The 72089-nt window shown below is 37.5% G+C and overlaps 4 protein-coding genes across 4 annotated transcripts in view; 2 read left to right on the top strand and 2 right to left on the bottom strand.

Annotated features, from left to right (window-relative positions):
- LOC129750849 (trithorax group protein osa-like) overlaps positions 1 to 12540 on the bottom strand; it is a 340339-nt gene extending 327799 nt beyond the window's left edge. Inside the window, exon 1 of the mRNA XM_055745953.1 lies at positions 11844 to 12540. The gene's annotated coding sequence lies outside the window, so the exon portion shown is untranslated. The remainder of the gene's footprint in view (positions 1 to 11843) is intronic.
- Positions 12541 to 15285: 2745 nt separating this feature from the next.
- LOC129753100 (uncharacterized protein K02A2.6-like) lies at positions 15286 to 15831 on the top strand. The gene has a single exon (XM_055748902.1). The coding sequence runs from the start codon at positions 15286 to 15288 to the stop codon at positions 15829 to 15831; it is 546 nt and encodes a 181-aa protein (XP_055604877.1).
- Positions 15832 to 25544: 9713 nt separating this feature from the next.
- On the top strand, positions 25545 to 26344 carry LOC129753101 (uncharacterized protein K02A2.6-like). Its single transcript, XM_055748903.1, has 2 exons — positions 25545 to 25739; positions 25820 to 26344. Exons 1-2 carry the CDS (start codon positions 25545 to 25547, stop codon positions 26342 to 26344), a joined length of 720 nt encoding a protein of 239 aa, XP_055604878.1.
- An 11275-nt stretch (positions 26345 to 37619) lies between these two features.
- On the bottom strand, positions 37620 to 43241 carry LOC129755381 (katanin p60 ATPase-containing subunit A-like 1). Its single transcript, XM_055751832.1, has 3 exons — positions 43138 to 43241; positions 39907 to 40145; positions 37620 to 39843 (listed from the first exon to the last, which is right to left on the bottom strand). Exons 2-3 carry the CDS (start codon positions 40090 to 40092, stop codon positions 38362 to 38364), a joined length of 1668 nt encoding a protein of 555 aa, XP_055607807.1. The 5' UTR covers positions 40093 to 40145; positions 43138 to 43241; the 3' UTR covers positions 37620 to 38361.
- Positions 43242 to 72089: the final 28848 nt, after the last annotated feature.

Here is a 72089-nt window from a genome sequence, read left to right on the forward strand (position 1 = left end):
AATCAAAAGTCTCTTCTATGTAGCCAAAATATATTAAACAAAAACATACTATACATGTTAAGTTCGTACTTGAATTGTGTGTAAACAAACAGTAAACGTGTAAACAGTTTTTTGATGAATGATAAAAAAAGGGTTGAGTTTATTTAATCCGACAGTTTTTCTGGCCCAACAATTTTTAGGTGAAGAAATAATGTGTACATTTTTTGTCAAAGTTGAAAGTTTGCACTTGCTCTAGTTTACTTTCTTAATTGAAAATTCTTCCGGAAAATGCATATCCTCACTTTTTGTTATTGAAAAGTAGATTATTTTATTGATAACTTCAACTTATGTTTGCAAAAAATCGAAAATTTTATTCGGCCTTTAAAAACTTCAATCCTATCTAATCTATTTCAAAGAACAGACTCTTGTTCAGTTAATGTGTCTAGCGTTCTAGGCGTATTGGATTATACGAAATTGAATGTAAAGCTTCCCAATTTCTTATTTTCAAACGTCCGCAAAGTGTCAAACATTATTTTATATTTATCTTTACCAAATTCATATTTTTTGGACAACAATTCACTACTTAAATTAACACGAATTAAAAATGATTTTAATATTTGAAATCGTTTATATGGTTTTGATTCGATCGATAAAATATCAATCCGTGTCACATCTAGGCGTCATTTATTACCATGTGCTGTGTACAAATAAGCAAGAATAAAAACACATCAAGGTTGCATATCGCCCCCACGTGCATAAGAAATATAGGTACTTGGTTGAGAAATAGGCGCCTAATTTTTAATTTTTTCCAGCGATCAATCAAACAGTATGCTTTGGTTACTATAATCTTGCAACGACGTTTGCTAGCGACGCCTCGCCCATGGAGACGAAAAACAACCCCTCGAAGAAATGAAAATCTCTAAAAATGGATGCCTGACTTTTCCATTTCAGATTTTCGCAAAACAAATATTATATGTTTTATTCGATCAGCAAAATGTCAACCTGAGTCACATCTAGGCATCATTCATAACCATGTGCTGTAGAAATGAGCTAGGAATCAAGAACAAAAAAATCACATCAAGGCTTCATATCGCCACCACTTGCATTGAAAATATGCTTGGTTGAGAAATACGCGCCAAAATATTCTCACTGATCAGTGTGCTATGCCATGGTTACTATCTTCTAACGACGTCTACTCACGACGCCTCGACCTTGGAGACGAAAAACAAACCGCCCAAAGAAAAAAAAATTAGAAAAAAATGGAAGCCATGACTTTTATTTCATTCAAAAAACTACAAATTTAATTATTACGCACAATTGATGCGACTTTTTGTTGTTTTTATTCGATATAAACCGATTCGCATGGCTACAGAATATTCTAAAAATAATTTCATTCGAATCGTTTGGGTCATTTCGGAGGAGTAGTACTACAAACACCGTTACAAGAGAATTTTATATAATAGATAATACTGTGCTTCGAATTGTGAGATATAAACCAGTTTTTCGTGTTTTATTATTTAAATTTTTGACTTTCCAAGTATGAATTTTGCAATTCAAATTAACATTTTTCTAAGAGTTCCGAATCGGAATTTATAATTGTTGAAACTTACGGTTTTCTTTGGTAGCAGCAAGCAGCAACTTCTGCTGCCACGAGCAGAACCAAAACAGTTTGTTTTGGTTCCGCATGTTTTGAGTCAATTCGCAATTGAAACAATAGCGGTGATGATTGAAGATGACAGCTGATGATGGTAAACACGGTATAAATGTTTACATCATCACACGGTCAAGCGAGACAACACAAATTGGGTTCGTGGTAACACAACAGTGTTGCCAGATATTCTGGGTAAGAATATCAAAGTACTCATTGAAAAATGAGTACTTTCCCGGTTAGGGAATATAAGATGTGGAAGTGACAATTAGCTATCGCTAATTAATATAGTTGTAATCTAGTGACCTCATAGACGAAACATGAATAAAGAAAACTCTATTCCACCACTGAAACCTGCGTTTTCAACAATAATGAATAAATTTATAATTGAAAACTAAGACAAAAGAATTGCTTATTCTCAATTCTTAATTCATAACTTAACAAAAATCAGAATGCGAATTCCAATTTAACATTTTCGAATTTAGTATCATACATATGTATGAAACTAACAATTTTTAGTACGATTTTTCAATCGTGAATTTATTCTTTTTTGAATCAGGGTTAAAAAAAGAATGGAAAATTGTTGACTTCTAATTCAAAATTAACCATTGGAAGCTTAGTATTGTGAACAATGAATTTTTGAAAGTGAATTAGAAGCTCATAATTTCGATTTAAGAGTTTTGAATTCAGAAAAAAATAATTGTGAACAAAGAAATATGAATCGTGAATATTGAATTATTTATTATAAAATTTTATTCATCATTCGGATTTGAAGTTCAGATTAAAAATCTGAAATATAAACAGCAAATCTTGTGTTAATACCAGGGTGGCCAGCGAGTTTCCATTTTCAAATTCCCGGTTTTTTCCCGGTTTTTCTAATGGAGATTTTATGGTATCCCTCGTTTCAAAATGCGCAAATAAATATGTCCATCAGATTTTTTGAACAAAACTCAAGATATGTTTATACAAGTTGAATGTAAAAGTGTGAGAGGACTTAATTATTTTTAGTTCAATCTTGAGACTCAAAGGTTATTCGAATTATGGTGATCATAATACACGAAATTTGTTACTTTCTGTTACTTTAATTTATCGGCCTTATCGGTGAAAAGTGATGTCCTTTTTAGTGGGGATATCTAAAGATTATGGAACTTTTATAGATAAATCGAAGGTAAGATGAAATGAAAGGTGGTGTATCTACCACTTCATAGTAGTTGGCCCGTGAGGAACAAAAATTTGATATGTGATGATAATGCTTCTAAATAAATTCTACCCGCTCATCTTCACTATCTTTCATTTCATCTAACCTTCATCCATCTATAAAATTTCCATAATCTTTAGATGATGAGATCCTACTTAAAAGGACATCACTTTTCACCGATTAGTTCGATAAATTAAAGTAACAAACATCAATTACGGTGATTAATCTCTTCATAAAATTGTTACTTTCTTTTCAGTCTTACATACCATCTTCGTTTTTTATAAGAAAAACTGATATATATATTTTTATTATTCGCATGGATAAATCATAGTTTTGATATGATGCCATATAATACTTTTAAAATTTCAAGTTGAAATTATGATTTTTTTTCTATTGAAATCTACCGACTGATATTCTGATATTTTTCTTCTAAAGCTCTTGAAACAGATTCAGATGAACCTTATCGTGATAAGCAATCTGATATTTTATTTCGGTTCTCATATTGAATACTGAACATGTTTTTATTTGGATACCTTTAACATTTTTATTAGAATGCGCTGAGTTCTAAATTATATGTCCTATCTCAAAAATGTTTATTTTATTCGATTTTTTATGTAATGTAAACAGGAATCACACAAAACTTGTTCTCTTGTTACATCTTCTTTCTTATGTAAGTTCACCAATTATCCGAACAAAATGGTGGCATCTTTTTTTCTGGCATTTTTCCCGCATGGGACAATTCCCAATTTTCAAAAGTTAAAATTGAGCTAAATATTAGAAGAAAATATTTTCGAAACCAAATAAAATAAGTTATCTAGGTCATGTCGTTTGTCAGAAATTTGATTTTGATTTTTGAATTTATGTTTTTGACAATTTTTTGTGTAAAACGCAAACAAAATATTTGATTTTTTTACAATATTTTTTCAATTTTGTATCAATCAAATGAAAATTTAAAGTATGATTATGATTATTTTTGATTTTTGAGGTACTGTAAACTAAATTGAAAACAACTGAAAATAAGTAAAGTCACGTAAAAATATTTCTCATTGTTCAATCTATTTAAAAACTACCTACCATTGATCATTGGATTTTTGTAACATTAGCTTTTCAGTAACAAAGTCGACTGAGGTAAAACTTCATGGCTGAATAACTGAATTCATATCTCTCGTTTAACGTTCTATTAAAATTAATTTTTTTTCATCAAATTAATCAGATATTTTAGTCGGACTCTTCAAAATAACTCCCCCAGTGTAAATTTGTTTGATAGATTTCTGCTAATTTTTCCAAGTTTCATTTCAGTATAACGTGTTTTTCAGAAAAAATGAGCTCATGATGTAGACTCGAACTTCATAAATTCTGGACTAGTGAATAATAATTGAAGTTATAAGATAGATGATAGCTTAAATCTTAGTTTTTGAGATGTGGATTCAATAGAAAACTGTCTGATTTCAACATATGAATTCACATAACAATTCAATTTTTTTCTTCATTCAGATTTTAAAGTTCTTTTTTTTTCAGATATTCGCAAAGAAAGTGCGGAATGGTAAAAATCTTAAATTTATTTACGCTATAAAACACACAGCGGTGAAACGTTTGTTTAATTCAAAAACATATTTATATTCACTGCAGTGCACAATATGCTTTAGCTAAGAAAAAAGCTAAGTTTGTGGTCGAGACATCTCGATTTTTCAAATATTCTCGATTTTTCCCGGCATTTTACTCAATAATATTAAATCCCGACATTTTCCTGCTCCTCCCAAATGGTTAACAATCCTGGAATAAACGACTATAGATTGTAAAGTTGCTGAGAAAAAGTTCAGTCATAATGAAATGAATGTATTTTAGGATTTAATAGGATTTAATAATCCATAAACAATTTTCCCGGTTTTCATTTGAAATTCCAGGTTTTCCCGGTCTCATTTTATATTCCCGGTTCACTGGCCACTCTGCATAGTGGTACTATTCTTATTTCGCTTACTGTAGTTCAAAATAAATTTTCATTCCATTGTAACACTTTATTGAAATGAGTAATTCAACACAGATTTCAGTGGTGGAATAGAGTTATCTTTATTCAGGTTTGTTCGTCAAGTCCTTAAACAACTACCCATTACATAAGCGATAGCTATTTGTCACATTCCACTTCGCATGTTTCCTAACCGATAAAGTACTCATTTCTCAAAGAGTACGTTGATACTTTTACCCATAATATGTGGCAACACTGTTGTGTTTCCACGAACTAAATTTGAGTAGTTTCGCTTAACCGTGTGATGATGTAAACATTTGTACCGCGTTTATCATCATCACCTGTCATCTGCAATCATTGATCCATTGTTCTCGTTTGGGAATTGGACACAAAGAATGGGGAAAACCTGGGGGAGGAAGACTGAAATTCGCTGTATCGTTTTCTGTATCGTTTTTTTACTGTTCGGCAAAAAGCCAACAATTGTTGAAAACATTTGTAATCGTAAACTTTAAATTATATAAAAAATTTGTTCGATCAATGGGAACTACCCTAAATCTAAATCTGTTATTTAAGCTATTTTTAGGACAACCAATAATCAAACAATTTTTATTTATCAGCTTCAAAAACTTCAACGAAATTTGAACAACTCAATACGCCTGATCTGCAGAATTCGCCACAGCAAAACAAAACCTAATTAAATCATTGATTCATGCAAAACAAGTGCTTTTCAGCATCATATTAAAATTCACTAAATATGAAAGTAAGATTTTGAACCTTCGCACTGGTCGGTAGATTGATGAGAGAAATTTGACGTTTGAAAGATTTTTTTCTTTTTTTATTCAGTCTTCCTCCCCCAGGGGAAAACCAAAACAAACCATTTTTTGGTTCTGCGAGATGAAGTAGCAGAATTCTTCTGCTGGAGGAACGGGTTTTGACGGATAAACATACTTCCTACAAACCACACGTGTTTCATTGACTCTGTATTCCTGACCGTTTGGTAGGAAGCTTTTTTTTCGGAATTCAGCAAAAATGTCTTCAAGCATCTCGGAATCGAACGACTTCTTAGATCGTGAAAACTGAGCACCTGGAAGTTTGCGGTGCCAACTCTTCTGGAAATCGAAAAGTTGTGGAATACGGTCGGAAGTGGAAGCCTTCGACGGTGCAAAGGATAGGAAGGCACGAGCCTCATCAACTTAACAACATCGGTTTCCAAATATCCGAGGAGTGGATTGGTTCCATGCTCCTGGAAGGACTTCATGACAATGACCCTGGAGAATTCCGGGCTCCCCGGGCTGGAGACGCAATCAAGATAAAGTTGCTGCAAGAGCTCAAAATCTCGACAGATGATGCGGAGCTTTCATCAGAAAAGCGATATGATGGCGATGGTCGAAGCAGCGGTAGCAGCAATCAGACGAAATCGGTTCCCCTAAAATTCTGAAGTGTCGAAAATGCAACAAGTACAGAAACTTGAGAAGGATTGTACGAGCATCAAATCGGACAACGTTTGATTTCTCTACGCATCAAGCTGTGAAAAACAACTGGATTTTCGACTCTGGCACGAGTGTCCATATGACGAAAACTCGGAAGTTGGCCACCGAGTGATTTTAGAGAAAGCGGACTGCAAGGTATTGAATCAAGCCGGCGAGATGGTTTACTCAACGGCGTCAAGATCACCAAGAAAACTGAAGTCAACTGTACGGTATGTCCGATTGGAAAACTGCGTCGTCATTCGTTCAACAACCCAGGTACAAAAGCAATGGAATCCTGGAGCTGGTCCATACTGACATCAGTCGGCGGGCCGATGAAGGTGAAGTCGTTGTTAGAAGCAGGGTTGAGACGTGGAGCTGTGACTGTGAAGCCTTTGGGTCCGTCATACTTAAGAGACTACAGTTAATACATTTCCGGATTTGGAAACGCTTATTCTTTTATCAAATATTCAGCTTCTAATTTCTACGTTTTCGCTCCTAAACTGTCAAGAGAGAGAACACAGCGTCCGGCATCACAGGTCAAATGATAACACACCTGAGCGAAACGGCAAAGCTAAGTGGACGAATTGAACGATTGTCGAGCGTGCAAGGTGCAGACTGTCAAAGGCTGGTATGGCAAAGCGTTTTTGGGCGGAAACCCTAGTCAGGTAATGAACCTGATCTCTCCAACGTACGAATTTTTGGAACCGTAGGTATGGTCCATGTTCCGAAGCAACCGCCAGCGGGGGGTCGGGAATACCGAATAGTCGGTTTCGACGAAGAAACAAAAGACTATCGGATGTACGACATGAAGGCCAAACGTCTATAAAGGGTGTCCACGATGAAATCGCCACACTTTAAAATTGCTCTAACTTTTAAACCGTTGGGTAGAATTTAATGAAAATTTTGGTGGATTTAGTTCATAGTGCATTGTATAAAATTTTGCATATTCATCACGAGAATAAGGATCTCTTGCATCGTTCCATCGCTAAAACGTTGGGAATCGAGAAATTTCACGGTGTCGCGAGTGATTAAGCGGTTCAAGGAACGATTGACCGCCGATCGGAAGCCCAGAAGTAAAGGAAAAAGTAATCCGTACAACACCCCAACATGCTGACGAAAGTTAAATGCTGTATCATGGACGACAAAACATATGTGAAGGCCGACTTCAAACAGATCCCCGGCCACCTGTTTTTCACGGCCAAGGATAAGTTCAGCGTTCCGGAGCATGTCCAGAGCACCCAGAAGATGTCCAAATTTGCGAATAAATTCCTGGTTTACCATCTGGTCAAGCCATCTGCACGTGCGGGAAGCGGAGTGCACCTTTCGTGACCCAGGACACGATGAACAGACAGGTGTACATAAAAAGTGCCTCCAGAAGCGGCCGCTTCCTCTCCTGAAGACCCACAACGTCCCAACAATCTTCTGCCACTACACCAAGGACGTGCTGAAGTGGTATGCGGACAGTAAGGTCAATTTCGCGTCGAAAATGTTCAACTCTCCCAACACTCCGGAGCTCCGCCCCATCGAGAAGTACTGGGCGATTACGAAGCAGCACCTTCTTAAACGACCTAAAGTAGTGAAGACAGTCGAGGAACTGAAGAAAATATGGGTTTACATGCAAAAAACGGTCGATTCACAGGTTGTGCAGAATCTTATGGCCGGGGTTAAGGCCAAGGTGCGGACATTTGCGTATGGACTGTAAATAAAATACGATTAAAATGGTAAAATGAAGTTTAATAATTATTTTTCAATCCTAGAAAGTTTGATGGTTTGATGGCAATCGGATGAAAACTCGAATTTTGTGATTCAATTTTGTGTGTGGCAATTTCATCGTGGGCACCCTTAATATAAAAAGCAATTCCAGTTTGTTTGTCCTCTATAGGCTCAACCGTCTTAAGACCTAGAGAGTTGAAACTTGGCATTGATGCTCATTAGGACCAGGAATGATGAAAAATGCTTTTAGATTTTCGGATGACCCTTTTTGAAGGAGATCGTCCATACAAGACAAATATTGTTTTTGCGATATTGGCGTTAATATACATCGGATTGTGATGAAGATTAACACTTGAGTGTTTTGAGGGACGAGCAATCAATTCCAGGTTTCAAATTTCGGATCAGGGGTCGCCCATATGAACTGTTTAATGATTTTTGCAATATTGACGTTGTTATACACACATACACTCAGAGGAAATCTTATTATAAATTTCATAAGATACATCTTATGAACCACTTTTTTGCGTCCAAACTAATTTTTCATAAGAGTCTTATGAAATTCTTTCAATTTTCATACGATGTTCTTAAGAAAAATAGAAGAAACGGCATTGTGGAAAAATGATGAACACATTCATTCATAGCATCAGTTTTTTTTCATCATCTAACAGTACGAAGCAATCGCCAGTTCATAGTTATTATAGTTTTCCTTCAATGTTAAATGTTATTGTTATCTCCGGAATGGTAAGTTCGATTTGATGTTTTTGGTGAACGTTGAATATATTAGTAAACTAAAATACATTATTTGTTTACTTTTCAGCAAGCCGATCGGCAAAAAACGAAAGGTCGAAGATTAAGATGCGGCAAAAAAAAAATTTTGATGGAGCCGTCTGTTGATGCGCTGCTGATGGTGACCATGAAGGATTTAATTTTAAACAAATTTGGCAAACAATAAAGTGAATGTTTTCAGCATGAAATATCGAGAATTTTTCTTATTAGAAAGTGATTTACTGTTTCCATAAGAATATCTTATGAAAAGCAACAACCTCTCATTGAAGTAGGCGTTCATCTTCAGAATTCATTCGCGTCATAAGACAACCTTATGAATTTCATTAATTTTTCTTATGGCGCCACTTCATAAGAGAATCTTATGACATACATAATAGTATTTTTCTGAGTGTACACATAGGAGTTTTGAGTGACGAGCAATCAATTCCAGGTATTAAATTCGGGTTCAAGTGTCGGCCAAAGGGGTCGTCCATACCAACAGTTTAATGTTTTTACAATATTGTCGTGTGATTACGCATAGGATTGAGATGAAAATCTGCAGATGGGTGTTATTAGATACCATCAAGTCACCATTCACCGCCCAGACACCATTTACCGCCCAAAATCACCCTTTTATGTGTATTTCGAAAAAGAGGTTTGTTTTTTCCCAAAAATAAGACTTTTGTTCTGTGTTGGCATCATTTTTCGACCATTTCACTGAAAAAAACATCACTTAATTATGCTAACGCTAGCCAGAAATAAAATATTTGGTTTTTCATTACCGGTCAAATTATCAAATTCGACGCCTATTAGCGAACTGAGCACTCATGTGCTTCTGATGCAAAAAGGGTTTCCTAAAAAGTACATATTTGATCTAAAATTGACTTGAAACGATAGTTTTATTTTCGTAGAATAGATTTGCATTGGAAAATTTTTGATTTTTTCAATAGTTGTTGTTTTTTGGAGCGTTTAGTGTTGGGCGATAATTGGTATGTAAACAAGTGTTTGTTCCTAATGACCGGTCACGCACAATTTCTTTGTTTTTAACGCATATATTGTGTCAAATGTGTAAATTCTAAGTAGCATTTAGTTTGATTAGGTTAGAAAAGGATGTTTTATCGCTGAAACTACTGTTGCTGTTTGCCGGGAATCATCATTTTGTCAGTCAACGCACTTTGTTAAATTTGTACAAAATTTACGGGAAAAATTTAACAAAATGTATTTTCTCAAGATCCAAAATATGGTTTTGACAGCTCCTTACATGAAAAATACTAAAAAGAACCTGTTCCGTGTTGTTACGATAGTTTTTCCCTAAGATAACAGTATCGGCAACAGAAAAAGTCGAGTGAGCGGTAATAGGGCCAGTTGAACTCCCCCAAGTTTAGTTAATTATTTTGAAAAGCAAACATTTTTAGCATTCCACTCATTTTGTTAATTGATAGTAGAGCAGTTTTGAGATGTATTGGAAAAGAAAGCGAATAAAAATCTGCCATCGTTTTTTTATTACACATGTTTGAAGTTGAAAAACCGCTTAACTGGGCGGTAGATGGTGACATGATGGTACTTTTTGCTCGTGAGATGAAGGTGGTGAAGAGCATCGTTATTGCACACAAGCCCTATTTAAAAATCAATCTAAACTACACTAAAATAAAATAAAAAGAGAATAAATTTTTCAGATGTAAAATAGAATGTTTAATAAATACGTTTATGCTAGTGATTGAGTTTGTTTACAATTCGCGCATATGCCCTTTTCAAAAATTGATGCCGAATTAACTAGTCAGGTTAAGGAAAACACGTATTAATAATTTATATCTACTATTTACTTAGATTAAACTGTCGGTGAAATCTGAATTTATGCGAAAAACTGAAAATATTGTATTAATTTCCATCGCGATTTTCTCTACTGCACGTTTTTAACATGGAACAATCTTGCTTGACACCACAGTATGGTTCTGGAAAAAAAAAGTTTTACTCCGATTGGACTGTTTAACAAGAACCAACGAGATGAAACATTCGTGGTTCATCAAGATTTTCAATGATCGAATATCATTCGAATATTACTCCTCTCAATCCTAAAAAGAAATCATGCATGATAACAACAAAATCAAAGTTCATTGCTCCAGACATCACCCCGCTCCATTACATTGCTCCAGACATTCAATATCTCAGAAAAAAGTCTTCAAACTAAAAATAAAATTTTGAATTAAGAGGATAGTTTTTTTTGAAACACTATTAAAAGTTAGATTTCTATAACCATGCTTCTTTCTAATAATTTTTTTTTTTTTTTGCGTTTAAATAGCTCGGGGAGCTGACGCTGGAAATGAAAATTAGAGATAGTTTGGAGAAGGAAATTTTAAAGTTTAGAGTAGGCAGCGTAGAATAGTAAGCGATCATGAGACGTTGGTTAGACCAACCCCTCCTGATACCAGTTGGAGGAAGGACAAGGGTGGGTTCGAGACTGGCCTCTACTTACTCCCCAAGCATCTCGCCTGCCGGCAACTTATGGGATTTGAACCCAAAAGTTTTTCTTGCCGATACCGGAAATCGAACCCAGTACGCCTGGGTTACCAGACTCGCGCCAGTCTATCCACTAGAACACATCGGCGCTATTTAGTTTTTTTTGAAACACTATTAAAAGTTAGATTTCTATAACCATGCTTCTTTTTAATAAATTGAGATTTTAATTAACCAAAACAAAAATATGTTCAGTAGCGGTTTGAAACATGACCAACTATGATCAATTATGCAAATTGTTGCTCAAAAACAATAAAAATATGTTCAGCAAATCGATAGTTACGATTAAACTACAATTAAAGCATTAGATGAAAATGTCTAGTAGTCCACAAATAACATTATGAACAATACTTTAAATTTTAAAGTATTGTACTTAATATTGTAATTTACTATTTTTGTGATTGACAATCAGTGAAAAATATTCTGTTTTACAACACACTATTTGTTTTCAGCATTCGTATCCCAATTAGATTGAGATTTTGAAATATCCCTTCTTCGATCCCTTCTGAAATTATCCTCATAATCATAACAAAATCTCTGAAACAAATAACATAAAAATATCAATAAAATTTCAAAGTTAACAATTGAACTTACCGATTTTCTTCTTTGTCAACACCCGCTGAACTCTGGAACAAACACCGTAGAAAACGAGATAGAGGACAAGTTACTTAGTACCGATTTCCGTATCCTGGATTATCCGCGGTTCAACTGTTTCCGGGAACTGGCATCCCAATTTGTAAGCAGATCAATATGTGTGATTTAAAAAACCAATCCCCCCCAGTTACATCAAATCATCAAAGTAACCATCCCAGGTGGACATTCCGGATTCACGGAACCCAGCCAGCGATCCCGTTTTGTGGGTTGGATTGCTGCTTCCTCCCGGTCGGTCGTCGGTTCTTCTCGAATCCGAAATAGCACAAACCGACGAAATAAAGAAGGGCAAAAAGAAAAACCTATCCCACGCACACACACTCACACAACAAAAGCCCGAGGCAGAGAAAGGCCAGCCACCATCCACGGTATTAATCTTGTTCGTTCGATTCCCAAGTCTCCGGAGTCTAGGTTCAGGAAACTCGACCGAAACCCCTAGAACGCACCACTTCCGGCGGTCACTGGTGCAATCTGCTATTGCTGGCCACCTCCGGCCGTCCGTCGCAGACACTTTGGAACAGTTTTTCACTAATTTTAACACCGAAATTTCCGGTTTCACGAAGCTAACGAGAAAATCGCAGTAGGCTAGGATGCGAATATGTTGCCCCTTTTGCTTTTGCACGGTTGCGCGTTCAGCAAACACGATCTTCCTCTTTATTTTTCGGCGATATTCGAATTTGGAGCGACATCAACACCGAAACACGCACACCGGGGCACCGTTTTCGGAGAACGGACCTCGCTGTCGCGCACACCAGCAAACGGAGACCGGCTCTCGCGTGTACGGATGGGCGGCTTTTGTGTGGCTGTGTGGGTGCAAGCGTTGGCATTTTCGAGAGACGGGAGCTGCTTTTCGAACAAACAAAGATGGCGCTCGGCGATTTCGCCCGGTCGCTGCCGGCGAAATCCGGTGACAGCGGCTTTGACAGCCCAGTGAGTGGTGCATGTTGTGTTTGAAAGGTGGGGTCGGGGAGAATAGGGTAAAGTGAACTTTATTGAAAATTTCATTAAAACTTTCCGTTGTTTTGATTATACTTTCTTTCCATAGGTGATCACTCACCGGTGAATTGATTCAGGTGGTCAAACCTGAATGAATATTGTAAAAATTAAAATCGAGCAGTCGCTTTAAAGAGACTCCATACCCATACCAAACATTTTGCGTTGTTTGGTTGAAATATCGTTTTGCAGGTTGATTAATTTCCTCTTAAAACCTGATTATATTTGTCTGAAATTTTCTAATTACTGATAACCTTATAATGATGTGCACAACTACTGAAATTTTCAATTCGAATAGTTAACTTAGAATTTCAAAATGAGGATTTAGAATTTTTAGTTCTATTTTTTGCATTTTTGAAAGTTTTGTTCAATTTTCTTTTCAATTTTAAATTTTTTTCATTTCCCCTTAAAGAAAATTAATTGAATTCCTCATATTTCAATACAGAACTTCGAATATATTATTCAGAACTAAGCATTCTTAAGTTTAGAAATCAGAACTCAGAACGTAAGTTTAATAATTCAAAATAGAAAAATCCGAGCTAATGAAGAGTTCAGAATGTGAAATTTTGATTTATGAATTAAAATGCAGAATCCAAAGGAAAATAATTGAAGATACGAACGTTATTTAAATTTCTTTTAAAATATTTAAATTTCAAATTAAAAAAAATCAAATTGCAGAGTTCATCTAATTTAAAATAAAGCAACAAACTCAGAATCCCGTGTTTGTAACTGATATTGTGTCGCCAGTCCAGCGCTGTAAAATCAGTTGAGCGACAATGGATTTTTCTCAGAGTAGGTAAGTTAAACCTAACGTCGGAAGTAGTGCGCTGGAATCGTACGGTGACCCGCCATCCAGCGCACTACTTCCGACGTTAGGTTTAACTTACCTACTCCGAGAAAAATCCATTGTCGCTCAACTGATTTTACAGTTTTTCCCTGTAACGACAATAATACATATTTCAGCAGACATGTTGATTTAGAATTCAAAATACAGAGCTAAGACGTCATTATTCAAATTTTTATACACATGATTAAATATATAATTTTCGGAATATAGAGATTTAACAATTGAGAAATTCGCAATCTGAATTAAATTTAAATTCAGAACTCAGAAGCTTGATTTGAAAATTCTTGTTTAAGGATTCATAAATAATATTATTGAACAATTTTGACACAAAATTCAAGATTAGGCATTTGAAGTTTTCCTATTTTATTTAGGAATTTCGCTTTAACCTTTTTCATTCATAATTCAGATTGCAGAGTTCAGGGTGAACATGTTGAGAAATGCATGAAAAAGTTATTTAGGTACGTACGTATAGGTTTATTTTAGTAAACAATACCAGCTTTTTGGTAAACATTGCCGAAGTTTTCTATATGTTCTTCTAAAACAACCGGTTGGTTTGTAAATATTACTAAATCTCCAGGAAAACTTGCGAAATATCTGATATTAAATTATGGATCGATCGTTAAAATTGAACCAAATTTTGGTAAAAAAAATTAATAACTCTCGGTAATATGGATTCCAAATCGATAAACTTTTTACAGATTTTATTTTCTGTAGATATTGCTGGTAATAATAACCGAAATATTTTCATAATTACAGTGAGTTCGGCAAAAAAAAGTTATCGAACAGATTAACAAACCCTGAATTTGAAGAATTCGGCTAAAAAAAATCAGAGTTCAAGGATTCCCATTCACTATGAATGATTGATGTTACAAAATCAATTGTTTTTGAATAATGAATTAAGAATTAGGTGGAATTAGAAAGTTCATTGTAGCCGTACTGGACATCTTTCAACTGTAAAACACACAACCATTTCGAGAAGCAATGTCGTAACGAAAGTCGCTGCGCACAGGACTCTCGGAGAAGAAGCAGGTTCGGGTGTTGAAATCGTCAGCACGGACAACGCTCCACGTGTCGAGCCACTTGAGAACGAATACAAAGAAAACTCTACGCCGGATAAGGTACCTACTACGCCTTTTACTCAGGTAACGAATCCAATGTGCTTACCTGCGTCGTCGGTGGTATCCCAACGTAGATGTTGGTTGATTCTGGCGCTGATGCCAACTTGATTAGTGAGGTGGCGTGGACGAAAATGGAAAAGGACAACGTTGCGGTGTACTCTTCAACGAAAGGAAGCAATCGGATGCTGCGGGCGTATGGAAGCAACAGTCCTTTGTCCATTTTGGGATCCTTCGTTGCGGACATATCAGCGGGTGTTAAGACCATTCAAGCTGAATTTCTCGTTGTTAAAGGAGGTCAACGGTGTCTTCTCGGGGACTTGACGGCAAAGCAACTTGGAGTGTTGCATGTTGGACTGCCCGTTAATCGTGTCGAGAATGCTGCGCGTCCATTCGGAATGATCAAAGGATTCAATGCTTATACATTCACATGGACCCCGAAACTGTTCCAGTATTTCAACCTATGCGCCGGATCCCTTTGCCGTTAGAGGAGGCTGTCGCCAAGAAAATCGATGAATTACTGAAGCGGGATATCATCGAGGTCAAAAAGGGTCCCACCAGCCGGGTATCTCCACTGGTTGTCGTAGGAAAAGCAAACGGCGAACCGCGATTGTGCGTTGATCTTCGGCGAGTGAACGAGGCCGTTCTCCGCGAGCATCACCCGACGCCTGTGGTTGAGGACTACATTGCGCGATTGGGAAGAAGATCTGTTTGGAGCAAGCTAGATATTCGTGAGGCGTTTCTGCAAATCGAACTAGCAGAAAATTCTCGGGACGTTATAACTTTTATGACTAACCGTGGACTATTTCGCTTTAAGCGATTGCCGTTCGGCTTGATAACGGCACCGGAGGTTTTCCAAAAAGCGATGGACGAGATGTTGGCAGACTGTAGCGGCACCTATTGGTACCTCGATGACATCATCGTCAAGGGAAAGGACGTCGAAGAACACGATAATCGTCTTGAGAAGGTACATTGATCTGCTGATTATTCATAAAGCTCTGTTTCTTGTTTTTTTTTATTCTTATATCAAATAAACTGAATTATTCGAACTTAACTCCTATCGTTATGAAATAAATAGAACTGGGTCTTAGTAAGTGTTTTGTTTTAAGGTTCTTTCTAGATTGAAGGATAGGAAATGGGAATGGGAAAAAATGCCAACTGCGCGTGGAAGAACTGTAGTTCTTGGGGTATCACACTCACACTCAGAAAAATACTATTATACATGCCATAAGATTCTCTCATGAAGTGGCGCCATAAGAAAAATCATTGAAATTCATAAGATTCTCTTATGACGCGAATGAATTCTGAAATGAACACTAACTTCAATGAGCGGTTTTTGCTTTTCATAAGAGGATCTTATGGAAACATGAAATGTCACGTATAATGATGAAAATTCAAGTTATTTGTTGTTTACTATTTATTTTTCGTCAAATTCGTTTGAAATAACATCATGAATGCACTATATGCTCACCATCAGCAGTAAATCGACACCCGGTTCCAATAAAGTTTTTTGCCGCATCCGGTTCTTTGCGCCTTGGCTTTGCGCTTTGTGCCGGTCAGTATGCTGAAAAGTAAACCAAAAATGTATTTTGAGTTCGCAAATATATTCAACGTTAGCAAAAATTGAAACTTAAACTAAAACTTACCATTTAAAATCACAAAATCACATTCAACTATGCACTTAGGAACACATATAATTTAACAAGAGTTCTTTGGCTTTTGGTGAAAAAAACTGAAGGAATTAATGAATATGTTCATTTTATTTTCACAATGCCGTATCTTCTATTTTTTCATAAGATGTTCCTATGAAACTTGATAGAATTTCATAAGACTCTTATGAAAACCAATTTTGCACTCTAAAAAGTGGTTCATAAGACGCATCTTATGAACATTATAATAAGAATTTGCCTGAGTGCAGAGGAAATCTTATTATAAATTTCATAAGATATACATCTTATGAACCACTTTTTTGCGTCCAAATTAATTTTTCATAAGAGTCTATTCTTTCAATTTTCATACGATGTTCTTATGACAAATAGAAGAAACGGCATTGTGAAAAAATGATGAACACATTCATTCATAGCATCAATTTTTTTTTCATCATCTAACAGTACGAAGCAATCGCCAGTTCATAGTTAATATAGTTTTCCTTCAAAGTTAAATGTTATTGTTATCTCCGGAATGGTAAGTTCGATTTGATGTTTTTGGTGTGAACGTTGAATATATTAGTAAACTAAAATACATTATTTGTTTACTTTTCAGCAAGCTGATCGGCAAAAAACGAAAGGTCGAAGATTGAGATGCGGCACAAACAAACTTTGATGGAGCCGTCTGTTGATGCGCTGCAGATGGTGACCATGAAGGATTTGATTTTAAACAAATTTGGCAAACAATAAAGTTAATGTTTTCAGCATGAAATATCGAGAATTTTTCTTATTAGAAAGTGATTTACTGTTTCCATAAGAATCTCTTATGAAAAGCAACAACCTCTCATTGAAGTAGGCGTTCATCTTCAGAATTCATTCGCGTCATAAGACAATCTTATGAATTTCATTAATTTTTCTTATGGCGCCACTTCATAAGAGAATCTTATGGCATACATAATAGTATTTTTCTGAGTGCATATCTCCAAACAGGGAATTAGCCTTTCGAGGCGAAAGTAGCAGCCCTAATGTCATTCCGCGAGCCTCAGAATGAAGCAGAGGTACGTAGCTTTCTCGGCTTAGCAAATTATCTGGACAGATTTATCCCACACCTTGCTACTATTGATGAACCGTTGCTCAAACTTTTGGTCAAGAGTACTAAATTCGAATGGAATACTAGAGAATCCGACTCTTTTCAGGAGCTATGAGCTGTTCTACCCCAATTCGACCATGAATATAAGCAACACGTCGTCATCAGCTTCGCATCCAAATCCTTGAAAGAAATCGAACGACGGTACTGTCAAACTGAAAAGGAGGTGTTAGCCGTCGTTTGGAGCGTGGAACGCTTCCAGTACTATCCACTTGGAAAATTGACATTATGACTTATACTGTATTTGTTTTCTCCACTCGTGGAGTGTTCCACCGTACCCGATAAAAACAAACACAAATCCTTGCCACACGCTAACTTTTGGCTACCCCTTAAAGGCGTAAAATTGACCCGTTATTGAGAAGCTCCATTATCTGTCAAATAAAGGGTCATTATAACGGATCAATATTACCCTTTATTCCGAACAAGTAGCGAACGCTTCAAAAAGGGTAACTTTGGAACTTGTCATTTGATATACGTTACTTTTTTCATCGAACTGTTTTTGCAGAAAGATTGTGGTAAGATTTTTTTTGTATTACAAATTCATATTTCTTGAATATTTTGCTTATTTTATTTTCATTCCAAGCATAACATGAGCACGCCGCAATGGAGGACCGGTCAAATTCAAATAAAAACAAAGAGGATTCAACCAGAATTGACGTGGTTAAGAAAGTTTTTGGTAAGTTTATTGATTTTTGTTTTTTATTTCAAATTTTGTCTTTAATCATCTCTCATCTTACTTTAGGGACATTACACACGATGGAGGAACAGCAGTATCGGCCTAAAAAGCTCCTGAAAAACATCAACATACACACAACCCAACACAAAAAAACAATCCGGTGCCAACAAATTATTTATTGAAAAAATTGACTGTCATCAAGATTAATTAAAATTATAGTCTTCGATTATCGGTATTTGAATAAACAAAATAAAATATTATTCATTTGGTTTGATTTTTTTCTCTGCGAACGAAATTGCTTTTAGCTAATACACAAACCTCCACCAAACGCAAGCGTTTCAAATAAGGGGTAATTTTCATCCGCTACAAGCGTTATCATGCTGAGAACCCCTTAAAGGGTAGAGTGACTTTATCCGTAAAAAGGAGTTCTCCCAGTCTTATCGAATAACGGGTCAAAAGTATTCGTTAAGGGGTAGCCAAAAGTTAGCGTGCAGTGTATTGCTACCTCGCTCACTCACACGCTCTCTCGCAACACTGGCAAAATTATCGGTGGGCCACCGTCCGTAAGCAGAACTCCGACAGGTCAAAACCAGTGCAACACCGTCTGAATAAACAAACAGTTTGACAGCACCTAGTGGTGCACCAGTGCAACACTAGTGCAACACTCGGCATAAACAAATACGGTATTACTGTAGGGTTCTTGAACTTCTGTTTTCTAAGCGCTCAAGACCTTGCGCACGCATAGAACGCTGGGTCCTGTGACTGCAAACATTCGACTACAACATCGTACACGTCACTGGTGACAAAAACATAGCTGATCGTTGTAGTGAATTTCATTTAGACTTTTCACCAAAACTAAAACTCTACTCTATCATCCGTCCGATTCAAAAGTCGTTACCAGAATCACAATAAATTCGTTCATGTCATTGTATCTTAATATCCTCTACATTACCCTTCGCCTGTACTCTTTATAATTAAAAACGAAATAGGGCTGAATAATCCGAATGGTGGCTAGATTTGAACAGATCAATTTGTTGTTTCCCCTTTACCGAGTCATAAATTATTTGATGACAGATTATACTATTCGATTTCTCTGAATCATATGGAAATTTCAGTTTTTTTTTTATCATAGAGCATAGATTAAATAGCTTGCAGGATGTCAAGTGCTTATAAAAATAACTTAAAATTATTTGATTAACGTCACCATATGTGTTCTCTAGATATCCCAATCTAATTCTAATATTTTATTCAAGATTCGTATTTTCCAATCTCAAAATATATTTGAAATTCCTATCTTCCTTTTAGCTCTCCGAATTTTTCCAAATCAGACCATCTGTTCCATACTTTATCATTATACTTTGATCGCGGGATCATGTCATTCTGTCTAGTTCTCTGGAAAGTGTTTTTACTTTGGTTCGGTTGGCATTTCTGAGATGTTCATGATAGTCTAGAATCGACTGGAAACATATGTTGAAACTTTTTAACATGACTTTGATTCGTCCGGATCCGTTCCTAAACAATCTGAATAATTCAAGCGTCACTTTAGTTCTCCAGATCTTCCGGAACTGAGGAGCCAGAACATTCATTTTAGTTGGGATCACTTATGTTAGCCGAATCAAAGTTGCTTGAAATCGATTTTCGTTTTCATGAAAATATCGTTTCTGGTTGATTACATACCTTCCGGAACCCGACCTGAAGTTTACTGGTTTTCGTGTAATCCGGATCTGCCGGAACTAAGAAGCTAGATCATTGAATGTTGGTTTCAATAAGGCACTCCAGACTTTATATTTTATTACATAAAAAATTCGGTAATTTTTTCATAATTCCTGATTAAAAGCAAAATATGAACCTTAATATTCTGAGCGTCGCTATAGTTCTCCAAATCTTTTAGAGCCACGTAGCTAAAACATCTAAGATTGTTGGCTTCACTCAACTTTCAGGATCATCCGGAACCAAGTCGCTAGAAATCGATTTTCATTCGGAACTAAACGGTATTTCAAATTGTCGTGAGTGTTTTGAATTATTGAGTGAGTTATTTTGAATATCCTTAGCGTCCTTAGCGTACACTGAAGTTATCCGGAACCAAGTGGCCAGACAATACGAGATTGTTGGCTTCACTTAGGTTCTCCGGATCCAAGACAAAATTTTCTTATCGTTTTAAAAATAATTGAATATCTTTAGCGTCACTCAGGTTCTCCGGGTCTTCTGAAACCAAGTCGCCAGACAATTCTAGATTGTTGGCGTCATGTAGGTTCTCCGGATCTTCCGGAACCAAGTCGCTCCGGAACCAAATTTTCTCGTACATTATCCAAAAATATAAAAATCTCCTTAACGTCGCTTTAGTTCTCCGGATCTTTCGGAACCAAGACGCTAGACAATTCGAGATTATTTGCGTTACTTAGGTTCTCCGGATCATCAAAATATTCTTAGAGCCCTTGAAGTTCTCCGGAACCAAGTCGCCAGACAATTCGAGATTGTTGACGTCACTTAGGTTCTCCGGACCCAAGTAATCATTCTTGAAATATTTGAATATCTTTAGCGTCACTCAGATTCTACGGATCTTCCGGAACCAAGTCGCCAGACAATTCTAGAATTTTGGCGTCACTTAGGTTCTCCGGATCTTCCGGAACCAAGTCGCTTCAGAACCAAATTTTTTCGTACATCATCCTAAAATATTAGAATATCCTTAGCGTCACTTAAGTTCTCCGGATCTTCCGGAACCAAGACGCTAAACAATTCTAGATTGTTTGCGTTACTTAGGTTTCCAGATCTTCCGGAACCAAGTCGCTTTGGAATCCAATTTTCACGAACATCATGAAACTATAAAGCGGCCGAAATCTGCTGAAAAGAGTAGTTTCGTTAGTATCAATTTCACTCGGCAAAATATTTCCAAATCACTAAACTAAATCAGGAGGCTCAACTGCGCCATTGTAGTGAATTTCATTTAGACTTTTCACCAAAACTAAAACTCTACTCTATCATCCGTCCGATTCAAAAGTCGTTACCAGAATCACAATAAATTCGTTCATGTCATTGTATCTTAACACTAAACGTACCGGAGGCGGTCAAATGACGGTTTTTGAACTTTAAACGATGATTACGCCTTATATAATTGTTTTTTCGCAATTTTAACGACAGGACTATTTTTGTTTTTGAAATGCAAGTATTTTTGCGTTTTTAATTTTTTTTTAAGTGTTACGGTTTTCGAATAACGCATGTGGTATACCTATTCATACCGCGAGCGGTCAAATGACGGCAAACACCGTTTTCGCTAAAACTCGCTTGTTTCTCAACCGATTTCTATCAAATTTATAGTTTTGAAAAGCTTATAACTCGACTCAAATATGTTTCTCAGACAATTTTCAGCTACAATCAATAACTTTAAAGTTATTTACAGTACAAGAAAAATTTTATGAAAAAACATGCTTCAGGAAAAAGGTTGTAAATCAGTTATTAAGTGCTCGAACAAAATTTCACTTAGTGCCTGAGAAAGCTGAAGTTAGAAACTATGTGTTGCACATACGGAAAATTTTTGTAAAAATTTTCAAAGATCATGGCCACAAAAAATGTAAAAAAGTTGTGTAAAACCCGTACTTTTCAATCAATCAACCGCCAAAGCTGCTCCTGTTACAGTAGAAAATTTTGAAAAAGTGAATTGAAAAGTAGACGTAATTTGTCACATTTTGGCATCTTTAGATTTTTGAAATACGAAATACATAATTTATGACGAATTTTCAAAGGTAGCTGTTTTTCGAACTTTTTATCAATTTGGATTTTCTTTGACAATTCCTACACCTAAGCTCAGCTTTGCACTGGATTTTGAGTACGTTAACGTAAGGTTTAGGCAATAAAACTATATGCAAAAGAAAGCTTATTTCATACCGGTTCTAGTGGTGTAACTGCATTGGCGGTGAAATGCTTGGCAAAAATATGATAAATGAAACAGTGAACTAGTTTCTGAATTTTGAGAAGTCAGCACAAATCCTTGCTTGGCAGACGGGCGCAGTGGGTGGTAATATCTCAAAGCTATTTTGCACACGAAGACGGGTGAAAGGAAACGAAAAAACAAACGAGCATTCGCTCAAATTTTCTGGTTTTACTTTCAGAAATATATTTATTATATTTTTGTAAAGCATTGAATCACCAATGCAGTTACATCACTAGAACCGGCATGAAATTTGCTTTCTTTTGCATATAGTGTTATTGCCTAAACTATACGTTAACATACTCAAAATCCAGTGCAAAGCTGAATTTGGGTGTAGGGATTGTCTCAGAAAATCCAGATTCATAAAAAGTTCGCAAAACAACTACCTTTGAAAAGCCGTCAAAAATTATGTATTTAGTATTTTGAAAATCTAAAGATGCCAAAATGTGACAAATTACGTCTACTTTTCAATTCACTTTTTCAAAATTTTCTACTGTAACAGGAACAGCTTTGGCGGTTGATTGATTGAAAAGTACGGGTTTTACACAACTTTTTTACATTTTTTGTGGCCATGATCTTTGAAAATTTTTACAAAAATTTTCCGTATGTGCAACACATAGCTTCTAACTTCAGCTTTCTCAGGCACTAAGTGAAATTTTGTTCGAGCACTTAATAACTGATTTACAACCTTTTTCCTGAAGCATGTTTTTTCATAAAATTTTTCTTGTACTGTAAATAACTTTAAAGTTATTGATTGTAGCTGAAAATTGTCTGAGAAACATATTTGAGTCGAGTTATAAGCTTTTCAAAACTATAAATTTGATAGAAATCCGTTGAGAAACAAGGGAGTTTTAGCAAAAACGGTGTTTGCCGTCATTTGACCGCTCGCGGTATGAATAGGTATATACAAAGTGTCGGAATGTTTAGTGTTAATATCCTCTACAATCGTCTGTCTCGCTTAGCTGACCAAGAGCCGAAACCTTTCGATCCTGCAGAGAAAATATTCGTTCGTGAAGTAGCCATGCAATCAGCTAATTGTGCAGCACTTATATGGAACGAAATATTGAAGGCTTCAGAGGCCGACAATAAGCACTCGCCATACTTCTTCGAGAAGATACGGGATAGTTTGAGTGCTTTATCAAAACGTCGCTTTTACATCACCTTTGTCTGGGTTCCCTCGCATTGCTCGATAGAGGGTAATGAGAAGGCTGACTCTCTGGCAAAGGTGGGGGCGATGGAAGGTGACACGTATCAGCGTGTAATCGCCTTCAACGAATTTTACTTTTTAGTTCGAAAAAACTCTCTTGTCAACTGGCAGCGCAAATGGGACGAGGATGACAAGGGTCGGTGGTTCCATTCGATTATCCCAAAGGTAAGCCTTAAACCATGGTTTAATAGATTGAACTTGAGTCGGGATTTTATTCGTATATTTTCCCGTCTCATGTCTAATCATTGTTTCTTAGACGCGGTACTCTATCGTTTTGATATTGCTGGCAGCAATTTGTGTAGTTGCGGCCAAGGTTACCATGACATCGAGCATATTGTTTGGTCGTGCGAGGTCCATCTTGTCGCTAGAACGAATTTCATAGACTCCCTTCGGGCCCGAGGAAAACCACCCTATGTTCCAGTGAGAGATGTGCTGGCAGTGATAGACTTGGACTACATGTTCGAAATATATCTTTTCCTTAAAGCTATTGATCTTCGTGTATAATTATTTTTATTTTCATATTTCCCTATCTATTTTCATTTCTTTAAAAAAAAAAGTGAACTAGAAGTAAGCAAACTATTGTAAAAAAAAAACAAAAAGAGTTTGGCTCCTTAAAGCCTAAAGGTATGAGCCGTTTCAAATAAAGAATTTACAAAAAAAAAGAGGCCGACAATGAAATTTTTCAGGTTTAGATATTCTGAAGGATGGCAATCTACAGAACTTTCTTGTAGAGTATAGGGTAGTTGCCAATGAGTTGTGCAGCTTCCAAGCAGTGCTGCTACGAAGCGACCGAATTGTTATACCTATTTCATTGAGGAAAAAAGTACTAACAACAGCTCACGAAGGCCATCCCGGTATCGTGATGATGAAGGGTCATCTGAGATCCAACGTGTGGTGGCCCTAAATGGACCAGGCAGTGGAACGATTCGTCAAGCGCCTTGGCAAACTCTGGCGCTTGGTTTTTTGGGTCCACTACTTGAGGGACAGCACTTGTTGGTTGACTCCTACAGCGGGTACATGGAGGTATTGCGGTTACTGGGAAAATTTCTAATCGAGCGACGGCAGCCTTCCGTGCGGTAGGCTAGCCGGAGCAGTAAACACAGTTAAAAAATTCACTCTTACTCACTAATTTCATTGAAAAGTTAAGAAGTAAATTCTTGAATCAATCTTCAAATCATTATTTTGCAAGAGAGGACAAAACATGAAGTCATCGGAATGAAATATTATTATTCTTAGTATTCATTGAGATTGAATTAATTACGAGCGTTAAAATCCCAGACAAAACAAAAAATATTGATCACTATTGAAAACACATTTTTCCATAGCCTGAGAATTAACGAATTTGGCATGACGAAGATTTTTGATGCGATAAATGCGTCTTTGATACTTTATATGCTGGTCGAATTCAATTATGTTGTCGTTAAAATGTAACAAATCGTATATGAGAAGTTAAAAAAAGGAGTTGTGTACGGATAATGATCTATTATAGGAAATAATACCATTCGCATCGCAAAAAATTGGACTGCGCACTCATAACTGCGAAACTTGTGCGATCTGTCAAATCAGTATAAAATCTGTCGGTTTTCTACACGCTAACCGCTTTTCAGTCAAACTTTATACGGATAACTCCGACTGCAAAACATAGCACGAAATCCAACATTCAATGATGATCGCTACCGTGTCGTCGAACTCTAAACTTATTTAAACAACTACAGCGTTTTCTTTTTTTTCGTGAATTTGTCCGCTGATTGACCCCATCGCAAACAGTTTTTTTTATTATTCATTTTTCCGTGATTTTGACCGCTGATTGACCAAGCTCAAGGCAAACACAATTTTTTGTTTTATAAACAATAGATAATCCGATAATAATATTTGGTATACATGTTTGTTTGACAACTTTTTATTAAATCATCTTTAAATGTTTTCCGCTTGTTCATCCGATTTAATTTAAGTCGATAAATAATCCTTATGTAGAACAATGCTCATTTTTTTCTTGAATACTGTAATTTTTTTTACAGTGGTACCCTACGGGAGCCCAAATCAGCTATCGCAGAAATAGAAAAAAAGAGTGGATCAGCAATAGTTGAAATGGAAACAACGACTACGAAAGATGTTAAGCGGGAGTTAATGATCATGTTTAGTTGGTATGGCATTCAATCCTTCTTGAAGGCCGATAACGCGCCACAGATTAGTTCGGATTGTGAGGAATTTCGGGAGTTTTGTTCGACTAACGGAATTAAGCTGCTGAACACCATACCATACTGGCCTCAATCCAACGGAGAGGTAGAAAGGCAAAATCGGTTGATTTTAAAACAATAGAAAGGCAAAATCGGTTGATTTTAAAACGTCTTCGTATCTCACAGGAACTCGGGAAGATTAGGAGAAATGAGCTACGGCTGTACTTACTAACATATCATTCCTCCAAGCATCCAACCACAGGAAAATCTCCAGGAGAAATGATGTTTGGACGTCCGATTAAAAGCAAACTACCGGCCATTTCAAACTTTCCTGAAGACGAAGAAGTGCGCGAGAGAGATGCTCTCATCAAAGAAAAGGGGAGAGATTATAGTGGCAGAAAGCGGCATGCAAAAGAAAGCGATATACGACAGGGGGATGTTGTACTCGCTAAACGGGTGCGCAAAGCGAATAAATTGGACACAGAGTTTTCGAACGAAGAGTTCGTAGTTCAGTGTAAAGAGGGGACTGATACCCTTATACAGTCGAAGCTCACTGGTAAAAAATACAGGCGTAGTTTGACGCACCTGAAGAAGATAGAAGACCAAGAAACCTTACAGGAGACTCACAGCAATGAATTACGAGATTTTCCGGATCTTATGTCGTCAACGGCTCAACATGAATCCGGACCTATGACCAATAAATCATCCTAAGGGATGAAAATCCCAGAAAAAAAATGTTATCTTATTTTAATCGCCGCCGGGATATATTCTTATTTAATTTTTGGCATTTCGGCGAGTTGTGAAAATTCAAGGTAGAATATTTAGAAAGAACATGAAAGTATTATAGGTGGAAAGATCAAAGCTAGAGCGCTTTGGGTAGAAGAAATTGAATAGTTGGTGAAAATGTGAGCAGGGCTTTTGTTTTGTGAACAGCTTTTGAACTACTTGCGTGATTCTTTGCCGCGCGCCTTTTCAATGTTGATAGGAAGCGATGAAGAAACCCATCGCATTCCTACTCACTTTGAAACACGGACGGGTCGAACACATGAGATTGTGTCTGACCGGGCAAAAAATCACCCAAGCAGCGCTCACATGTGCTGTTCTATTGCTAAGCCAATTCTATCGATGCGTGCTTCTTTTTTAGGTACATCGGATGGTTGCTACTTTTTGTTTCGCATATTATCCATCCGATGCCTTACTTTTTTGCCAAATGCATCGTGGTAAATTGTGTTGTAATTTTTGTTATCCCATTTCCCCTCTTCTTTAGCCAAGTGATTCTGTTATCTTATTTTAATCGCCGCCGGGATATACTCTTATTTAATTTTTGGCATTTCGGCGAGTTGTGAAAATTCAAGGTAGAATATTTAGAAAGAACATGGAAGTATTCTACATCGCTTCCTATCAACATTGAAACGGCGCGCGTCAAAGAATCACGCAAGTAGTTCAAAAGCTGTTCACAAAACAAAAGCCCTGCTCACATTTTCACCAACTATTCAATTTCTTCTACCCAAAGCGCTCTAGCTTTGATCTTTCCACCTATAATACTTTCATGTTCTTTCTAAATATTCTACCTTGAATTTTCACAACTCGCCGAAATGCCAAAAATTAAATAAAAAAAAAATAGAAGGTTGACATCCCAAGTAACACAGAAAGTTTTATTAAACTCTACAGAGTTTATTTAAAACTTCAAAATTGGAATTGTTACTTGGAATGGGAAGGATGAAAGCAGCTTGCTGTTAAATTCCTTTAAAAAAAAACTTAAAGTTTGAAGCCATTCAAAGTGTATGCCTCTACTGAAAGAGTGAATGAAACAGTAAAACTAAACAACAACGATGTTGGCAATCGCTAGTACAACTAAAGTCTTGTAAGTATATAAAACCTACCACCCTACCTATTCTTTAAAGGAGGGATGTTTATTTTTATTTACATAGTATTCCGTCTTACGACATAACTTGACGAACATAATTCCTAAAATTCACTCGGTTCATAGCAACCGTTCTCCAATTTCTCGGGCACCCCACGTTCGCCAGATCACGCTCCACTTGGTCTAACCACCTCGCTCGTTGCGCCCCCGCTCGTCTTGTTCCTACCGGATTCGTAGCGAACACCTGTTTTGCCGGCATTCTCGCAACATGTCCCGCCCAGCGTATCCGGCCAGCTTTCACCACCTTCTGGATACTGGGTTCGCCGTAGAGTCGCGCGAGCTCGTGGTTCATCCTTCGCCTCCACACTCCGTTCTCCTGAACGCCGCCAAAGATGGTTCTTAACACTCGTCGCTCGAATACTCCGAGTGTACGCAGGTCCTCCTCGAGCAGTATCCATGTCTCGTGCCCGTAGAGAACAACCGGTCTAATAAGCGTCATATTCAGGTTACACTTCGTGCGAGGGCTAAGTCTTCTCGACCGCAGTTGCTTGTGGAGTCCATAGTAGGCACGACTTCCGCTGATAATTCGCCTCCGGATCTCACGGCTGGTGTCATTGTCTGCGATCACCAGTGAGCCGAGATAGACAAAGTCTTCGACTATCTCCAGCTCGTCGCCGTCGATCGTGACCTTGTTATTACTGGACAAGCGGGTTCGGTCGGTCTCGGATCCGCAGGCCAGCATATACTTCGTCTTGGACGTATTAATCATCAACCCAATCCTTCCTGCTTCGCGTTTCAGTTTGCGGTAGATCTCCTCTGTAGGAAATAATGCACGGTATATAAATCATTTAATTACTATTTTATAATTACAGTGTAAAGCGAGAAAAGAGTCACATAATCGAATAAACTGTGACATACTAAGATTGATTGAGAATGAGAAAGATGAAGCTATACTAATATCACAGGTATATTTCTTATCGCACAGAAAACTCTATCCCTTTTTCACACATAGAAAGCATTACAAAAAGTCGAAGAGAAACCCCAATCCGAAATAACGGCCGAAAAGCGATCATTCTGAAAACTATAGTAGCGACGCACGGACGCGTTTTCGAAAATTTTGTAAGTTGGTTAAATTTTGTCGAAGTGATTGGAGGTGTTTATTTGGAGAGTGCGTTTCGGAAATAGTACTTTTTCGTTTTGGACGGTTCGAGGTGGTTCGAGACACACAGAATTAAAAGTGAATTTAGGAATGGATCTTCGTGGAAGACGCGGTCACGACAATAATGGCGCAGAAAGTGCTCCGCCACGGTAAGTACAAACATCATCGAACAAATAAATGGACCCGAAAAGAAAATGGCGGACAGAAATTTATTTCCCACTCATAGGTCACCATAACTGAAAATTTCTAAAAAAAAAAAAAAAAATAGAATTTATAAAAATGAATCAAGTTTATCAAATCATGGGGTTCTGCCATTTTCTTTTCATTTCAAATTGATTGTACTGACAGTTTAAACAAAAGAAAAAACTTGCATTTGCACTGCCACAACTGAGCGAGAGGTCTCAAGATAGAAATGATGGCAAATAAAAGGAGCGAGAGGACTCCACTGTATGAGCGAGAGGTCTCAAGATAAAAATAACTGGAGCGAGAGGACTCCACTGTCGATTTATTGAGCGAGAGGTCTCTAATATCGACTGTATGAGCGAGAGGTCTCAATTTAATATCATTAAAAAAAATGATTTGAAACACTTGAGCGCGAGGTCTCAAAAATATGTGAATTTGAAAATTTAGTAAGAAAAATAAAATTATAATCAAAACGGAGCGAGAGGACTCCATACTATATTATTTGAGTGAGAGGTCTCAATTTGTGGTTGAATAAATGCTTTAAAAAAAAAAAAAATAGAAAAGTTCCTAATCGTATTTTGAACACAAAATTTGTTTTAAGTTTTTTTTACTTCCCAAATTTTAATATTCTTTACTTTGCTTACTGTTTTATTCAAAGAAGAAGCTTAAAAAGAAAAAGTAATAATGCAATTAATTGAATTAGATTCCAACGACTGATGGCATTGCAAACAGATCATCCACTATTATGTTATTAATGCCAATTTTAACCACTAGTAAAAAGTTTATTTTAAAACTAATCAATTTATATGGGTGTGTTACAGGAAAGTAATTAAAAATAAAGATATGGACACAATGGCCAATGAGCTAGCTGCTGAGAAATCTAAATCAACCACACTTGCTATGGAACTAGAAAAGGCGGGGGAGACCATTAGGTCACTTCAAACCAGTCTAGCTAGACCAGGTCCAGAATCGCAAATTATTGCTGATCAACTTGAGGAACAAAAAGCTAGAACTGCTGAACTTGTAAGGGAGCTAAATGAGGCAAAACAAATGATCAAAGATTTACAGAATAATGGTCGTCATTTGAGAACAGAGACACCCGAAAGCGACTTCAATGTCGGTTTAGGTCCATCAAGCACCCATCGTCGGGGCATGGTGTCCGGACTTGAGGAATCTAGATTCTATTCGTCCATGAATCAAATATCAATCGCATCGATTACATTGCCCGAATGCAAACCTTCTGATGATGGACCCAATATTGAAAGAAACGTGTTCAATGCTTGGAGAGATCTCCTTGAAGATTCCCTAAAATTAGCGGGTGTTACCGATGAGGCAACTCAATATACGGTTTTCAAAGTTAAGGCAGGCCAGCGTCTTTTAGAAATTTACAAAAGTACTCGCTCAACGTCATTGACTCCAGATTTTTTAAGATTTCCCTTTTCAAACGCCATGCATCGTTTAGAAGCACACTTTGCTTCTGATTCTGATGTGATGATGCAGCGACGAAAACTGGCTTTGATTGAGCAGGCTGCGGACGAGACTGACCTGAACTTTGTCATGCGTGTAGGGTCATTGGCACGGATGTGCAACTTTGGCGATGACAAAGAATACACAGAAATCATTAGTACCATAGCAGGTACTGCCAAAAATAAAAATGTGCGGAAAATGGCTCTCGAGATGATGCGAGTCAAAGGAACTTTCCCCGAAATCGTAGATAAAGTCAAAGAAATTGAAACGATTAAACTTAACGAGGAATACTTCAAATTAAAACACGGTAAGAATGAATCTACGATGATAGCTCCAGTTCGTGCTGATTACCCAACGAGAGGAAGGAACTTTCGCGGACATGGTTCAAGCACTTCAAGTCGCTTTGTCCACCAGCGTCAACATGATTCTCGTTTTAAATTTGATACCAACAACAGAGGCTCGTGGAACAGATCTTCATCGAGAACTGCACGTGGTAGCAGTACACGCGGTAGGACTCCATACCGCGGGGTTCCAAATAAAGGCTTCAAAAATTCGTTTATGAATGAGCATGGTGCTGCCTCAAATCTCCAAGGCAATAATGCAGACATCAAATCGAATAAATGCGTTAGGTGTGATAGTGTATTCCATGATCCTGAAGAATGTCCATCAAGAGACTTGGACTGTTATAAATGCGGTCGTTTTGGTCACATCGCACGTGCTTGCCACAATTTTCAAACTGACCCATCAGCAGAGAACTACGATTCAACCGGCGCTCCAAGAAGAATTGCTGTAGTGGAAAAGTCCGTAAATTCAACATCTCCGGCCGATTATGTAGGTGACAACATTGAGTAATCTAAAAAAAAAAAAGAACACATCAATTAATTATATTAAATTCATTTGCTTTGGTTTTTTTCAAATTCATAATAGTTTTTTGAAATATTTTATCTAAACAATAATATTTATATTTTTGTGTTCTTTAAATTTCTAAATAAATGAATCAACACAAATATGACTTACAGTATTTTCAATCTACAGACAAACACACATTGTCCTGACTTAAGCTCAGGTAATCTTATGGCCAACGTTTATACTGGTTTGGATGATGGTATGATTAATGCGCAGGTAGCAGGTATGTCGATCCAATTTTTGATAGATTCTGGTGCCCAGGTCAATACAGTATCGAAAAGTATGTTCGATGCATTGTGTGCAGGAGACGGTTTTAAAGAAAACCTTTTCAATGTTTGTTCAAAATCTGATCGTTCCCTAAGAGCATATGCATCAGCCAGCGAAATCAAAGTATATTCTACGTTTGAAGCGCCGTTGTTTATATCTATCGAAAGACCTCTGTATATCGAAAAATTTTATGTTGTTCAGGCACACCAGGCCCTGCTTAGTAGAACAACAGCGCAACGATACAGCGTTCTAATGCTCGGATTACAAGTTCCGATAATCGAAAAAATCGGTGCTAAAATCTCGAAGCCAGGGGCTGGTGAGATTGCGGCAGTTACTGAGGATGAGGAATTTCCAAAATTCAATATTCCTCCTGTAAAAATCGAATATGATAGGCACAGAGCACCATGTCGAAATGTTTTTATGAACATTCCCATGGCAGTAAAACAATTGGTGGAACAACGACTGCAAAAGCTGGTGTCAGCTAAAATTATCGAGCCAGTTACTCCGGACATGGACTGCAGGTTCTGTTCATCCATGATAGTAGTGCCTAAAGGCAAACAGGATATTCGTCTGGTAATCGACCTTCGTGGCCCCAATAAGTATATATTTCGAACACCATTTGAAATGCCGACACTCGAGAAGATCTTGGCAGAACTTGATGGTGCCACTTGGTTTTCAACCATTGATCTTTCGAACGCGTACTATCATATTGAGCTTGAAGAAGGATCACGACACCTCACAAACTTTGCTACAGAGTTTGGTATGTTTCGCTGTGTCAGACTTCCCTTCGGACTAACGAATGCACCGGACATCTTTCAAGAGGTGCTGCAGTGTAAAATTTTGGAAGGTTGTCAGGGCTGCAAAAATTATCAAGATGACATCTTGGTATTCGGTAAGTCCAAGGCCGAACATGACGAGAGACTTGCAGCAGTTCGAAGAAAACTTTCTGAACATAACGTTAAAATCAACGACTCGAAATCTGTTTATGGAAGTCAATCGGTGAAATTTCTCGGGTTCAGGTTAACTGCTGACGGTTGGGAAGTTGAAAGCGAGAAGTTAGATGCTATTCGAAATTTTCGTCGACCTACAAACTGCGCAGAGGTTAAGAGTTTTCTCGGATTGGTAACGTTTGCAGACCGATTTATCGTTCACAGGGCCACAAATACAGAAAAACTTAGAGCCCTTGCTGGTTCTGATACGTTTTATTGGACTCAACTCGAAGAAAGAGAATTCAAATACCTTCAGTACAACGCTCTGGAAAAAATAAAGAAACTGGGCTACTATTGTAAGACAGATCGAATTGAACTCTATGTAGACGCCTCTTTAGTCGGGCTAGGAGCTGTGCTAGTTCAAGTTAATAACGAAGGAATCCCTCGTATACTAGCGTGTGCTTCAAAAGCTTTAACACCTACAGAACAAAAGTACCCCCAAACACAGCGGGAAGCATTAGCTGTTGTTTGGGGTGTAGAAAGATTTGGTTACTATTTGATGGGTCGCTCATTCGTTATACGTACAGACGCGGAAGCCAATGAATATATATTCAACGGCCAGCATCGCATCGGAAAGCGTGCTACTTCACGCGCAGAAGCATGGGCGCTACGTCTTCAACCGTTTGATTTTACCGTCGAACGGGTGACCGGAGAAAGCAATGTGGCAGACGCTTTATCAAGACTAATTAAAGACGCTAGAGAGGCAGTACCGTTTGAAGAAGACAACGGAAGTCATTATTTATTCTCTCTTGATAGTGGCTTAATGGAAATATCTCTAAATGAAATCGAATTTTCCACCGAACAAGATAACGAACTGCAACTGGTTCTGACGCACTTGAACTCCAATAAGTGGCCTCCTCTATTGAAAGATTTCGCTCCTCACAGAATAAGTATCCATCATATCGGTTCGTTGCTATACAAAGATGACAGAATTATTTTGCCGAAAGCTCTTAGAATAAAAGCACTGTCCTCAGCACACGCCGGGCACATTGGTGAAGTGGCGATGAAACGAGTACTAAGGCAATATTTCTGGTGGCCGTGCATGTCCAAAGAAGCGGAGTTGTTTGTTAAAAGATGTAAAACTTGCACTATGTTATCAAAGAAAAACCCACCCATACCAATTTCTAGTCGGGTCCTACCAGATGGGCCTTGGGAAGAGTTGCAAATAGATTTTCTCTCGATACCCGGATTTGGGACAGGAGAATTTCTGGTAATTGTTGATACTCACTCGAGATACTTATCTGTCTGCGAAATGCGCCGTACAGATGCTGAGAGTACCAATGCTGCATTATGCGATGTATTCAAGTTGTGGGGCTTACCTAAAGTTATCCAGAGTGATAACGGACCACCATTCCAAAGCACTGCATTTTGCAACTTTTGGAAAGAGAAAGCAGTCATAGTCCGTAAATCGATTCCATTATGTCCACAAAGTAATGGCTGTGTAGAACGACAGAACCAAGGAATCATCAAAGCTTTGGCTGCATCTAAGATTGAAGCGTCTAACTGGAGAGTCGCCCTACATAAGTATGTGCATAACCACAACACGCTGATTCCACATGCAAGACTCAACGTTACACCATTCGAGTTGCTTGTTGGTTGGAAATTCCGGGGAACATTTCCTTCTCTTTGGCATACGAATAAATCTGAGTCCTTGAATAGAGATGAGGTAAAAGATCGTGATACCGAATCCAAATTTGCTAGCAAATCGTATGCGGACAGTCGAAGAGGCGCTAAAGAGTCGGACCTGCAAGTAGGAGACAAAGTTTTATTAGCACAAAACAAGAAAAGCAAAACGGATCCAAATTTCTCGGCCGATTACTATCATATAGTTGCGAAACAAGGAGGCAAGGTGGTGGTTATGAGCAAAAATGGAATTCAATATACTAGAAAAATCGATGATCTTAAGAAAGCTGACTTGTTGGATAACACAAACTTAACGTCAAGTTCTGAAGCTGCATACAATTATCAACCTGATTTCGACGCAGAGCAACAATCTCCTTCGAAAGAACTAAGAAGTCGTAAAAGTCTGAAAAAACCTAGTCGTTTTGACGATCAATACGTGTATGCAATATTTCATTGACCAACAAGTAAGTAATCGTTCCGTTTAGATAACATTGATTTGTTCACAACCAACAACTCACATTATTTCACTCAGTAATTTCTGATTCTCTATACATAGTATTTACCTGATTCTGCTTCATTTTTTTCAGCACGTCAATCTCAATCTCATGAGTGAACCGGCAGGTTGTAATAAAATTAGATCCAAGAACAAGAGTAAAATAAAATTATAAAACTTATCCGCAATCACATAACAAAAACGAATGAAAACAAACTCGGAGTGAAGTTTGAAAATGTAAATAAAACCAAGTTGATTTATTGATGTTGGTTTGGATGATTTGTTGAACTGGTAATACACTAATAAAAAAACACTCTAAATAATCACGCGTTCCGTTCACAACCATATTCTGTCAAGTTAAATTAAATTAAAATATTAGAATAGAGTTCAAGAGTGGAGTTGAGGGGTATTGTAGGAAATAATGCACGGTATATAAATCATTTAATTACTATTTTATAATTACAGTGTAAAGCGAGAAAAGAGTCACATAATCGAATAAACTGTGACATACTAAGATTGATTGAGAATGAGAAAGATGAAGCTATACTAATATCACAGGTATATTTCTTATCGCACAGAAAACTCTATCCCTTTTTCACACATAGAAAGCATTACAAAAAGTCGAAGAGAAACCCCAATCCGAAATAACGGCCGAAAAGCGATCATTCTGAAAACTATAGTAGCGACGCACGGACGCGTTTTCGAAAATTTTGTAAGTTGGTTAAATTTTGTCGAAGTGATTGGAGGTGTTTATTTGGAGAGTGCGTTTCGGAAATAGTACTTTTTCGTTTTGGACGGTTCGAGGTGGTTCGAGACACACAGAATTAAAAGTGAATTTAGGAATGGATCTTCGTGGAAGACGCGGTCACGACATCCTCCACCGCCGTAGATGATCTGCCGACTATATCAATGTCATCGGCAAAGCAGATAAGTTGACTGGATCTGTTGAAAATCGTGCCCCGCATTTCGCCCACCGCTCGTCGAATAACACCTTCTAGCGCCACGTTGAACATCATGCAGGATAGACCATCACCTTGTCGAAGCCCCCTGCGCGATTCGAATAAACTTGACAATTCACCCGAGATCCACACACAGCACTGCGTTCCATCCACCGTCGCCTTGATCAGTCTGATCAGCTTCCCGGAAAAGCCGTTCTCGTCCATGATTTTCCATAGCTCGTTACGGTCGATCGTGTCGTATGCGGCTTTGAAGTCGATGAATAGATGGTGCGTAGGGACTTGGTGTTCCCGGCATTTTTGGAGGATTTGCCGTAATGTGAATATCTGGTTCGTCGTTGACCGTCCTTCCATGAAGCCGGCCTGATGACTTCCCACGAATCTGTTTGCTTGTGGCGTTAGGCGGCGGAGTAGGATTCGGGACAGCACTTTGTAGGCAGCATTGGGGACAGTGATCGCTCGGTAGTTCTCACAGTCCAATTTGTCGCCCTTCTTGTAGATGGGGCATATTACCCCCTCCTTCCACTCCTCCGGGATTATCAACCGGTGTAGGCAATCGGCCAACCTGTCCGGGCCCATTATGATGAGTTCAGCTGCGATGCCATCCTTCCCAGCCGACTTGTTTCTATTCAGCTGGCGAATGGCTTCCTTAACTTCACTCATCGTTGGGAGTGGCTCCTCTTCGTCGTTGGCTACGCCGGCGATGTACCTTCCCCCACCATCTGGATCTCCTGCATGTGCGCCGTTCGAAGTGCTGCTTCCACCTTTTGATCACCTCACGATTGTCCGTCAGGATACCCCCGTCCTTATCCCGGCACATTTCGGCTTGCGGCACGAAGCCTTTGCGGGATGCGTTAAGTTTCTGATAGAACTTTCGTGTTTCTTGGGAACGATGCAGCTGCTCCAGCTCCTCGAGCTCCTCCTCCTCCAGGCGGCGCTTTTTCTCCTGGAAAAGTCGGACTCGCTGCCTCTTCCGCTGTCGATGATTTTCCACATTTCGACGGGTGCCTCTCTGCACTACTGCCGCCCGCGCGGCATTCTCTTCGCCCATCACCCTCCTACATTCCTCGTCGAACCAGTCGTTCCATCGAGATCGCTCCACATAACCGATGACGTTCTCCGCAGCACTGTTTATGGCTGTTTTGATGGTATCCTAACAGTCCTCGAGAGGGGCTTCGTCAAGCTCGGCCTCTGCCGGCAGCGCTGCCGCGACCTCAGGTTGCTTCAGTTGCGCGATATTTAACCGAGGCGGGCGCCGGTTTCGCGTGTTGTTCACTACGGAAATTTTTGGGCGCATCTTCACCATCACCAGATAATGGTCCGACTCGATGTTGGCGCCCCGACAGGATCTGACGTCGATGATGTCCGAGAAGTGCCGGCTGTCAATCAAAACGTGGTCGATCTCTGATTGCGTTTGGTACGGTGATCTCCAGGTGTACTTGTGTGGGAGGCGGTGCTGAAAAAAGGTACTACGTACGGCCATTCGTTTGGAGGCGACGAAATCAATAAGTCTGAGGCCGTTTTCGTTGGTCAGCTGGTGAGGGATGAATCATCCTAAAAGGATGAAAATCCTTATAAAAAAAACTATTCTTTAAAAAAAATCGACGTTATAGGGACTCCCTTTATCAGGCCTTAGGGCAGCTCACTTAGGAATAGGAAATCGAAGGGCGTTAGAACTCTAAGGAAAACCCTAATCATGTACTTCTCGACTTTATTTAACATATGCTACAACAATTCTTCGGTATATGCGCAAAACTAGTAATGACCAGATGGTTTCGGAACGTTTTAGCCCTGGTTGTCGCTGTCGAAGACGGCGGAGCAACGACTGAAGTGATGCTACTGCTGACCAACTACTCTGTCGGTCCAATTCGGACCGGAAACCGAATTTTCCTTCCGTGAATCTCAATGGCGAGGACGAATGAGCGGGTTGGGGACCTTGTTGATCTATACAGAGGTTGATCGACGTATGACCGTCCGAAAGATAACTAACGATCGGGACTGACACCGATCCTGATTCCCAAGGGACCAAGGACAAATGTTGGCATAACAAATCGCACATAAAAACTATTTTAAAAAATTTATTAATAAAATTAATCCTTAATCTTATAAGCTTTATATTTCTAACCGATTAATGGTTTAGTTAGTGTTCCGAATAAACATCAGCGTTCGCACACATTTGATATTCGCGATAGATGATTGTTTCGAACCGTTTCCGGTTGGATATCATCTTAATTAGTAGGTAAATATCTCAAAGGATCATTTTTTAATTATTTTATTTGAAAAGTACACTCTTCGTACGGGGTACTTTTTTGTTGTTGTGTGATTCAGTCATGCTTCGGATTTAAAGTGTGTAGAGCGACAAAAAGCGTATCATAAATTGATTTGAAGTTGATCTTTTCTCACTTTCTCACTATGAATCTTCTGTTGCTTGTTAAATTATAATGTGTATGATTTATTGTAACTTTTTCTGCTTGATGATGACGGCATTTGCCAGGAGTAAAAGAAGAAGTTAGATTAAAAAAATATAGAAACGAATAAAACATGCAGTTCAAGGTAGTTGGAGTCAACGACCTCTGTTGGATACAGTTTCAAAATAAAGACGACGACGCGTAGCTCTAAATACAAATTTTGGGCAAAAGTACTGTTCCAAAAACGGAGGAATAAAAAATAAACTAAAACGACGAATAGAATAAAACGAAAGCATTCGAGTTTGAGACTCGATGATGGCTGCATGGCGACGGAGGGAAAAAAATCAGCAGAGAGATGAGATGACTATTGCACACGATACGATTCCAGTCGGCTGTTGTTTGCAGAAGCAGCATCACGATGAACCGAACTCCTTCATCCACTGTTGGTACTTGATGAGATCGTCCTTGGAGACACTCTTGTTGCACTTGGCAATTGCCTCGGTAAAGTCTTGATTGGATACGGGAAGATCCAGCTCCTCCTTGGCAAGTTGTCGGATTTGTTCGGGTTTGAGGCCAGCAATTTTTCTTCGCATCGACATCATACTGGCGTCGCGGCAAACGTTGGTGATGTCCGCACCCGAATAGCCATCGAGACGGCTAGCGATATGTTGGAGTTCAACGGATTCGTCGACTTTTACTTCACGGAGGTTGATTTTGAGCAGTGCCTCGCGACCTTCTCTGTTGGGTAGCGGGATGTAGATTCGTTTTTCTAACCGTCGCCGCAGGGCCTCGTCGATGTCCCAGGGGAAGTTGGTGGCCGCTAGGACCATCACGATTTTGGTGGCTTCGTCATTGGAGACGCCATCCATTTGTACTAGCAGTTCGGATTTCACACGTCGGGAGGCTTCGTGTTCCGATTCCGAACCACGGCGCGAGCAGAGAGAGTCAATCTCGTCGATAAATATGGTACTAGGTGCATAGAAGCGGGCCATTTCGAACAGTAGTCGGACCAGCTTCTCCGATTCTCCTCTGTATTTGGAAGTCAGTGTTGATGATGATACGTTGAAGAAGGTGGTTCCACATTCGGTGGCAACGGCCTTTGCCAGCATGGTTTTTCCGGTTCCAGGAGGGCCAACCATGAGCACACCCTTCCAAGGTCGTCGGATGCCTTTGAAGTAGTCGGGCATCCACATCGGAAGAACCACTGCCTCCTCCAGCAGTCGTTTGGCTTCGTGCAGATCGGCAATGTCGTCCCAGTGGATGTTGGGATTCTTCTGTAGAATATCACGTTCGAGCATATCGACTAGATCCACATCGGAATGGCTGGCAGGTTCGAACTTACGCTCCGGTTCCTGCTCTTCCTGATCTTCCTTATCATCGTCATTCTTCTCTTTATCACTTTTTTCGCCTTTGCTGCCGTCACTTCCAGCATCGGCTGCTGTAGTCGCTGATCCAGCTTTGGCCTTATTTCTCGGGAGGGTTCCACCTCCGGATTTGCCATTAACTGCGCGACCGCCTGTATTTGAAATTGTTTTGCGACCGGAAATGGCCGACGATGTGGCCGATTTCGTCACAGCATTCTTGCGATTGACTTCCGCCTTTCGATTCAGTGCTGTTCCGGAACGGGTCTGATTACGGGAAGCTAGCGTTCTACCTGGAGGAACACTATGATCTGGTGGAGGTCCCCATACATCTGGGTCCCGATTCGGATGCGGGGGAGTCCAAACGTCCGGATCAGCTCGGAACCAAGCGGCTGGATCTTTGCTAGCAGTTTCGTGCAGCGGAGTACGAATTCTGGCCTGTAGCGGTGCATTCTGAAGGTCCATGGTAATTTCTGCCAACGTTTTCTGAATCAACTTCATCTGATTGTATTCCTTGTTGATCTCTTGTTGAATCTACAACGAAAAATCAAGGGTTAAACAATGTTTTCTAACAATTCTATCGATCCAAACACCCACCAGTGTCCATTTGCCCTTGCGTATCGGTTCCGAGATGCCGACCAGAAGTTTTCGCAACATCTGCAGCACACCCTCGTAGTAGATCCCAGCGGAATCGTAATTGCCCATGACGGCCATCTCCCGGGCTAGTTTGGTGTTCTCGCAGATCTCCGACGTCGCTAGTCCGGCCATCGCGGCGAGGGTCATTCCTTGACCCTGAGATTAGCTGACGTTAGACAAGATTTTAGCAATGGGGCTTTCTGGGAAATTGGAAATAGAAAATAACAAAAATTAGAAACTGACATGAAATTTTTATCAAAATTTTCGGTTGAATTTTTTTTTCTTTTTCACCTGAGTGTATGCTAGTCAGATTTCGAAATCAGATTGAAATTTGAAATTCAGATTTCAGATTCAGTTTCAGATTTTAGATTTTAGATTTTAGATTTTAGATTCAGATTTCAGATTCAGATTTCAGATTTCAAATTTTAGATTCAGATTCAGATTTCAGATTCAGATTTCAGATTCAGAGTCAGATTTCAGATTCAGATTTCAGATTTCAGATTTCAGATTCAGATTTCAGATTCAGATTTCAGACTCAGATTTCAGATTCAGATTTCAGATTCAGATTTCAGATTCAGATTTCAGATTCAGATTTCAGATTCAGATTTCAGATTCAGATTTCAGATTCAGATTTCAGATTCAGATTTCAGATTCAGATTTCAGATTCAGATTTCAGATTCAGATTTCAGATTCAGATTTCAGATTCAGATTTCAGATTCAGATTTCAGATTTCAGATTCAGATTTCAGATTCAGATTTCAGATTCAGATTTCAGATTCAGATTTCAGATTCAGATTTCAGATTCAGATTTCAGATTCAGATTTCAGATTCAGATTTCAGATTCAGATTTCAGATTCAGATTTCAGATTCAGATTTCAGATTCAGATTTCAGATTCAGATTTCAGATTCAGATTTCAGATTCAGATTTCAGATTCAGATTTCAGATTCAGATTTCAGATTCAGATTTCAGATTCAGATTTCAGATTCAGATTTCAGATTCAGATTTCAGATTCAGATTTCAGATTCAGATTTCAGATTCAGATTTCAGAATCAGATTTCAGATTCAGATTTCAGATTCAGATTTCAGATTCAGATTTCAGATTCAGATTTCAGATTCAGATTTCAGATTCAGATTTCAGATTCAGATTTCAGATTCAGATTTCAGATTCAGATTTCAGATTCAGATTTCAGATTCAGATTTCAGATTCAGATTTCAGATTCAGATTTCAGATTCAGATTTCAGATTCAGATTTCAGATTCAGATTTCAGATTCAGATTTCAGATTCAGATTTCAGATTCAGATTTCAGATTCAGATTTCAGATTCAGATTTCAGATTCAGATTTCAGATTCAGATTTCAGATTCAGATTTCAGATTCAGATTTCAGATTCAGATTTCAGATTCAGATTTCAGATTCAGATTTCAGATTCAGATTTCAGATTCAGATTTCAGATTCAGATTTCAGATTCAGATTTCAGATTCAGATTCAGAATTCAGATTCAGCTTTCAGATGCAGATTTCAGATTCAGATTCAGATTTCAGATTCAGATTTCAGATTCAGATTTCAGATTCAGATTTCAGATTCAGATTTCAGATTCAGATTTCAGATTCTGATTTCAGATTCAGATTTCAGATTCAGATTTCAGATTCAGATTTCAGATTCAGATTTCAGATTCAGATTTCAGATTCAGATTTCAGATTCAGATTTCAGATTCAGATTTCAGATTCAGATTTCAGATTCAGATTTCAGATTCAGATTTCAGATTCAGATTTCAGATTCAGATTTCAGATTCAGATTTCAGATTCAGATTTCAGATTCAGATTTCAGATTCAGATTTCAGATTCAGATTTCAGATTCAGATTTCAGATTCAGATTTCAGATTCAGATTTCAGATTCAGAGTTTTGATTCAGATTTCAGATTCAGATTTCAGATATAGATTTCAGATTTCAGATTTCAGATTTCAGATTTCAGATTTCAGATTTCAGATTTCAGATTCAGATTTCAGATTCAGATTTCAGATTCAGATTTCAGATTCAGATTTCAGATTCAGATTTCAGATTCAGATTTCCGATTCAGTTTTTAGATTCAGATTCAGATTTCAGATTCAGTTTCCAGTTTCAGAATTCCAGTTCAGATTTCAGATTCAAGTTTCAGATTTTAGATTGATATTGAGATTTCAATAATATTGAAAAGATCAGTTATTTTTCATCATTCCTGCATTATTTTTGTTAAAGTGCAAAAGAAGAATAAATGTTTATTGCAATGAAATTAATTCAACTCCCTTTTTTTAGTGTAATTGCTAACGTAGACCTTGATAAGCTCGAAGTGAGAATTAAAATCTCGTTAAAAGGCTTATTTTTTTTTTTGAATTATTGCATCCCTATACTTTTTACTATCAAAAACAAATTTCAAGGTAATACTGGCGTAGAATCCATCCGATCAATTTTCCATAAATTTATGCACAAAACTCAACCTTCTATCGGCAAAATAGCAGCAGCAGCTTACATCATCATCGTCTTATCCAGAGGCGCGGGTATACAATATTAATTTGATACCGTGCACGCGTTCTACCAAAGACTATTTGCGCTAGATGAGGCAATACCGGCTCAATGTTTTAGAGAAGACTGCTGGCTGACTGATCAGTCTGTCAATATTTGCCCCGAACAAGTTCAACAACTCGTCAACAGGTCGTTTTGTTTGGAAAATTTTACGACCGGACAGAATTTTGAGCCCACACACTCGGACAAAAAAAAACGTCTAAAACTGCACGTAATCGTGTCTGGTCACACCTTGATCAAGTCTTGGGGAGCTGCTGGCTTAAAGTTTATAAATGCTTCTGGGAAGCTATGCCGAAATTTTAAGTAGGTTTTTGGTCGCGAAAGTTTCGCTTGACACCTCCTCCTCTTTTCGAGTCATTTGAAGTTCAAAAAAGGGAACCAAGATCACAACTTCTGAACTGATCTTAAGCTTAAGCTAAGAAAATTTGTCACCGAAGACGACCGACGACAGTTTCTTCGAGTAGGAAGCAATTTCTCACAGGTCTTGAACTCTCCTTTCAGTTAGGTTTTTTTCTGCTCAGTTTAAATCTCCTACTTAGTTCTTCAACTGGGGTGCGGAATTGGCAGCAGCAGTTCGTGTCAAAAGATTTACTACTGCTTAGCTGTGGGTTGAACGTCGCAAAACTCATAATACTTTCATCACTTCCATCCGGCCTTAGACTCTTAAACCGAGCAGCTGGTTCCTAGATGCGTTGACAACAGCTTAGAGGTTATGATACCAATGAGAGAGAAAAAAAACTAAACATTCAAGTGGAAATTAAGCGGGAAAAACAACTAAACAGCTTTGCGTTAACTGGTTTCTTCTTCTGTCCGGACTCCGAAGTGAATTGCAACTGTGCCAGCCTACAAGTACTCACACCTTGGGTATTTTTCATCTCGTCTTCTACTCGGTAATTATCTAACCTCCTGTAAGTCTGAGCAAGTTTCCTCCTGTCCCACACGGAGCCAGTAGTGTGACAAGATTGCCAAGCGATAGAGCACTTACTTCCCGACCCTTTGCTTCCGATACAATTTTTTTTAAATATTTATAAAAATTTGAAAAAAAAAACACTCGACTCCTAAGTAATTTTTAAATATGAATTTTTATCCGATTTCTGGAATTGTTCTCAACTGCAGAATGAGAAGCTCGTTGATCAAGGGTTTGTCAGCTCGTCATTAGTGAATCAGTTCAAATTACTATCTGGTGATGTTGCTGAAGCAGTAAGTATACTTTTCAGCCCATAAGGTGATGACATCTTAGGTGCCATATGAGACAATTTCATACAGCAGCTCTTTCGAAAGAAATAAAACTCCTCGTGCAATTTGAAAGGTAGAAAGTGACACCTGAATTACACAATACACAGAAACCAAACTCTCAAAACTTAATTTCAAGTGAACACTTCGAAAGCTGAATTTGATTTCTAAATCCGAATATGATTTAAAATTGATTATGAGTATGAATTTTATATTGATTATTTAAATCGATTTTAAACATGAAAAATGGAACAATTTTGAAATTTACATATGTTTATTGTACCTTCTCAATAAAATTTATGGAAAGACATCACAATAAATTATCCAAATTTTCCAAGTCAGCACAGATCGATAGATTTTTTTCTGCCAAAAACAAAGTTTTACTTTCAAATTTTGTCAAATGAATAGGTAATTTTTATTTTTGCCTTATTTGTAGTTCTCGTTTTTTCTCTTTTCCATTTTTTAAAGTTAATAAAGCATACAAAAAATGCAACCTTCATACACACAGTAACAGCTATTGAAATTTTCAATATCCCGTACATTTTAACGCATTTTCCAGTGTGGTCTCACTCATACGGCATTGGTTTTTTTCCCACTGGATATTACTCAAGCAACCAAAAGTCACACTTGAATGAAGGCTTTGCAGTAACATTTGGCTGACAAAGAGAACTGCCCGATTCCCTTAAGTGAAATTTATGTACTCATTAATGAACTTGAAAGCTGCAAAAGTGATTAATACGTACGTTGTATGTGACTTATTTTGCCTAATTCCCATGAGTGAGCTATATATACTCATTAATGAACTTGAAAGCTGCAAAAGTGATTGAAATGTATGTAAAGTCTGTTTTACATAGAATCTGGTCGCATCTTTTCGTTTACTGCAGCGCTCCTAGTTGTCACATCGCGAATCTATTGACAGTGTTTTGATCCGGATGGTTTGTTCACTTATACCGAATTTTTTTTCACCTGGAGGCAAACCAGGGGCAACCTAGGTTCGCTCTAACTGCTGCCATCGTGCTCATTTTTTGCTCTAGAGGCAACCTAGGTTCGCTCGAAAAACGGACGGAGTCGCCCTGAGAAGAAAGTCAGTTTTGCGAGAAGTTCACCAATACTCTCAACGTTGTTGTCAAAACATTAAACAGCTGTTTGTGGCTGCAAGCAAAACAGTTGAAATAATGAATGGGAAAATGATTATTGCCGCGATTTTGAACCTCTAAGCCAAGCAAAATCGTACTACCCGCTGTCCAGTGCAATCCGGACACGAAATAAGGCAACCCGGATGTGAAGAACCGAGTAAAGAAATCCAGAATGGAGAACAAAATGACAGCTGCATGTAAACATTGCGCTCGTTCTCACGCACACCTACGTATGGAATAACTCGAAAACCGAAACTCGTTTTTTTTTATTCGGCAAATCGAGAGCCAAATCCGGAATCAAAATAATATACGCCATTAGTGGTGGACGGAACGCGAAAGGCGAGAGAAAATTCTGCACACTCACGTAGAGAAACCGACGTGGTCAGGGGTAAAGATTGCGAAATTCCTGAAATATCCTAAATCGACTGTAAATTCAGTGCTGCAACGTTACCGGGAGACTCTTACGGTGGATCGAGCAACACAAACCAGGCGTAAAAGAGGAACATATGATCGGAAGCTGCTAGCGAAGGTAATTCGATCAGTTCACAATAATCCTGGAATATCCTTGCGTGATTTGGCGAAAAAGTTCAAGACGAACCACAGTACAGCTCGACAAATTTGTTCGCGAGAAGGCTTGCGGTCGTATCATGAAAGCAAACACCCCAACAGGACACTGAAATAAAACCTGGTTGCCAAAACCAGGGCGAGTAAGTTGTACCACTGATCACACTGATATGACACTTAGAACAAAAATTCAACGATTTTCTATCTAATTTTTTGTTGTCAGATTTTGCAGGTTCGCTATTGCGAACGGCAGGTGGCGAACCTGAAAAAATTGACTAAAAATGCCCTGTAGGAAAAATGGTCCTGTTTAGCCCGATTTTATCGTAGAAATTGCCTGTTTTATTTTTAAAGTTAGGAAATACTGGGATAGCATTTCTTCAAATCGATCGATGCGCACTCTGGAATCGACATTGCGTAAAATTATCCAGTAAACCAATTCGAGTGTCCAGTCAGTATGGTCAGTGGTTGTACGAGAAATTGTTGACCAAGTACAACGGATGCATTTTGATGGACGACGAAACTTACGTCAAAATGGATTTTGGACAAATAACCGGTAACAATTTTTACCTTGCGAAGCGTAAAGGAAATGTTGCGGATAGATTCAAGTTTGTTTTCGCAGATAAATTTGCTCGTAAGTTGATGATTTGGCAAGAGATCTGTAGTTTTGGGAAGAAGACTAAGATTTTCATAACTGGGGACACAATGAAGGGAAATATTTACGAAGAAGAACGTCTCCAGAAAAGGGTTTTGCCATTCATTCGGTCCCACAAAGGTCCGGTGAAGTTCTGGCCGGATCTGGCAAGCTGCCACTATAGCCGGGATGTCGTGAAGTGGTATAAGGAGAACAAGATCGATTTTGTTGAAAAAAGTATCAATCCACCAAACTGTCCGGATTTTCGGAGCATCGAGAAATATTGTGCAATAGTTAAGGGCAAACTGAAGAAATGTGGCAGAACCATGAAAAAAACCCGCTGAAATGCAAAAGTGGTGGATCAAGATGGCGAATGAGGTTTCCAGCAGTACTGTGCAGAAAATGATGAGTGGTATCACAAAAAAAGTTCGAAAATTCATCCGAAAAGCTGACGTTGTACGTTATTTCTTTGCAGAGAAATGATCTATTTTATCCGACCAGATTCTATGTGAAACAGACTCTACGTTGTATGGGACTTAAGTCACATAAAGGGCAGAAAAGTGCCCAAATGGGATTTACTAACTCACATATAGGGCAGAAAAGTGCCCAAAATGGGATTTACTAAGTCACAAAAAGTACATTGAGGTGCTCACCACATCACCACTTCGGCTTCCACTTTTCAAAGCTTTAAATGACTGAAAATTTCATGAAATATCAGCAATATGTGTATTGGGTGAAAGGGCTAAACACGAAGACGTCAAATTGGCGTCTTCCGCTTAAGATTAAAATGCTGTAAATCACTGAAAACTAAATGAAAGCTCTACAATATGGGTATTGGGTGAAAGGGCTATACAAGAAGAAGTCGCATTTTGTGTTTTGTATTTTGACGCTATCTTGAAAACCAATATGGCGGCTTTGGCTGATCTTTTCACCTATATATTATCGCTTGAAACCCCCATAATATGGGTATAAGTTGAAAATTTCATAAAAATTTTACCTGAAATCTTGACTGGCTGTAGAAAAGATGCTCATAATATGGTTAAACATTGCTTTTTTGTTATTAATTTTACCTGATCATATATCAATAATACAATCATTATTCATCAAACATGATGGGTGCTGAAAAAATGAAAACTCAAAGAACTCATCGAACCGAAAACAAAAACAAAATTTGCTGTATTGCAAGTTTTATAAAAGCTTTGGAGATTAAAATTTTACAGCAACACCAGTCATGATGACGTTTCTAGAACAGGGCCAAATAGTCTTGTTAGATAAGTTTTATTGGAGTTTTGGTGAAGTATATGCTATAGCTCTTATGGAGTTGACTAGAATAAAGCTAAAATTGTTACTTGGGATCTGAAGTTGGTTTTAGTGGGATGAACCCACTCACGGCAGCAAACATTTGTATTTGTAAGATACTTACCATGGTATCCTCGCAAATTGTACGCTTAGAGTTAAGTAAAAAGAGGAGTTTCCTCTTCGATGAAACATAAAGTTTAATTGAGATCCTGTTTGTGTGTTTGTTTAAAAAACTGATGAGCTACTGCACGATCAAACAAACAAGATGTAGTTAGTGCGAAACTGGTGAGAAACTTGCTTGGACTAACTTTAAACAAATATAAAAAGATTTCAAGTCACTAAGTTTTTATTTCAAATAATTGTCCTTCCGAGGGCTGCTGTTCCCGTAGTTTATTCTTGGATCTAATTTATTCAAGAATTAGACCAACGAAATTAGATCCAATGCAATCCTCATATCAGTTCTAAAAAAACTTGAGAAAAAACAGTTATAAAAGATCACCGATTCGTTTGGTTTGGTCATGATTTGTATCTAAACCGGCTGTTTGGAGCACGGATGCAATTAATAAATCATTTTCCAAAATGAATGCAAGGGAATCACGTGACATCATTTGGCCTCATTTTTTAACCCTAATCCGCTCTTGAATGTCAACATGACACTATTGGAAGTTGAAGCAGGCGCATCCAAATAAAAAAAATCTTCTAGGACCCTCAATGAATTAATGAAATCTTTAATTATGCATTATTACTTTTTTTATGGACGTAAGCCCTGAAAGCCCAATAAAAAAAAAATACCTAATCAGACCTTGAGTGTCAATTTAACACGCCTTGTTTAAAATCGCTATATTTTTCTTGTTTCTGCACAAATTTTTATAAAATTTATAGTTTTGAAAACTTCTTAATGTAACTCAAATATGTTTCTCAGACAATATTCAGCAACAACTATTTATTTTAACGTTACCCGAAGTCCAACCCTAAATTTCCATTGAATCGACATTGAATTTTAAGTTTGTTTGTTTGTTTATTTTATTTAACGACCGTTTAACAGCTTTGGTCATTCTGGTCGACTGAATTTTAAGTATATAAACGCAAGAGTATTGCAATAAAATTAAATTCAAAAATTCTTCAAAACTTCTGTGTTCCTTACTTTGAATTTCAAGGATACGAAAATGTGCAAAATAACGTCTTCTTTCCGATCTTCTTTTCAAAATTAATCTGGTGTGACCACAGAGAACAGAGTTCGAGCTGGAGCTCAACACGTGTGTTTGAATACCAACCTAAGTTTCAAACCAAATGCGTAAGTTGACTAACATACATAAGATGTCGCTACCGGTACACCTATTTTTGTTTTCATTTTTTCGACACGCTTAGAAATTAATACTCATCGCTTATCTCAAAGAAGGCCAGTGCAATGTATGACAGTAACACAAATTTCGGTGTAATAAATTTTAAAACATCATGATTTGAAAAAAAATGCAAATCATATTTCAATCACAATTGAACGCTGTCAGATGCCCCATATTGTTCAAACAATTTTGGCGCTGAATTGAAAGTTGAATTCCAAGTGTTAAAGTATGTGTTGGGATTTTACAATCAGTTAACAGTTTTTTAGAACAGAAAATGTGAACATAAATGTTATAATTGTAAACTATGACTCGATATTCTGGTTGATGTTACCTGAGATCGATATATGAGGACTTGTAACTCAGGGTTAGTAATCAGTAGAAATGATTTAATACCGTATTTGTTTTCTCCCCCCGATCAGTGTTCCACCGTACCCGACAAAAACAAACACAAATCGTAGCCAGTGTATTGCTACCTCACTCACTCACACGCTCTCTCGCAACACTGACAAAATTATCGGTGGGCCACCGTCCGTAAGCAGAACTCCGACAGGTCAAAACCAGTGCAACACCGTCCGAATAAAAAAACAGTTTGACAGCACCTAGTGGTGCACCAGTGCAACACTAGTGCAACACTCGGCATAAACAAATACGGTATAAGTTATTTATAAACATGAGTTACAAGATACCATCAACCGGAATACCGACCCAAAATAACATTTATGTTCACATTCTCTGTTATAGAAAACTATTTAATGACAGGCATACTTTAAAACTTGGAATTCAACTTTCAATTCAGCGCCAATATTGATTGAACAATATGGGGCATATGCTGGGACATATGACAGCGATTAAAGTATGATTGAAATATGATTTGCATTTTTTTTTTAAATCAAGATGTTCTTAAAATTTATCACACAAAAAGTTGTGTTACTCTCATACATTGCAATGGCCTCATTTGAGATAAGCTATGAGTATTAATTTCTAAGCGTGTCGAAAAAATGGAAAAATATGTGTACTGGTAGCGACATCTTATGGATGTTAGTCCACTTACGAATTTGGTTTGAAACTTAGGTGGGTATTCTCACACACGATTTCAACAAATTTTTGTTCGAGACCCAATGTCTGTTCTCTGTGGTGTGACTTAGACTACTTTGACGGTTCTTTGATTGAGAAGAACGGGGATTACACTACTGGAAACTACAAATTTTAAATAAATCGGTTGAGAATGATGAGAGATTCATAACAGGAAGAATATTCCGATATGAGTTATGGAGAAATGTACTCGTTTTTTGAGGTCTGAGGCCTTTTGTTGAGGTGATGTTCGTATAAAATACTAGCTGATCCCATACGAACTCCGTTTCGCTTTCAACTTGGAATATATCATGCACAGTTTGTATGAAAATCAATTGCCAAGCATTTTTCAGCACTTCAAAATTCATTGTTAAGTCCTAATTGCAAAAATATTGGACGATCACTTTCTCTGTTGTGAAATCGATTTCCAGTCTCTGAAAACTACTGTGTGCAAATTTTCATCCCAATCCGATGTATAAAAACGTCAATTTCATTAAAATATTGAAAAGTTAATATGGGCGACCTTTTGCCGGTTCCTTACACTAAATTTGATACCTCAAATCGATTGCACGTCACTCAAAATTATCTTGTACCTATTTTCATCTGAATCCGATGTATAATAACGTCAAAATCGCAGAAACTGCGAGAAGTTAATATGGACGACCCCCTTTGGCTGACCCCTTACACAAAATTTGACACCTGAAATCGATTGCTCGTAATTCAAAACATTCATGTGCAAAATTTCACACAATCGGATGAAAAGTAACGTCAATATCGCAAAAACAATATTTGTCTTGTATGGACGACCCCTTCAGAAGGGGTCATCCGAAAATCTGAAAACATTTTTCATCAGTGAAGTGAGAAGTAGGAGGTGGGACGTGAGAAGTAAGACTTAAATCGTGAGAAGTGAGAAGATTCACTTTTCACTCCTCACTTTTTACATCTCATGTCTCCCGTCTCATTTTTCACTACTCACTTCTCACTTCTTACGTTACACGTCTCACTTCTCACTTCTCAAAACTCACTTTTCACTCCTCACGTTTGAGCTTCTCTTCGCACGTCTCACTCCTCAAGCCTCTTTTTTCATGCTTCACTTCTCACGTCTCATGCTCAGGTCACAAATCACATTTTACTGATCTCATGTCTCATGTGTAAGTTCTAATGTGTCAGGCTTCAGTTCTCAGGCCTCAGGTCTCAGTAGCAATGTTTCATGTGTCTGGTTTGATGTCTCATGTCTCAGATCTAAGGTCTCATGTTTCAGACTGCATGTTACTCGTCTTATTGTCTCAAGTTTCAGAGTTTTGGAATTAGCACGGGTTTTAACACGGTTTTCAAAATTTTAAACGTTTTTTTTCACGTACTCAAAAACGTGTGTGCTCTATGCTGTATCTCAAGAACGGGAGACTCTGAAAAAATGAAATTTACTGAAAAAGGGACATGGTTTTTAGTTAGAAATTAATAAAAAAATCTCGAAGTTCATTTACACGTCCAATTAAGGAGTTAAATTTCTGTCTAATGTTGATGATATTGCTCCATTACTCGTTGTTCGAAGGCCTCGCTCTTGATTAAGTCGATTTGTTAACCCAAAATCGCTTTTGCCGAAATTTGAAAGAAAGCTCGTTACCGTTCAATATTTCAAACCTCAGACATTACCTCAGAACCAAACGGATCGCAGAATTAGCCCATTACCGTTTGTGTAGGTCGCCCAAATTTCGCCGTCCCCATTCATTTCTCATCTCTTTACGCACTTCGAAAAACTTTCGCAGGAAAAAAAAACGAAAAGCTTAAAGAAACCCGGCAATGAGCGCCTGGCTTAATTTTGGAAATTGCTCTCCAAAAATTATTGTCCATGTTTGACATGCATCAATGAAATTCACTTTAAGCAAAACGACCGATAGAAAACAACAACGGCAAACAGAAAAAAATACACCTTTTTTGCCCGGCCGACGTCTTACTTCATATAGGCCCACTATACACATTGTCGTCGTTCGAAGTCGCAGAAAAAAACATTGTAGTAGGAGGAAGAAACTTGTGAATATGATGCCGGTCGGTTATTTTGCTCACGGTTGTTTCCATCAGACTTCAGTCATGAGAACAGCTTTTCTCAAACTTTCAATTTGGGTTTTCAAGTTTGCCGATTTGTGTGGGTCGCCGCCGCTCTGGTCTATTGTTTTCAGTGTGAATTTGTCGTGACTAATTTTTGACGATTGCCGTTCGCTCGGCAACAACGAAAAATTTAAATGAGCCTTTAAAAATCACGCTCGAGGTTGCCGGCAATACCTATTATTAATCTGGGTTACAGAGAGAAAAATTGAATCTTGATGATTCACGCTGATTTCATGTTTGGGAAAATATTCAAGGATTAGGGCTAGGAGAAATTTTGCTAGTTAATTTGAAATTTTCAGAAACATTTTATCAGATAACAAAACCAAGTTTGAAGTTATGAGTACCGACTTGTTGATTTCTGATAACGACTCGGATTTCTGCATCTGATTCTATTTAAGTCTAATTTAGGATTTCACTTTTCAGATTTCTGATTTCAGATTTCAGATTACTGATTTCTAATTTCTAATTTCTAATTTCTAATTTCTAATTGCTAATTTCTAATTTCTAATTTCTAATTTCTAATTTCTAATTTATAATTTCTAATTTCTAATTTCTAATTTCTAATTTCTAATTTCTAATTTCTAATTTCTAATTTCTAATTTCAAATTTCTAATTTCTAATTTCTAATTTCTAATTTTTAATATCTAATTTCTAATTCCTAATTTCTGATTTCCGGTTTCTGATTTCTGATTTCTGACCTTTGATTTCTGATTTCTGCTTCTGATTCTGATTTCTGATTCTGATTTCTGATTTCTGATTTCTGATTTCTGATTCTAATTTCTTACTCTGATTTCTGATTCTGATTTCTGATTCTGATTTCTGATTCTGATTTCTGATTCTGATTTCTGATTCTGATTTCTGATTCTGATTTCTGATTCTGATTTCTGATTCTGATTTCTGATTCTGATTTCTGATTCTGATTTCTGATTCAGATTTCTGATTCTGATTTCTGATTCTGATTTCTGATTCTGATTTCTGATTCTGATTTCTGATTCTGATTTCTGATTCTGATTTCTGATTCTGATTTCTGATTCTGATTCTGATTTCTGATTCTAATTTCTGATTCTGATTTCTGATTCTGATTTCTGATTCTGATTTCTGATTCTGATTTCTGATTTCTGATTCTGATTTCTGATTCTGATTTCTGATTTTGATTTCTGATTCTGATTTCTGATTCTGATTTCTGATTCTGATTTCTGATTCTGATTTCTGATTCTGATTTCTGATTCTGATTTCTGATTCTTTTTTTTTTTTTTTTTTTTTTTTTCTTTTTTTTTTATATATGAATCTCAGTGGAAAGAGTATTCCTTTGAAGAGATCCATTTTTACAAATAATTAATACAAAAGAAACAAATTAAAAATTAATTGATAAAGCTAATATACTAACTAGGAAAAAATATTTACAAAAAAAATGTTAACGTTACTTTAGAAAAAAAAATTAGTTAAAATATATGTGTAACAAAAAATAAAAAATTAAAAAATACTGGCATGATGATAAGGTTTACGACTGAAGTTCCTTGAGGTGACGTATCACTTTCGATTTGAAAATGTTGCGGTTGTTAGCATTTTTGACAACTTCTGGAAGGCAATTGTAAGAAGCAGGTCCAATGTAAGAAATTCTGCGTTGACCAAAAGATGTTAAGCAACGGCTTCGAAGCAAATGATGTGATTGACGAGTATGGCGAGAACGAGTGCCTGAGTTAAACAATAAATTTCTTGTGTTGTCTAATGAGTTCAAATTGTCGAAGACATACAATAATGTTTGCAGACTACACAAGTGGGTAAGAGGTAAAATATTGTAAGTTGTATTCGAGTACAGTAAAGACGTAGGATAGAGATAAGGAAGTTTGAATATGGTTTTTATGCAACGATTTTGTAATGTCTGCAATCGCCCGAGGATAGACAGGGAAGCCCTGCCCCATACCGCGATGAGATAGTTCAACTGAAAGTGAATGAAAGCAAAATAAAATTTAATTAAAACATGACGCGGCAAAAAAATTCTAATTCGCCAAAGAATCCCGATCAGAAGAGAAAAACTAAATTATATCAAGATGAGATATTTTGATATTCAATTTTTTCCTATCTGGATGAGTTTTAGTTTAGTACTCGTAGGATGTTAAAATATCTCAAATTATATCAAAAAGTCTATGCAACCAAAACTAAATCATATCAACCGTTGTTATAATTTAAACAAAATTATAACTCATCCAGATAGGATATATAAACTAAAAATCTTATTGGATTTGTATGCAAAAAAAGATGGCGATAAAAGATGAGAATCGAGCTCATCACTTTTCCAATTCCATCCCATCCTACCAGTTGTGCGTCCTTGCTTACTACTCTACCTGAGCTTCTTAGAAGTAAGTTGTTTATTTTCGTACTGATTCTGCATAGCTCGATCCTGGCTGCTTGTTTATAGGGACGGCGCGCAAAGGCAGGCAGCCGTTCGCGTTCCATAGAATTGGCCAATGGGAATTCACATAAGTGTACCTGATGAATTGGAATTTTGATGGATCGGCCCGATCGGGATCGGACAGTTGGAATTCTCAAAGGGAATCGTGCGCACGGGAATCAGGCAGTCGTTTGTGAGGATTGAAACTGGACAATGGGAATTTATATAAGTTTACTTGAAGAATTAGAATCGGACTATTGGAATTTTAAAAGGGATGCGTGCGGACGGGCAGGCAGTCGACTTCGAGTGTCGTTCAGATGAATGGAACACATTGAAAGTTTACCTGATGCATTGAAAATAGAATGAATTGGAATAGGATTATCAGGATTTGACAAGAAATACTAGATGTACCTACTGAAATGAACGTTTCGAAAATCCAATTGCCGCTTTTATACCAGGCAGATTAAAACAGAGAAAAACAACAGCCCCCAGTCTTTTTCTTTCGACTCATACTTCTAAATAAAAGTAAACAGGTTGATTATAGTACTAGATTGAATAAAAATACTGAAACGATGCCTCAAAAATTATTATTTTCATTCATATAGGTAATCGATTAATTTCAACTTAAAGCTTCCAAAAATACAGTTGAAAAAATTGTTTTATCAAAAGTAGATATAATTCTGTTTTAGAAAAAACATAAACAACAAATCTCATTTCAAAACTATAACTGAATCAGATATAAATATCTCGCTGAGATAGGTTTGAGTAACGATTTTGATATGCTCTTCTGATCGGGATACCACTAAAGGACGATGTTTTCTTAATAAGGTTGTTGACATGAAAACTCCACGAAAGTGTTTCATCAAGCGTGAGCCCCAAATATTTAAAGTTATCCACCTTTTCGATTATAGTATTATCATAAGAAAGGTCATTGCTGCAATAAATTCTTCTTCTTGCTGAACGAAATATCATGTATTTGGTCTTAGAAAGGTTTAGGGTCAGCAGATTGCTATTAAAGTATTTGCCAAGAATCTCTAAGTCTTTTTGCATTTTTCCGATTATGACATTGGGACAATTCTCTGGATAAAATAAAGCTGTGTCATCTGCAAATAATCTGGGAGTACCATGTAATGGCAGGTTGCATAAGTCATTGATGTATAGTAGAAAAAGTAGTGGCCCAATGTTACTACCTTGAGGCACACCCACTTCTATTTGTCCCAACGAGCTATTTATTTTATCAATAGAAACATACTGTTTCCGTCCTGTAAGATAGCTACGAAAGATGTTATTAGCAACTCCTCTTATTCCATAGCAATCCAGTTTTCTAAGGAGAACGTCATGATCAAGCGTGTCAAAGGCTTTTCTTAAGTCCAGAAACAATCCTCCTACAATTTTTTTTGTGTCTATGTTTTCAATTACCGAATCTATCAATTCACACATTGCAATAAGCGTACTAGACCCAGCTTTGAAACCGAATTGCAGGTTATATAAGATGTTATTTTCTTTGATAAAGTTATTGAGTCGACTTACCAGAAGTTTTTCGAATATTTTGCTAAACACACTAAGTGTTGAAATTGGACGGTAATTATTTATATCCGTTTCATCGCCTGCCTTAAAAACGGGAACCACTCTAGCGACTTTTAGACTTTCGGGATAGACCCCCGATACCAAAATAGAATTAAAGCATGCAGTTAAAATACGTGCCATTTCTAAGCAGTTAGATTTTAATAAGCTGCAGGGAATGTTATCAGGACCACAGCTTTTTTTATTTTTCAAAGATCCTATAGTTTGAATAACTTCATTGACTGTAGCAGGTCGTAAGAAAATGGTGTTAGGAACTCTGTTTATGAAAGATAAGTTGTCGAAAGATGGGTCGACTACAATATTATTTGCCAAATTTCTACCAATACTGGTAAAATAGGAGTTGAAAAGTTCACAAATTTCTTTCTTATTACTAGTACTTCGATTATTAACAGTCAGGTTGATCTCAGCTCTAGAATTTTCTCTGGAGTTCCCTAAGACAGAATTTATATTCTTCCAAAGTTTCGAATGGGGAGAATTGTTAAGAAGGTTTTCGAAATAATCTTTTTTGCATTTTCGTTTACATTTTTCAACTTTCTTTGAGACATGTTTCAGAAGTTCTTTTAAATAGGTATCTCCAGGGTTGTGTTTAACTCTCTTAATGTAGTTGTTTTTTAATTTAATTAGAGTTATGAGGTCGAGAGTCATCCAGGGACAAAAATTACCCTTAACCGTTACTTGTTTACTTATTTTTTTCGTACATTGCAGGAGCAATGAGCTATAAACGGTCGAAATATTAGTCAAACAGACATTCGCGTCATCCACAGTTTGAATTTGTCTGAGATAATCACTGAATAGTTGATGTAATTTTGTATAATTAATGGTGGTTTTTTCAAGATCGACTTTTTTCTTTGTAGTTTGGAGTTCAAATGTTGATATTATCTGACAATGATCGCTAATGTCACTATATATAGTGTCGTTCGTGATCCGAGGCGAATCAATTAGTTTGGTAACTACATGATCTAGGATGTTTTGGCTTGATGGTCTCGTTGGGAAAGTGTTAGTACAGATGTAACCAAGCGATTCAAGAATTAATTTATACCTGATAACTGATTTCTGATTCTGATTTCTGATTCTGATTTCTGATTCTGATTTCTGATTCTGATTTCTGATTCTGATTTCTGATTCTGATTTCTGATTTCTGATTCTGATTTCTGATTCTGATTTCTGATTCTGATTTCTGATTCTGATTTCTGATTCTGATTTCTGATTCTGATTTCTGATTCTGATTTCTGATTCTGATTTCTGATTCTGATTTCTGATTTCTGATTCTGATTCTGATTTCTGATTCTGATTTCTGATTCTGATTTCTGATTCTGATTTCTGATTCTGATTTCTGATTCTGAGAAGCGAGTAGGCCTTGGTCGAGTGCGGTCGCGTTTATTTTCTCTGCGTTCAATTTTTCCGTTTTTCTGTCCTTTTCGAGGAGAAGTTTTGATTTTACAAACAAATCATCAGTGTACAAATGTTTCAAAGGATACAACAAAGAAATCATTGCTGATAACAGAAAAAATCAAGTGCTAAATAAGAAATCCCTTTTTTCACTTGTTATCGTTGCTCAGTGCGGTTCCTCCCGAAAGTTTTTTGCACGGGCTGAATGACGCAGAAAGTTTAATTTTGATGGTGCAGAATTGTTGAAAATGGAGAAAAATTGGGTGGGATAGCGAACGGGACAGTTTTGTTTCCTTTTTTTTCGATACGTGAGAGAGTGGTCTTTGAAGTGCTACATTGGGAATGATAAAAATATGTTCAGGTCTCTTATGAATGTGAAGTGAGAATATAAGTTGAAACGAACAGGAAAAAGGTGCTCCTGTTTGTCGTGAGCTGAACAAAATCTCTTCCACATAATATGCTCAAGCAGGATAGTGAAATCATGTTTAGTTAATAAAGTTATTGAGAAATGAGCTCATAAAAAGTGACAAAATTTTTGAAACCGAATGAAGTCAGCAGCAAGTGCGGAAACTAGCAGAAAACTGGTGAGGACGTTCTTATTATTTTTTTCTTTCGTTCCAATTATTCATTGTTGAATTTCTAAATGGGCTGGCATGTATAAAGTTGAGAATAAAAACGTGAAGAAGTATTGACATTTGCTTCAAATGAAAAATTTCATTTATATATTTTCAATTACAATTACCAACAGTCGTTTGCGTTTAATCGCAGCACTCACTGACTTTTAAAAATTCGCCTACGGCTGGCGTAATATTGCACTTAGTTCGGGGGTGGATTCAATTGCTTGGGGTAGGTAGGTAGTTTCTTCATTCTATCACTTGTGAATCTATTGTACAAATTAAATTGTTTTCACTTTGGATAACATAAAAGAATACATGAATTTTTCTAATACTTGGGTAATTTTGTGTTAATGTTTCGAAAAAGTATGTTAAAAATTTTTACATAACATTTTTATTAAATCAATGTGTAGGAATAGCAAAACAGATCTAAAAGCATATTTATAATGAAACTTTTACATGAAATTAATTTCAAGTTGCATTTACCGGAGCTAAACTTTAATCAAACATTTTTAATTCTTTGGAACATTATTTGAATTTAAACTTTTACAATTTATGTTGACAGAAAAAAAAACACTTTGAAATCGATCCAACGATATGAATCGTATAACATCGTATATTTTTAAATGTCCAATATTGTATGAATACATTAATAGTGTTTTCTTTGATAACTAGATTCGCATTTAAATGTTTTTGATCCACTAATAAGGTTAATTTTTATTTGATGAGAACTTTCAAAGGTAATTTGATGTACTATTTTAATACAGTTAAAATTTTTGGAAAAACTTTCCGAGCTCTAAACAGACCTCGGAGGGTTTTATGTACTACTAATGTTTTCCGTTTCTCTTTTTTATTTTCAAGAGCGAGTAAAGGCGCTTTAACCTTGGTCGGTGACCAGAAATGATTGTACACTGAAATCCAGAGAGATTTTGGGATTTCCGTGTACAAAATAAATCATTTCCAACCCTTTCGAATGGCCCTAGCGATTGGCGAAGTTCCTTTACATGGCGCATGGTTTCTTCATCACGGAGCATTTTTCTTAGCATGCTTCCAACGATACTGTCCAATTGAAACGTATGGTACTGGTGGTCCACGTTTCTTCCTGTTCCTGTGTTCCAGATGTCTCTGCGTTCTCTGCTCCATGGTAGGCCCAACCAATTCATGTTTTTGATCATTTTAATGTTTTTATGTTAAAATTATTAAAAATATGGACAAAGACAAGAAGAATGATAAGACACTTTTATTATTCTTTGGGACTCAGACATAAGTTCTGGCTGTGGAAGTACGATTAGTGATTAGTGATTAGTGATTCTGATTTCTGATTCTGATTTCTGATTTCTGATTTCTGATTTCTGATTTCTGATTTCTGATTTCTGATTTCTGATTTCTGATTTCTGATTTCTGATTCTGATTTCTGATTTCTGATTTCTGATTTCTGATTTCTGATTTCTGATTCTGATTTCTGATTCTGATTCTGATTTCTGATTCTGATTTCTGATTCTGATATCTGATTCTGATTTCTGATTCTGATTTCTGATTCTGATTCTGATTTCTGATTTCTGATTCTGATTTCTGATTTCTTTTTTTTTTTTTGTACGCTTTATTTATCGAGGGATTAACGATACGTTTTCACCCTCCCATTTGTACATCAAATATCACTCAAATCACACTGTTTTATAAACTCTAGCACTTTCTTTTCTTCGCTTTTTTTGTTTTGTAGCACTGATTCCAATGTTGTTCCTTGTAATAAATTACTTCTTTGTGTGTTGTATTTTATGCACTCTAGTAGAATGTGTTTCACTGTTAAAATCACGTTACAAGTATTGCACACTGGAGGGTCTTCTTTCTTCAAAAGATAATCGTGTGTCATCTTCGTGTGTCCTATTCTCAGCCTTGTCAAGATGCGCTGGTCTTTCTTGTTTTCAGTATCTCTCCATTTGCAGGTCGCCATTTTTACTTCTCTTAACTTGTTCGTTGTGTTGTTTCTCCATGTAGATGTATGTTTTTCCCAAATTTTTGATTTTATCCATTTCATTGTGTCATTTTTTGGTATTCCTATTGATAACATTTCTGCGTCTCTTCCTGCATTTGCCAACCGGTCTGCTATTTCGTTTCCTGCTATGCCGCTATGACTTGGGACCCAAATGAAGACAACATGTTTCAAGTTTTCATGCTTCTGAATTTTTTGTATCAATGGGTGTTTGATTCCGGATTCTAGAGCCATTAAAACACTCGCTGAGTCGGTGTAGATAGCCGTTGGTGTTTCGATTTCATTAATTGCTGAAAGTATTGCTGCTGCCTCTGCGGAGAAAATTGAATAGGCTTCTGGTAATTTTCTCGAAATGTTTTCCCAACCTGGGTGGAAAACACCAATGCCTATTTTGCCATTTGCTAAAGAGCCATCGGTATAACATTCATCTTTGTGTATATATTTGTTGTTTTTCAGTGAGTTCAACAATGTAACCGCTTGTCTACTACTTTCTCCTGATTTAAACTGTCTTTTGATGGACCAGTCCATTTTTGGTGGAGTTTCGTACCAGTTCCTTGTCGTTTCAGAGGACAGTCCGAGTATGGGGGGAAGTCGAAGATCTGTTAATTCTTGCAATGATCTGTTGGCTCTATTCAAAAGGAAATTTTCACTGTCTTTCTTTCTTTCAGCAATCCAGATGGCTTTTCTAATCCAAGTAATTGCCGTTAAGGAAGTGAACGGAAGTACTCCGTTTCCTACTTGAAGTGCTTCTATAGGTGATGTACAAAAAGCACCCGAAGCGGTACGAAGTAGGTTGTTGTAAACTGTTTGCAGTTGCATCATATCTTCTGGTTCGAATAGTTCGCAGCCATAGAATAACTTTGATAGCACTGTGGCAAACCCTATTTTTAATAGAGTTTCTCGATTTCCCAAACTGGCCAAAACTTTTATGAAGCGAATTCTGCGAGTACATTCTTTCTTAATGTGTTTTATATGGGCATTGGCGTTTCCGTTCTGGTTTATTATAACTCCCAAGATTCTCGTGTTTCTAGTACGTTCGATTTCTTCTCCATTCACCGTCAGTTTTTTAAGAAGAGAAAAACGATGTTTTCTTGTTTTTGTCCTGGAACATGTGTGTATCAGTGAACTTTTTCGTGCGTTTATAGAAAAACCATTATTTTCGGCCCATTTTAAAATGCATTCAATGCTGTGTTGCAGTTTCTTTCGACATACCGCTATGAATTTTCCGCCTACCACTAACAGAATGTCATCTGCATAGATGAGGACCGTTATGTTTCTGGGGATGGTTTCAAATATACCATTCATGACAAGTATGAATAGTGTCGGTGATAGTACTGATCCTTGAGGTACTCCTGTTGATTGAGGTCGAGCAGAAGAGACTGTGCCGCCGATCGCAACATAGAATTTTCTATTGGAAAGAAAATTTTTAGTGACCTGGTAGATTCGATTGCCAACCTTTGTTTGTTCCAGTGCCCTAAGAATTCCCGGGCGCCACGTTCGGTCAAAAGCCTTCGCGAGATCTAGAGAAACTATTTCTGAATGAAACCTTTCGTGTCGATGTACAGTGAGGATGTTCTTCAATTGACTCAGATGACTAGTGGTTCCCATTCCACTTCGAAATGCGTGTTGGTTTGGATGAAGAAAGTTTTCGTTTTCCAGATATTGCTGTAGTCTACGGTTGATGAGTCGCTCATAGATTTTTCCCAAGCAAGAAGTAAGAGCAATCGGTCGAAAGTTGTCTGCTTCTCCCGATGTTCCACCGTGTTTGGGTATAGGAATGATCTTACTTATTCTCCATGTTTCCGGGTACTCTCCATTTTCCCACAAGTTGTTAAACAGCTCCAGTATGATCGCTTTTGCTTCTGGAGGCATGTTTCTTATCATACAGTATGAAATTTCATCTGGGCCGGTGGATTTTCCAGCACATTTTTTGACGTAGAATTACGTCTTACGGCAACACTATAGGGGGGCAAATTGAAATTCACGAACAGATCTCGCGTCACGAAAAACGCCTCTTTGAGAGACATCTTTTCCAAAAGATATATCAAGCCAGGTCATCGTTGATTGGCTGTTCGAAAAGAAAAAAAAACATTGAAGCCCCGCCCCTTGGTGAGTTTGTTCTTTTCACTGCTTACGGAAGGTATAAAAGTAAGGGGTTAGCTGCCGATTTGGTTTTAATCTCTATTAGACCGTTGAGCAGAACAGACCTGCAATTCGATTCGCGTCTGGACCCCACCAGTGGTAATCCAACGCGGATATCGATTTGCACCGTTCAGTCACCGACAACCAACCAGTTGAGCAGGTTGGACCATCAGCAGAGGCGACAGAGAAGCGTCGGAGGCGCCCATTGAAAGCTGGCAGGAACATTATGTAGCGGTCCGTTTCGGAGGGCTGATCAACTGACCAAACAGTCTGGGTGCGTTTTGTGTAGACTGGATGTGTTGTGTGTTCCTGATCTGTGTGAACTGCGAATGTTTTGTATGATCATTTTGCTGTGTCGTGATAAAACTTCTCACCTTGTCCTGTCTCTATTCCACCATCCTTTAACCGTTAAATGTCGAGAATTTACTGACTCAGCGCGGACTTTCAATTTAACACACGCAACAACTTGTCACGCATTCAACACATCTCATTCACTCAGATCAAGAACATTCAGCTCCCATAAGCACATATAGCTAACAAAGTTAACTTTCTTGTAGAGAGTTTAGAAAAGTTCATCTAGCTTATTACTCAAGCTTGCTCATTTCTATAAATAACCAGCCGTACATTACATATTCGTATTCGACATTCATCTTATTCTACATGCCACTCATATTTAATATACGTTATACGCACACGCTATTTAACATATTTCAAACATTACTCACAATCAGCACATACACACACCCACATCTCACGCTTAGCTAACACCTCGTCTTATGCCTAACAAACACACACATCTCACGCCCAACAAACACACACATCTCACGCCTAACAAACACACACATCTCACGCCTAACAAACACACACATTTTACTCCCTATACACGGTGACATACACAATACACCACCCACTCAGCACAACATGTCACCCGCTTTTCCCCAAACCATCATGCAAAAATAGAAAGTCAGACGATGCTCTTTCTGTATTCATGGCCCTGAAAAGGGCCGTTTACTATACTCTACATGCTAGACTAATCTATAATGCCGTGTCAGTTCACCTTTTACGCTAGCGATTGCTATGCGAGAATGGGAGAAAGTAACTCGATACTGAGAGAAACGCATGAGGCAGAGTTTCAAAAAAACTTGTTTCTCTTTCGCCCTGAGTTAAGCATATGGATGAAAGGAAGCGGTTTCAAGTGTCAGATGTCAATCTTGAAAAATGAGTACGATTTTTTTTTATTTATAGTACACCTGTAATGATTCCACCTGTAATTATTTGCAGCAATTTTCTATTCGAATAGTCATTGCAAATAAATTAAAAGCATTTGCAAAATCATGGACGAATGAACCGCTTTTAAACTTTGCATAGGTATTCGAACTTAAAAACACTTTCAAAACCTTCTGTTTACATGCACGCATGGAATATGTACATTTAATGTGCATCTTTTTATGCACTAAGCAAACAATATGATTGAAAGCTATCCTAGAAGCTGTTCCAGGTGTTGATTTATCAGAATATTGATTAGATTTTGGGGAAAAAGAACTGATTTATCAAATATATGATTATTTCAATTTTTGTATTTCTTCAGCTTAGTTTTTCAAATCAATGAAAAAGAAAAATTGGCTAAAATAAATTATGCGAAAATAAAAAAATCATTATTTAAAAAAACAGGCCAATTTCCAACTGCACTGCCGCCGTGAGCTTTTATCTCAAGCGTTTGATACAAAGCTCGCATGTTCCTCGCATTGGTTGCATAAGTACCGGGCGCAATGCATCATAGCGACAACATATAGAGTTTTGATTGACAACGCTTACCCGTAGTTTTATTTCGCCTTTGGGTACGCAACAGTAAAGTTTTAAAAATTGTTCTGTTGACCGTTATGAAAAATTCATATTAAACCGACCAGCTTTATTTGAGCTGCAAATTCAAAACGAAAACTCCAGACATTGACATTGAACACACAGTGCCTATATGAATATTTTCGTCTTCATTCATGGATTTGTTATGAGCTTCATGCCTACAAATTTATCAAAAAATTATATTGACACAAAACCGGCTTTCGTAATTCTACGTTAACTTTGCGGTCGTGTCTCAAATACAACCTCTTTAACTTTTTAGCGCTACATTAAGTTCCGACGTCGAGAAGTTTCGGTCCATGATCTCGTTATCAGGTATAGAGTGAGGCGGTGAATACTGGTTTGTTAACGTAGGTTATTAGTGGTAAAAGTTTCTTCGAAAACATCTGCGATGTGATCTGCAATTTTTTGGGGATCATTTGTGTATTGCCCTTCAATCGTCATTCTTCTTGTTCTGCTGGATTTTCGTCCAGTAATTTTACCGAAATTCTGCCACATTTCTGATACAGGTGTGTTTTCATTAAACGAGGTGGCAAATTCTTCCCAGAAGTTTGTTTTGTAGATATGATAGTTCTTTTCAACAATTGCGTTATAAAAATCCGTAAGAGTTTCTTGAAGCATAAGACATAACGGTAACTTACCCCAGATCATCCTAGTCAGCTCCGCCTCGTTACTCCAGAAACCTCTAATATTCCATTGAAGGAGAAATGGTTGACCTCGAGGCCTATGAGACCGAGGAGTTGATTCGGAAGTTTGTTTGGAATATGTTGTGGTCGTAGTAGTCGTTGGGTTTCTGGGTACGGGTCCTCTGCTAGTCCCTTCTCCGGCATCCCATTGTGGTGCTGTTTCAGAGGGAGGTAAATTTTCGGTTTTACTCAGCATAGTTTGGTATGATCTGGGAAAGAATTCATCGTAGGGTAGAATGCTTTGGGGCGGCGTTGCACCCATCTGGGCTGTGAAAGGGGGTTCACCATCGACAGGTATGAGGATTGCGTCCTGGATGGCTACCATCCCCTTCCACATATTACCCAGTGACTGATACTCACGCCACTTGAGCCTCAGATGGGGTGGTGGTTCCTCCTGGCTGATAGGATTGATTGTTGATTTAGTGGTAGGTAGTAGAATTGGTTGAGGTGTGGTCGTTTTGATATTCGTTTTTCCTATTTTATTTTCGAAAAAACTTGTTGGAAGCTGGGTTTGAGGTTTCGGCTTCTTCATTTTGCATTTCTTCGTTGTGATCCATAGATTCGTCTGAACTGTGTTCATCTTCTTCTTCGTTTTCGTTTTCGTGTTTGCTTGTTTTTTTCTTCGTTTTATCAGCCAGGGGAGATTGTACTCCTCTTTTTCCGGTGTTTTCAGGGGTTGTTCTCACTTTTGAGGATTGCTGCTGTGTTCTAGTTGCTTGCCGAGTAGTCATTGGTGGAATAGTAGATTTTTTAGGAACGCTTTTTGGTACTTGGAAACTAAGTTTCGGATTTTGTTGTTGTTGTTTTTGAGTATTTTGTAATTGTTTTTGTAGTTCTGCGTGGAATTCTTGCTGTTGATCTGGGGTTATTTGGCTCGATGTGGGGGTAGTCATTCCGGATTGAATGACTGGTGTGCTGATCTGGCTTCTATCCTTTACTGGTGTGGCTGTTGGTGAGATATTGTTGTTTTTAAAAAACTGCTTAACCCTTTCTTTGTAATTTTGAAATTCTTCTTCAATTTTGGAGTATTTTTCTCTTTCTTGCATGAGAATATCCAGTTTTTCCGTTAAGCTTTTAACGTTTATTGTAAGGGCTTCAATTACCTTATCTTTTCGAGCACTGTCCGCATCGGTGACCGATGCATAGGTTTGGCATTTGGCGAACCAATCCTTCTCCGGACTTCTGCCCAGGAAATGGACTCGTCCGTTTTGCAACGGATGACCGCTTCCTCATGGCGGTATAGAGGGCATTTTCTCCCCGCCGCGGAGTGCTCATTTTCCTCTTCTGGACAATGAGGACATCGGAACTTTTCCTTGCATGTGTTTTCCATATTCGAATGATTTAGGGAACATCGAGTACAACGTGTCGGTTGGCTGTACCTTTTCTTAGTATGCCTATATTCAAGGCAGTTCCGGCAAATCATAGGGCTTTCGTAATACGTTCTTACTGAAACCTTCATCCAACCAAAGAAGACTTATTTTGGCAAGCGTGTGCTTCCAAAAGTTAAAACAATCAACGGTGTATTTACTTGTTTTTTCTCAACAAATTTGGTGATTTTTCTCACGGCAAGAACTCCTTGATTAGCTAACTGTTTAAGCAGCTCCTCTTCTGGAACATCCTTTGTTTCGGGCTGGTAAACCATCCCTAATCTTTTATTTAAATTGGGGTGGTCAATTATCTCTATCATCGTGTTTGTGTCAAGCTGTTTAATCCTCTTCAGCTCCTCGGCCAGCTGTATATTGTATGTGCTGAGTGTATAACTCAGTCCACGGCTATCATTTCTATTTCCTTTCGCAGTGGTTTGCCTAGCTTGCCTTCAATGATCGAAGCAAACCAGAACGGGTTGTTCGGGAGGGGTTGTGGATTTTCACCAGGTCGTTGTACTTTCAAGTAGATTTTGCGGCCGTCAAACGTTGACGAACGCATAAAAAGGGGGATGGGGGCCGAATCCACATTACTCGTGGAACCCCCACCCCCGGGGGGGGCTACCCTCGATAATCCGCGGAAATGGACCCTTCCCAAAAAATTACGATTTTTTCAGGTTGAAACACTACCAGGAGACCACACTTCTCAGGGGGTATTTTTTCTTCTCGAGATCGACTCTTAGCAAATGCGCCTTTGGTTAGGCTACCACTATTGCACACTCAGTATGCTATTGCCCAACCAGAAGCACAGACATACGTGAGGGAAAAACACTCAAGACCACTCAATCGTAAGGTGAGCTTTTTTTCTCCACGCGTAATTCACTCTCTTCAAAGCTAGGCGCGTGTTTCGAACTTTAAGCCGAATTCGCTCTCGCACTCTTTTCGCCCGTTTACGTTGGGCCACCGTATTGGTGATATCCCCGCTGGGGATCACCCAGATAGCACTACTCTATTCTTACAGTTCGATGTTTTTTTTTTTTTTTTTTTTTTTTTTTTTTTTATTGAGGATTGCGTATTATAGCGGCACTTTTGCAAGTCACCCAATACCGGGGGGAGAAAAACACCGAACTTTAGATTCCACCAATCGTCGTCTGTCACTCAGCTGACTGAGCGATTTGATTTGAATTCAAATCTGAATAAGTTTATTATTCCAATCGACCGTTATTTAAAATTAAATACGACCGATAACTCTTGAAAAAACGCAATAAATAATCCGAAATGTTTCCACTAAACTTCTTCTCATCAACGTAATTTTGGACTGGGATTTCTGATTTCTGATTCTAATTTCTGATTCTGATTTCTGATTTCTGATTTATGATTTCTGATTTCTGATTTCTGTTTTCTGTTTTCTGTTTTCTGATTTATGATTTATGATTTCTGTTTTCTGATTTCTGATTTCTGATTTCTGATTTCTGATTTCTGATTTCTGATTTCTGATTTCTGATTTCTGATTTCTGATTTCTGATTTCTGATTTCTGATTTCTGATTTCTGATTTCTGATTTCTGATTTCTGATTTCTGATTTCTGATTTCTGATTTCTGATTTCTGATTTCTGATTTCTGATTTCTGATTTCTGATTTCTGATTTCTGATTTCTGATTTCTGATTTCTGATTTCTGATTTCTGATTTCTGATTTCTGATTTCTGATTTCTGATTTCTGATTTCTGATTTCTGATTTCTGATTTCTGATTTCTGATTTCTGATTTCTGATTTCTGATTTCTGATTTCTGATTTCTGATTTCTGATTTCTGATTTCTGATTTCTGATTTCTGATTTCTGATTTCTGATTTCTGATTGCTGATTTCTGATTTCTGATTGCTGATTTTGATTTCTGATTTCTGATTGCTGATTTTGATTTCAGATTCTGATTTCTATTCTGATTTTTGATTTTGATTTTGAATTTGATTTCTGAGGTTTGATTTTCAAGTTGAATATTTTAACTGAATGTATTTTTTTTTCCTATTCCTATTTCTGAGTTTTGTTTTTCAAAGTATCAAGAGAATTATTTCACGGTTATTTCCAGCTGTTTGCGTGACTCCAAGAAAATGAGTTTTCATACTGGCTTTCGCTGAATTTGCCGATCGACGAATCGTGATTCATAAAAAAGCTGGAGATTGTCGTGGGAATTGCAATGGTGCATCTTTCGAAAGGCGGCTTTTGGATGTACCAGATTGTTTGAAGCTGCTTGAGTACAATATCACATTTGATTATAGTCTTGTTTATCCTGTCTTTGGTTGATTCGATGCGTTGTTATTTGACAAAAAGTAACAAAACTATGAAAGAAGTTATCTAAACTTGATGTCAGATTAACATATCGCTTTGAATATTCTGTTTCTAAATGCTGATTGTGATTTCAGATTCTTCATTCTTCTCTGGTTTTTTTTTAAACTTTTTTAAACAGCTCGATAAAGTAGGATGTTTTTTCAGTTTGAAATTTCAAACCCTATTTCATTCTTAAACTATCTGAATTAAGACTAACTTAAGCTGCGCCTGATGATGAACGGCAGTTTAGGGGCATCATTATCGTCTCGACGATTCGGGCATTCGACTTTGGCGGTTGGTACGAACTACTCTATTGTTGTACTTTTCGCCAAAAGGTTGTCTCAATGAATGGGCGGGTGGCCGGCGAGCGGATGGATGGTTGATGGCCGACATGCTCTAACCTATTTCGCGTTCAATTCACATTATTATGCTAAAGGTGCCGGCAGAGACTACACCAGACCAATCAAGACTTGAACCAAGAAGGTACCCTAACCCTAACTATACGATGGTCTCTCTCAGTACGACGAAAGACGAAACCTCTAGTGATGAACCGGCTGTTGGTAACGAAATCGAAACAAAAGGTTAGATTTTTTTGCTGCTGCTGCTGCCTAATTGTGGCTCGTGGTGTTGAATGGAAAACAACAAAAAATGAAGCTAGGTTCGGTGCCTGAATCGAGAAGACAGAAGATTTCCCTTTCGGATTCTCTAGACTTGAGAAACAATCGCGTGATCATGATTCAGCAGAGCGGTTGTTGCCCTCGATCAACTCAAAATGCATTCAGCACTTAACTATGGAATTTAGATTTTTTTTCTTCGGTTAGGAATTTAGCACTTTATGTCTTTTTTCACTAACCCAAGGAATTTATAGTTAAAATTCTTTACCATCTACGGCATACGAGCTCATATAGTCTCGAAGTTTATTTACATTTTTCAATTTAAAAAAATTAAAATTTCTTACTCTTTTCGAACAACTAAAACTTTCGAGGCAGCTTTTTTGTTTTTCTTTATGTCATACAGTTTTTAGTTCGAGGTCAATAATGTTCCATCCACATTTTTTTCTCAGTTCATTAATTTTCAATACTGTGGTTTCTTTTTTTAAGACATACACCGGTCTTAGCTGATTTAGGCTTTACAGACTGAATAAATGATATGGCAACTTCGGATTAACATTAAACGAGGCTGGGTCATTTCGGTCGAAAGCCATTCGGCCGATGAACGTTAGGCCGAATGGGTTATCTGGCCGAATAGGCCACTGGTCGTAAAGCTGAATCGTCGTAAGGCCGAATGGTCGTTAAGCCGAATGTTTACCAGGAAAGGAAATTAATGCTTGTTTGCATGTTGGGCGAATGGCATTGACTAATGGCTGATGACTATTTGGCCTAACAACCATTCGGGCTAGCAATCGATCGGCCCAACATGCAAAAAAACGATTATATGCCTCATAGGCCTAGCATAACTTCGGATAAGCGCCGATGTGGTCTAGCGGATAGGCTGGCGCGAGTCTGGTTTTAATATGCCAGGCGTACTGGGTTCGATTCCCGGTATCGGCAAGAAAACTTTTGGGTTCGAATCTCATTAGTGGCCGACAGGTAAGATGTGTTTTCTCATATTACTGATTATATATTAAGAATGTTCAATCAGTTGCAAGCTGACCATGTATATACACGGGTGCCGGAATACCTGTAAGTAAACTAGCCCACCTGATTGACTCGTTCTTCCAAAATAAACCTACATCCACACGATACATTCACTCTATAACAGTTAATACGAAGCCATAGTGGCGCGCTGCATTGGAGATTTGTCCAACATAATAATCTAAAAAATGCATGTGAGCACATACTTTGGCAGAAACTGCGGTGAATCCGTGCACCCATGGTGTATGACCAACATACATACATACAAATATACATAGGCCTAGCATAAATTCGGCCCAACGACCATTCGGCCTAGTGGCATTTGGCCTAACGACCTTCAAGCATCCATTCGGCCATAGAACCATTTGGCCTTGCGACCATTCGACCTAGTGACCATTCGGCCTGCTGACCATTCTGCCTATTGACCACTCGGCCTAACATCCATTCGGCCAAACACGGAAAATAATAAAAAGGTAAAATTTACCTTTTTGCGAGGTGATTTTTTTCCACCCCTCTTTCGAGGTAAATTTTACCTTTTTTTCATGTAAAGTGTAGTAAAAACCCTACGTTTTGAGTACAAAATATTTTATTTCGTTTACATAGCTCATAGCCCTTTTTAATGCGTCCAGATTCATCGTGATCCATGCTTTATAAGTGTGTGTGTTCTACAAACAGACACACATTTTTCTGTTATTGCTTTTTTTGATGGACCTACGACTCACCGTTTAGTCCGAAATGCATCGATCATGAATGGTAAATGAATAAAAAATCACCTCGACCAGGAACCGAAATTTAAAAAGTTTTTGTAGCAAAATATACGCATGAACAGTTCTATAACCTTGAGACAATAATTTCGATTTCTATAGACATGTGAACGAATGTTTGTCATACGACAATCATATTTTCCATTCGTTAATCCTCTAGTCAAATAATTTTGATAAAAAAGTACATTTGCCTGAGTTGATGACTTTGAAACACAAATCAATCATTCATTTCGTTTCTCTAAATACTTATTATTTTGAACATTAGGCAATTGGCATGATATGTTTTTACGTAAAACGTCCAGCTTTTTATAAGGAGTTTCGCAACATCTAAGATGAATATTGTAGTTTGAATGATTTTTTATTTTCTTACAAGTACTGTTACATATCAAGTCACATATATTTTAGAAATGTCAAATTGACTCAGCTAAAGGTCAAGGCTACAAAATTAAAATTTTACTGAGGTGTCAAAAATTTGAAAATTGATTTTGACTAATTTAAAGACGCAATTTAAATAGATATGCAATTATTTATTTTTTCTACCAGCTCTGGTTATCGAAAAAATTTTTGAAAGTGAGTAAAAATTAATTTAAAAAATGTGTTAACTTTTTGGGCAGAACTGCAGAATAAAACATGATTTTAAAAATTACAGTTTTTACCCAATAACCTACTTTTTTGCAAGTTATTTTGAATTTGAAGTTAATTATAGAAATTTTATTTTTTTTCCCGTACTGTTAAAATGGAATTCCAGTGAAATTTCAAACCAAAATAAATTATAGATATTTTTTAATGCATAAGTTAAAGCACTTCGTAGTTTTTAACTAAGACGTAAAAAATAATAAAAAGATATCAATGATTGATTTATCAAAGAACTGTTTTTCTTTAAGCGCCTTATCAGTAAAATTGGATGCGATAGACAAAATCTGACAAAAACTTCGAGTTCAGGACGCCAGAATCTTCTAAAACTAGTTATAAAACAATGATAGAAGATTTGAATCCAATCGAGTGTGAAGTTATTGAGCTCAAGGTTGGAGTGACGATGAGCGAGCACTGAATTTCTATTGAGCTTTGAACACATTTTACAAATTTTATGTGAAAACCAAAAAAAAGGCAATATCAGCCTTTTTTTCAAAAATCAGGGAAAAAACTAGGCTTATCAGGTTATCCGGATGGACCTTCAAAAATTAGGCAAATTCTGAAAATTGAGGCACATTGGCATCTTTGCTTACAGTGACTGATTCTGAGCTTTTGGGAAATAAATTTTAAATGGATTTTTAAACGTTTTTATCTACTTTTATGAAGGATTAATGACCGTAACTTATGTTTGTTACTTTAATTTATCGACCTTATCGGTGAAAAGTGATGTCTCTTTTTAGTTTGGACATCTAAAGATTATGAAACTTTTATAGATGGATAGAAGGTTAGATGAAAATGAAAAATGGTGAAGTTTTTAGAAGTTTTTAGAGAT

Source organism: Uranotaenia lowii, chromosome 3 (genome assembly GCF_029784155.1).
Source record: "Uranotaenia lowii strain MFRU-FL chromosome 3, ASM2978415v1, whole genome shotgun sequence".
Lineage (NCBI taxonomy): Eukaryota > Metazoa > Arthropoda > Insecta > Diptera > Culicidae > Uranotaenia > Uranotaenia lowii.

What these genes read in the sequence shown, in the direction of transcription:
- LOC129753101 (XM_055748903.1), top strand. Translation starts at nt 25,545, where the DNA reads ATGGAAACAACGACTACGAAAGATGTTAAGCGGGAGTTAATGATCATG. An exon ending in GGCCTCAATCCAACGGAGAG is followed by an intron (nt 25,740 to 25,819) that starts GTAGAAAGGCAA and finishes CGTATCTCACAG; the next exon opens with GAACTCGGGAAGATTAGGAG.
- LOC129753100 (XM_055748902.1), top strand. Translation starts at nt 15,286, where the DNA reads ATGGACCCCGAAACTGTTCCAGTATTTCAACCTATGCGCCGGATCCCT.
- LOC129755381 (XM_055751832.1), bottom strand. Translation starts at nt 40,092, where the DNA reads ATGACCCTCGCCGCGATGGCCGGACTAGCGACGTCGGAGATCTGCGAG. An exon ending in GCAAGGGCAAATGGACACTG is followed by an intron (nt 39,844 to 39,906) that starts GTGGGTGTTTGG and finishes TTTTCGTTGTAG; the next exon opens with ATTCAACAAGAGATCAACAA.